The sequence below is a fragment of the Corapipo altera genome, unplaced genomic scaffold (genome assembly GCF_003945725.1).
Source record: "Corapipo altera isolate COAL_440 unplaced genomic scaffold, ASM394572v1 22, whole genome shotgun sequence".
Lineage (NCBI taxonomy): Eukaryota > Metazoa > Chordata > Aves > Passeriformes > Pipridae > Corapipo > Corapipo altera.
In genome coordinates this window covers 3230453-3302541 of record NW_020884886.1, presented here as the reverse complement: position 1 = coordinate 3302541, position 72089 = coordinate 3230453, and the positions used below count along the sequence as shown (strand labels likewise).

At 39.5% G+C, this 72089-nt stretch overlaps 2 protein-coding genes across 7 annotated transcripts in view; one reads left to right on the top strand and one right to left on the bottom strand.

The window, feature by feature from the left end:
• JAKMIP1 (janus kinase and microtubule interacting protein 1) overlaps positions 1-5926 on the bottom strand; it is a 155853-nt gene extending 149927 nt beyond the window's left edge. Inside the window, exons 1-2 of one of the 4 annotated variants that reach the window (XM_027642642.1) lie at positions 5824-5920; positions 4980-5124 (exon numbers count right to left, since the gene is read on the bottom strand). The gene's annotated coding sequence lies outside the window, so the exon portion shown is untranslated. Of the gene's footprint in view, positions 1-4979; positions 5125-5652; positions 5673-5823 lie in introns of those variants that run through there. The other 3 variants (XM_027642641.1, XM_027642649.1, XM_027642643.1) reach the window with 3 other exon arrangements.
• Positions 5927-35705: 29779 nt separating this feature from the next.
• Positions 35706-69232, top strand: WFS1 (wolframin ER transmembrane glycoprotein). Of its 3 annotated transcripts, none has more exons than XM_027642879.1 (8): positions 35706-35877; positions 38035-38211; positions 55183-55265; positions 59151-59295; positions 60147-60317; positions 60952-61032; positions 64780-64925; positions 66560-69232. In XM_027642879.1, the coding sequence occupies exons 2-8, from the start codon at positions 38040-38042 to the stop codon at positions 68366-68368; spliced, it is 2607 nt and encodes an 868-aa protein (XP_027498680.1). In that variant the 5' UTR covers positions 35706-35877; positions 38035-38039; the 3' UTR covers positions 68369-69232. The 3 variants fall into 3 exon arrangements, with proteins under 3 accessions (XP_027498680.1, XP_027498679.1, XP_027498681.1); XM_027642878.1 differs by lacking the exon at positions 35706-35877 and adding an exon at positions 35941-36074; XM_027642880.1 differs by lacking the exon at positions 35706-35877 and adding an exon at positions 36621-36637.
• Positions 69233-72089: the final 2857 nt, after the last annotated feature.

Below are 72089 nucleotides of genomic sequence, written 5' to 3'. Positions count from 1 at the left end.
TCTTTTACCATAGTGCAGATAGAGCATCACCTTGCTCTTTCTTAAAACAAGTGAATCTCAAAGAATGTCAGTATAAGAAGGTGGCATAAAATGTACTTGCAGATCTTTCTTTTTGGCTTAAAAAACAGGGAGTCCAGAAAATTATATAAGAGGGAAAATTACCACATTCTTTTTTAAGAAACGAAGGTCTGCTACACTAAATTAGCAGAGTATAATTATAATACAGTCTATACCTAACAAGCTTAGCAATGAATGATTGAGACACGATCTGTTCTACAGGAAATGCCAAGATGTGACTCAAGTAGATCAACATAAGGTCAAAACATTGTGAAAACATTGTGAAAGTGGTGCTTTACACCTCGATGGGGAAAAAAGGTTCTTAGGGTTTCATCTTTGCTTTCTAAGCAATTTAGATAAGGAACACAACACACTGTCTCCATCCTGGTAGGAACAACAGAGTGTTTACAGCCAGATAGTCCAGAAAGAACTATATGAAGGAATTACTTCAAAATTATAGAAGTATTTACGGCTTAGGGACTCAGATAGAATGAGAACCACTGTCTCACAAAGTAAAACCCCCACCATAGAAACGTACCCTGATTAGACTCAGGAAACACATGCATCCCATTGCCACAAGTATAAATGTTGATAACAAGCTTGTTCAGAGACTCAGTAGTTCACAAGAGCATAAGGCTTATACCTTTGGGTGGCAGTTCAATTGCAAGATAGTGAGAAGAAATGCAAAATATTGGACACTTTTTTGCATAAACAGAAACATTACAGTGCAGTAAATAAACAGCTACCAGATGCTGGATACTGATGTAGATAGAAAACAGAAAAAGAAGATAAAATCTCAGGCTCATAATCAACAACGTTTTGAAAAGTCTTATTAAAATGGTCTATTTTAGATAGATAAGATACTCCTTGTTCTGATTGTTGAAGAAGAGAATTATGGCAATTTTGAAAGAACCCATGGAAGATTGCTCTGCAGTGGCTCACTCTTTTTCTCACCATATAAATAGTAATAACCACAATAATAGCACCTCAGTTTCAATTACACCAACATACCACTTGGTCCACTTCACCTTAAAATAAATGGATAATGTTAGGATTAAACTTGAGACCATTATACTCACAGGGGGAAAATTAAAAAATCACTTCCTCACCTGCACAGCAAGGTCAAAGCAATGAGATATGCAGACAGTGCCCATAATAAAGGCTGGCAACTACGTTGACTTCAGCCAAAGGGTTCATTGAGGTTCCACCCAGGAAGCCATGCATTTCATCTGCAGCACATGCTGAGCGTCAGTGCCAAATCAAAAGTGAAACTGTGAAATACAGCCGGGTGGCTCTACCGACACTTCCGTACTGAATGGAAAGGTACCAGTCTCATAAGAGCAACTAAAAGCATTCAATACTAATGTCTTGCCAAGGACAACTGAAATGGAGGGCAATTGTCAGTTATCCAAGAAGACGAAAGTTAAGTTGAAATGGCAGTAAGAAATATGAAAAACATGCTTTCTGATTTTCCTTCCTGTCAAGGTAGGGTGCTAGAAAGTGGGCAACATGTTGTAAAGATGTACTAAAAGTGAGAAGAAAAAAGAGCAGAAACCTCAAAGAGTTATGAGACACATCTTGATCCTCTACAGTTGTGGTTACATTCAGCATTTAGTAGGGAACAAGTAAGCAACACATGAACAAATACACATTGGGCTGTTAAGGTAAATAGTGCCTCTCTTAATTTTACACTGATTGCAGAATGCCATCAGACTAAATATATAGATTTTTAAAAACATCTGCAGGAAACAAATTAGCTAATGTTTACATCAAAATTCTCTTATCAGAACAAAACAAAGGGCCTTTCAGGCATCTTTCACTAAAAACAAAATAAAGCCAAAGCAAAGCAAAACAATGTTGACTGTGCTTTTTTGAGGATGATATAACCAGTATAAAAAAGTCCATTCACTGTTTCTAAACATTTCACCATTTAAGTGATTTTTGCTTCACTTTCAGACTTTCACCTCCAGAAACTGGTTTCAGTTTATGAAGTTATTCACCATGTTAATAAGACAGTATGTTTTTATATAACGTGTATTAGGCACCTCTCTCTTAAAACCAAGAAAATGCAGAGAGACAAATTAGAAATTACTACTCTATATCTTTGTCTTCACTGACATATACTTTCCCATTGTGAAAACAATACACAGTGACTACAAGTTTCTGTGCCTAACAAAACACCAAAAATAAAACAACAAAATTCACATTGTATTTCACACTATATCAAGCACCATATCCACCCCTGTCTAACTTAACAGCTGCAGGTGCGAGCTTCCCAAATACATTTGGCTCTTCCTTTGCATTTATGCATGTGTTTCAGAGTCTATATGGTAACGAAGGAATGCATCAAATCCAAAGGTAGCTGTGGAATTAAATGACACATCTATGAGGCTGGTGTTTTGCTGAAAGAAAAAGAGGAAGACGTCACACAGCACATAGCAGAAGTTTCTCTTCAGCTCCCATTCTTATTAGATGAACAAAGAGATGAAATACGGCAAGTAAGGAAGTAACCAACCAAGTTTTAGCAATCTCTAAGAAACACCTACAAAAGCATTCCCTGTGCTAAAAAAAAAGTTCTATGATTTATAATAGTGTACAAAGGATGGAAGTATCACTGAAAAAGACTGAATAAAAAATTAAACTACTACTGTGTTTCCATTTGGCCCCATTGACAATAAATCTATACCATTTTTATTGAACTACTGTAGACATTTTCCCTATTACTGAAGTCAGGGTTGATAACATTTTATATTTTAAAAAATCTTAGCAAAACTTAAACAGAAGTAAGTTACAAAATTTGTATGCAGGCGGAAGACTTTTCAAGATGGAAAACTCCCACTTTTTTAGATCATGAACTCATGACATTTTATTGTGACCTGTGAATAAACTATGAAACAATGGTCATAAAAGCATTTTCCTTTCTAATGCTGAGTAACATTGCAATAAGTACTGTAAGTCAGCAACTGTTTTAAGTAGGGAATTTTTTTAATGAAAAACAAAAGAGATGGAATGCGTTTGTGCATATTAGTACACAAAGCTGCAATTAAGGTTGAATACTGTCCCTTCAAAATGAAGTAGAACAGAGTTAATGAAAGTTGAAGCAAAAAAAGAATAAGAATTGCAGACAAGGACATGAGGAAGGGTTTGACGTTTTCTTTGCTTGATGGCAAAGAAACTTTGGTTCAAAATTAATAAATTACTAGATAAATAGAGATGCAGTAATCAGTGGTAACTGTCCACATCTCCTCTTAGATGGAGGCAGCATACAACAAACTTTGCTTCTATGCAAAGGGGCAATCCAACCTCACATTCTTTAATATTTTCTGTTCCCTGACATGTATTTATGCCAGTGCCATCTGGCCTTACACTGTACAGAAATATGGCCCAGGCCCAATTCTTTCCTTCATATACTTGCTACTCCCGCATCTATTTTCTATCATAATTTAACTGAAATGTTCCACAAGAAAAAAAAATATACATGAAGATAACTATAAACATTTACATACTAACAAATAATATTTAAAAGCAGCAATTGACAGGGATAAACTGTAACAAAGATGGTGCTGGGGACACAAATGTACTAACTGTGGAAAACAAAAAGTGAGCTTGAATGAGATGGATGTGTAAGAGAAAAATCCTGAGGAACCTCTATTCCATCACTGTGTACTGAGATTAACATTTTACCAGAGTGCATCTCTTCCCAAGTCAAGCCTCATTTATTTCCAATTCTTGCATTCCCATAACAACGATCTAAGACACTAAAGGAACATACATTTAAGAGGAGAGCAAGCATTCCCCAGAGCATTTCCAAAAAGCAAATGGAAATAAAAAGCTTTTATATGAATGCAGGAGAGCTTAAATATGTTAGGGAAATCTCTACACCAATGGCCTCTTACAGTACTTTTATCTCAGCCTGTAGCAGACTTAGGCCCCAGTGTCTCATTGAAGGAGTTCTAGGGCTGGCCTCCTTGAACTTGCAGAGCACCTCTCCAAACAGTGGCCTCTCCACCCATAAGAACAATCACTTCTTCTAGAAGATCCAGGATTCTTGGCCCTTCCGCTTAAACCTTCAAAGTATCTATTCACTTTGTATTAACAACCTAACCACCTGCACCCATCCAGAAACAAAATCCCAAACCTCAAAAGACCCCACACTACCGCAGAACAAAAACAGCATCTCAAAAGAAAATAAGCAGAACTTAAAAGTCTTTATAAAAATCTTCCTGCCTAAATGCATCACGAATTAGTGTGTCTTATAATCACAAAATATTTATTTTCATCAGGCTTTGGAAAACCAACACAAAGCATATTCCCCCCCTTGCCATAGAAAACCTGAAACAGAAGCTGGCATCTCACAGAGATGAAACACAGCAGACCCTAATAAGCATTACAGAATCCAATTTCTGCATAAATACATATGCACATCAAGCTTACTGTCAGTGAGACCAACCATGTAAGAAGAGACATTACTGCGTACACATGATGGGTCCTAAGCAGAGGGCAAGCATCTCATGGAGCAAAACAAATCTTGGAATGAAGTGGGACTCATTTTCTTCCACTCTACAAAATTTTCTAGATTTCCTTCTAATAATCGTACCCATTTTAAAATAAATAAATACTATCCGTTAAAATTTGCATAATTTCTTGGGATTGTTTGATTAGGCAGTGTGGTGCTTGGAAGTCATCAGTCAGACCAGTAAATAAGGACTGATAATCTGTAAATACCTAACAAAAATAATTCTTGCTTGTTAGTTAAACCTATGTCCACTTCATCCTCTCTCTAATTTAGTGCTCCTGCAAATCTTCAGTGATTTGCAGGCCTAGCAACTGCTTTAAGGGCTGAGGGAAAGAACTTTTCTCAAAATCTCACCCATTAACTAGAACAAACCAGTCTTGATGGGGAACCAAGTGAGAAAAATCACAGTGTCTGCAGATACTCCTCTCACCCAGCCTCCCCAGAGTGATCTGTTCCCTAGTGTTGCCATAGAAAACGGAAAGGAAGCCTCCAATTAGGGACGAGGTCACATTTAAGCAGAGATATTATATAAATATCAGCCAGCCAGCACCCTGCAAAAAAAAAAATAAATAAAGGCCTCATCCTGCCAGTTCTCCGGGGCAGGCCTCGGGTTTGCTCCTGGAAGACCCCTGCCCGCAGGGCTCGGCTTGCAGGAGCATGTGTAACGCTCCGGAGCCTGCCCTGGGGGACCCCCCGGCACCGCCGGTACAGCCCGGGACGGGGGCGGGCGGCAGAGCCGCGGCGGGGCCGGGATGCTCCGCACCGCCATCCTGACCTGCCGCAGGTCCCGGCGGCTGCGGGACCGTCCGCGGGGTCCGGCGGGGATGGGGGAGCACAGGCAGATCCTCCGCGGCCGCGCCCCGGCCCGCTGATGGCTGCGGGGGAGCTGCGGGAGGGCGGGGGCCGGCGGGGCAGAAGCCGCCTCGCCTCGCCTGGGCACAGGCAGCGCCCAGCCCCGCCAAGGACCGGCCGTCATTCCCGGGGCTTCCTCGCCCGTCGAGTCACCTGCACGGACGGGCGAGCGGAGCGGGACACGGCCTCGCCCCGCCCCAGGATGCACTTTTTTTCCCCTCAGGCACCTCGCACGACCAAAGTCTCCGAGCGCGACAGCATCCTCCATCCATCTATCTATCCATCCATCTATCCATCCGTCCATCCGTCCGTCCGTCCGTCCTTCCTTCATCCCCCCCCAGCCCTTCCCCGCGTCGCCTCCGCATCCCCCACTCGTGCCTCCCGCCGCCGCCACTCACCCACTCCGCGGCCGACGAGGGCGACAGGGCCCGGCCAAGCCCTCGCCCGCTCCTTCCCCGGGAGGGACCCGCTGTGGCGATGCGGACGGAGCAGCGGAGCGGCGGCGAAGCACCGCCCGGCAGCCGCACCTCGCTGCCGGCGCCGGGTCCCTCCCCAGCTGTCACCGGCGGCCCGCCCTCGGGGCGGTGGCGGCCGGGCCCTCCCGCAGCCCCGCCCCGCTGCCGCCGCCGCCGCGCCGGGGAGCGCCGGCCGCCCGGGATGCTCGGGATGCTCGGGAGCGCGGCACCGGCGGCTTCCCCGGGGGCTCCTGCTCCGGGAACCTTGCCCCGCAAACCAGGCGGTGTGCGCGGGGCTACCTCAGGTGTCCCCTCACTCGCCTCCCCAGTTCCGCAGGTGCGGGGCACGGCCGGCATGGAGCGATGAGGAGGATGTACCCGTTTAATTTTTTGTGTTGCACCCGACCGTCGCACAGAAGAATTAGACGCGGAATTGCCAGATTAACTCGTTCGCACTCACTATCCGTGCCAGACGCCTGTAAACCCTAATGCCATCTAAAACCTCGTTGTTTTGTAAGGATGGAACAGAATAGCAGCCTGAGGCTCCTGGGCCCAGACTTTGCTGTGGGCTTCAAACTAGACTGACTCCTCTGCACCAACATACGTTGACTGTGAACGCACCTTTACTAAAACGCTGTTCATGACCATATTTCAGTTGATCCAGATTCAGTGACTGGCCCAGTGAATGCAGCAGAAGTGTATTTCTGTTAGCCAAATAGCAAGACCTCAGGGAGTGGGAACAGTCTTGATAATTGTCTCAGTGTTATGTTGATAGCTTATGCAGTATTTGAGTAAATAGGCCCAGAATCAAGGAGAAAATAACCAGGTTTACCATTTTATTTGGTTTTTAGTTTTGTTGTTATTGTTGCTGGGGAGTTAGGTTTGTACTTAGCTTAGTAAGACAAGATGGCTACAGAAAAATAAATTTGAAAGAGGAACCACAAACACAAGAACCAAGGATCAGCCTCAAAACATGCCAGAAGAAATGGGTTTATGGGGTTCATCAGAGAGACAGCTCTGGGCAGCCTTACAGGGATAGAAATTTTAAAAGGGAACACTTGAGTCATGCAGATAAAACTAACACTATTGATGGCCACACTGAATGCTTTAAATCCAAATCTGAGTGGAACAGACATTTTAACAGTAAAGGGAATTAAACAGTTAGAAACACCTTTTGAGACTAAAAGGGAACATGCATTGCTGGACCGTGTGGAGCAACGTTTAAACAAATGTCTTTCCAAAGGGAGGCATTTCAAACAGAAACTAAAGAAACTAAAGGAATTCTTGTAGCCAGAAAAACCCTAAAAGCTCGTCCTGTGTAGAGAAAATGCTGCTTTTGATTTTAAAATCAATAAGAATTGAATATTCCAGTTGGTATTAATTACTTCATATAGTTAATTTGTTCCATTTTCCAACACAATTTCAGGTATAAATGTTTGAAATTTATGCTCTTTAAAAATGCCAACACATTTACTGGTGGCTATGTTCCAAGTCTGGATTAATGAAACCATAATGAGCAGCTTGTTATGCTTTAGCTGCTATCTAACAGTTCTTAATAGGACTGGGAATAGGAATTTGGGGTCTAAGTTCTGGCCTGGTCAGGGAGAAAGGAAATTGGAGCTCTTAAATAATACATGCATGGATTTGTATTAGTGTTATGTCTTGTGCAAGGATGCAGTGTTGTGTTCTGAAGAAAGGCAGGATGTTCTGTATAGAATTCACTTATAAGGAGCTGGTTCATAGGGTTGCTACACGAAAATTATTTTCTTATTAAATAATTTTTACTTAAAAGTACTGGAAAATAAATAAGAAGGTGAATTTCATAACTTAGCTACTACTTTGTTTCTCAGTATTTTTCATTAATAGAAGTGTTTGAGCTTTTTTTTTTAGTTAACATAAATTTGGCACCATTTAAAAGTCAGGTTAGGTGATCCTCTTATCTGCACAGTCAAAAATTATTAGCTTCCTGTCAGACATGGCTCTATAGCCGCTGTTCCCTTCAGCTGGAGAGCAACCATCACATCATGAACCCTAGAGCATCCTTTTGAGAGTGTGGGATTTGATATCCACTAATGTCTAAAAACTGAGGGACCCATTGCACTGTCTGCACTGCATAGATGCAGTGGATAGAACTAAATGCCCTAAGGGGACATGGAATATTCAAGAGACTCAAGTATTAAGTGAAAGCAAAGATTTATAATCCAGCCTGGTTTTGGTTTTCTTGTTTATTTCCAGCAGTGTTTTACGTTACTGGAAGAAAATTACTGGGTCCTGCCCAAGTTCACACAGGAATTCTGTGGGTCAGCCAGAAATTAATCCTGATATATCCTGGTAACTGTGGTGTCCCTGCTGATGTAGGAAGCTTCTGAACAACATACATGGAGCGCGCAGTTGTGAAATACAGAAGGTGTCAGTAAAGGAGGAGAAGTATTTTGCCCAGCTGTTGGCTGATTTATTATTACTGGTTGTTTGGCTGGTGTGTTACCAGCTTCCTAACTCTGCTTTTAGGGATCAGCAAAGAAGATTGAAATATTGAATCTGAAAAGTGCTATGTGAGATATCAACAAGAAAATATTCAGCTCTGTTCTGAATTCCCTAAAATCAATGCAAATTCTTAATTTACTTTAGGAGGAATAAAACTGAGTCTTTGAAGTAACACTTTAAAAATGCATTTAAAACCTTTTGGTAACTTCATGCCTATGCAATTTAGAATTAGAGGCACTTTGACTTTACTGTACTCATACTGCAGTAACTATATTAAGTAGAAAGCAAAATAAAATTTCAAGGACAGGCCATAATTGAAAAGTTAATTCATTTTTAATATTGATATGCTCATTGTACAGAGATTTAAGCCTGCAGAATAGCAGAAGAATATTTAAATCCTTGCTTTACATTTGCCTTTTAATCATAATAAAAATCTCTTGCAAAGAGAGGCGGTCTTGCTCAGTTAAAACTCAAAGTGTGAGAAGTTTTTAAAGCTTCAGCTCTGAATAATTAAAATGCTTTAAGCTTTTACATTATATTATGAAAAAAAATCCTAGAGCACTTTTGAAACTGATTTACACACAGGGCACCAGACTATCTGCTGCTGTAAATATAAAAGCAGTGCATTGATTATTCTTTATTATTTGTGTTGTTGTTATTATTAATATTATTGTTTAGAAATCAGAAATACACATGGAAGAACAGATTTATTTTCTTTTGCACACTATGGTTTCTTCTCATTGAAATGCAGCCATCTGCAGGCAACTATATAACAGTGCATAGCAACAGTACAATTATGTACAATATATGGCAATATTTAAAACTTCTTACTGCTCAGCACTGGTTCTTATTAATGTTAACACTGGTCATGACAGGCAAGGAAAAATTACTTTTAGGAGCAACTTTAAGTAGACTGGCTGTAATTATGCACTTTAAAGGATTTGGGTGTGATCTTTTATGGGAATAATTTTTCTGGAAAAGTTGGATTCAAGACATCTGTTTCAGAAAGCCTGGGAGATTCAGTCATTGAAATGGAATGAGGCTTATTCTTCTAAGTTATTGCAGCATTGTGAAACTTGCAGTAGAATTTCATTTAGAACAGTAATGTTTTCATAGTCATATAAATTTTGAAAGAAACACTATTTATTCAGATTAAAGATTGTTGGAAAGAGCTGAAACAAATTTCTGTAGTTGAGATGTGTTTTATTCAGAGAGTCGGCTGCTAAGTGCCTGTATACGGAATGCCTGAGCTCCCCCTCTGTGCCATGGTTGAATCTCTGGCAAGGCTACCTTGGCCCTGGAGCAGAGGTGCCTCTTACATACCATAGGACAATCTGTCTTGCTGTGCAGTCAGATACAAAATTGACAGTGGCATCAATGCACACAAAAAAAAATCACCTACCACACTTCTGAATTTCAAAACTCACAATGTGTATCTGCTGAACCAAAAGGGGAACTGGTGCTGGTGTCCACAGCTCATAAGGTGGGACCGTAACTGGTGGGGAATACTGTTCAGTTTGGGCAAGGGCGAAACCTGCCTACACCTGCTGACAGCCCTGTGTGCATCCTACAGATTCTTTCTACAACACATATGTTGTCACAATCAAAACTTATCCAAATGGTAGAATTAACAATAAGACAAGTTGTAGTGTATGTCCTCGGAGATGTTCTCCCCCTCTCTCTCACCCTATTGATGAGTTCTGCCTTAGGTGCATGTTGGTGGAATATCCAGAAATAGCATGTGTTACAAACATATGCTTCTAATAGGGAATAATTACCATGCAGGGATATCAATAGCAGCAAAGGAATCAGACTGCAATTAAGAGTTGAAATATGTAGTTTTAAAAATCCTAAATTACATTTCTGTATTGCATTGGGTAGACTGTACAATATTCCTTTCTTTTGTGTTGAGCATGTGACTGAGCAGATATGTATGCACTTTTCATGTTTCCTTGCACCTGTTTTAGAGAAGTCACTTATTCCTTAATAGAGGGTGAAGAGTCTTCTGGGAATATACACCCTGAAATTAGGATTTATTATAGGCTTTATGTACAGCTGACTTGGTTAAAAGCTGCCTTGCTGTGCAGTCACATATCAAATTAAAAATGACAATATAAATAGATGAATTTAATGACTATGCTGTGGAATAAGGGAATAAACAATTTGACTCATGCTGAAACGAAGGGGAAAACTGAAGATTCACGATATATTAACCCATGTTTGGTCAAAGATGCTGCTATAGAAATAAGCACCAGGGCTTTGGATGGCAATTGATTTCTCATGCTACCTGCATAGCCCTCTTTAATGCACATGTTGAGATGATTAGCTGTAGTAAGGAGAGGCTAGGGATTAAAAGGGTAAAAATAACAGCCATTATACTTCTTAGAAGGAATTCTCTGAGGATGTGTGCCTGTGGCTCACTCACACTTGCTTTAGTATATGCTGCACTGAGCTATTCAGAGCTTTGTTGGAACAAAGCTGCTAAACAAGGTTGTTAAAACCATGAAATTTTGGTGAAAATTTTCTTGTCTTCATGATTCTTTCTCTTTAAGGATGAGTTGTTTAATTATCACCTTAACTTTCCAAAGACAACCTCTGACAATATTGTATATTTTGATAATATTATGTAATTATGTCAACTCTGAGTTGTATCATTCCTGTTACAGAAACTTTATGTGCAAAGGAAAAAAGAAATAAAAATATACTTTACTGAGCTTTCAATTAATATCAGAATTTAATCAGACTGAAGATTACATACAGTTACATTACATTAGACATTCTCTATGCTCCCCAGGGATCTGGTGCCACCTCAGTGGCCACCTGGGCTCTGCTACACACTTGCAGGATTGCTACATACAAAGGCATGGATTACTGGTTTGGAGCTCATGTGTGGCTAAAGGTTGGGGTAGAATTCCTGAAAGAACAACCATGTTGGCCTCTTTTCTGGACACTTCTCTCAGTATCTGCCAAAGGCCATTGTTGGAAAGGGAAACAATGAATTCAGAATGAATAGTTACATACAGTTTATGTGTGCCTGCCGGAACACAGAGACTGAAGGGACAGGGGGCACGGCAACACAGCTGACACATCTCCTCTGGGACTCTCCCACCTCCCCAGGGGCCCTGACAGAATGGGGGGCGGGGGAGTTCTGCAAGAGGAACCCAACCAGAATGAGGACAGTGGGTCACCTCGCATGGAGGTGTCGCTCAGCGGAAGTCGGCCACAATCTGTGTCAAAATTGCTCAGAAAGGAAAAACCACAGGGGTCATTGTCACAGGAGGCCTCTTCTGAAGCAAAGTAGTTCTTTATTGCTGCACACGGGGGCCCATTCCCTGCCGCTGGGGCTGCACTTGGCGGCTGTCGGGGCTCTGGTTGCCTACTGGGAGTGGCTGAGCCGGGGTGGGCATGGAAGAGATACAAAGAGGTGAAGGAAATCTGGGCATATGTGAAGGAAATGAAGAAGAAGGTGACAAGGGCGATGCAAACAAGGAAGAGGAATAAGAGCATGGTCTTGAGAGGAGGGCCTGTCAGGGTGGACCAAGAGGGACTTCCTGCAGCGGCTGCTGGAACCCTTGGAGCACACGAGCTGCTGCCTGGAGAAGAAACACCCTAACACCCTGAAAACCTTCACCAAGGCCCTGACAACCTTCACCGAGGCCCTGACAACCTTCACCTAGGGCCTGACAACCTTCACTGAGGCCCTGACATAGCTTCAACCTGTGGCCTGACAGACAGTCCCTATATTAACAGTAGTTCATTTAGATGTAGCTAAGATGTAGCTAGCACGCTTGCCCCAACAAGTATAGAAGTAGTAATTAGGCAGTTCCCCAACAATTATGTTAGTAGTTAATATGTAGTTCCCCAAGAATTCTATTAGTAGTTACACGTAGTTAGTGCACAGATCCCACCAAAATAGATAAGTACGTAATATGTAGTTATTTATGTGTTTAGAAATAGATGTACTTTTCTTGTATTTCTATTCCATCTATTCAGTCCATCTCACAACAATCGGTGAGGTATGAATTGGATATTGCCCCCACTTTAGGAGAAACCCTTAAGGCCATACAGCAGGTGAAAATTGGCAAGGCAGCTGGAGTTGATGGAATTCCACCCAAAGTCTGGAAACATGAGGGCCATGCACTCCATGCTAAATTTCACAAGTTTCTGGTGCCCTGTTGGGAACTAGGCGAACTACCATCAGACCTTCATGATGCAGTCATCATCACTTTGAATAAGAAGAAAGGAATTAAATCAGATTGCTTAAATTACCATGGTATTACTCTGCTCTCCATTGCTGGCAAAATCCTGGCAAGAATACCCTTGAACAGACTAATACCCACTATAGCAGAAGGAATTCTACCTGAAAGTCAGTGTGGTTTCAGAGCCAACAGGAGCACTACAGACATGGTATTTGTTCTCAGACAACTGCAGGAGAAGTGCAGGGAACAGAATAAAGGTCTCTGTGTAACCTTTGTTGACCTCACCAAGGCTTTCGATACTGTGAGCAGGTCTATGGCAGATTTTGGAACATTTAGGTTGTCCCCTCAAGTTCCTTAAAATGATCATCTCACTCCATGAGAATCGGCACAGCCAAGTCAGATATGGTGACGCACTTTCTGAGCCCTTTCTAATATCCAATGGTGTGAAACAAGGCTGGGTTCTTGCACCAACTCTATTCACAGTCTTTTTCAGCATGATGCTCCAAAGGGCCATGGCAGACCTCGATGATCAGGACGGTATCTACATTCGATACCGTACTGATGGAAGCCTATTCAACCTAAGGCGACTGAAGGCCCACACCAAGACCTTAAACCATCTTGTCCGGGAGCTGCTTTATGCTGATGATGCCGCCCTTGTCGCTCACACAGAAGTAGCTCTGCAGCATTTAACATCCTGCTTTGCAGACGCTGTTGAGCTCTTTGGGCTGGAAGTCAGCTTGAAGAAGACAGAAGTTTTCTATCAACCTGCACCTCAGGAAGTCTTCCATCATCCCCATATCAGCATTGGTGAATCAGAGCTCAAATCAGTCCAGCAGTTTAATTACCTAGGTAGCCTGATCTCCGTCATTGACTCTTTCTGCTGTGCCTTTTGCAACCGGACGTGTCTGTCTCAAATTGGCCTCTTTCACCACCAGCGCACTTGTAACAAATGTGGGTAGAGCCCTTCCCAAATCTTCGTTTGCAAAGCCTGGCCATGATGATGATGATGATGACTTTTCTTGTATCTGTGTGTTCAAAACTGCAGCTTCAGGACATAATACAAGGTTATGCATCGTTTCAAAGGATAGCAGTTAGTTGGAAATGCTCTTTAAGAAATGCCACAATTTCTGTTATGCACAGTGATGTAAATCTTCAACCAGTATACAAAATCAAGAAATATTTTACTGCTGTTATGCAGATAACTGCAAGGTTTTTGTTTGGGGAGAATACTGAGGAATTCCCCTGGGTGTGTCTTTCTTGTAGAGTGAAAAAAGGTTGCTCTCTCGTGAAGTTCATCTTTGTGAAGAAAGAAAGGGTGATAGGGAATGAACAGATAATCTGATAAATTCCTTCCCGTTTTCCCTATTAAAAGAGAAGAGGATCCAAGTATTTGTTTATCTTTGGAAACTAGAGTGTGACTGAGCATAGGAGATCAGTAAGGTCTGCTATTTCTCACTTGGAAGCAGCTCTCTTCAAAGACAACGTAGGACTTCAAATCCTGAATGTGGTCTTTTCTTGAGAGGTAGAAACTGATTAGGACCAGTTGCTAACTAAAGGAGAAGATATTGGAATCAGTAAGTATACATTGTAGAAGGTGAAATGGGCCCTTTCATTATTCATCCCTGCGCTGCGCTAGCTTAGTCAGCAAATATACTGAAATTCCTCCTATATTCCTGTATATTCTTTTAAATACTCAGAAGCAAAATAACTGAAGTTTTACCTAGCTGTCTGTAGACTTCTGGTGGTGCAGAATTTAGATGCTTTCGTACTTAATAAAAGTATATTTAATCTCTGTTAAGTGACAGGTAAATATACAATATAGGAAAATAAAAACATTTCTCAAGTTTAAAAATTAATTGTATCAGGTGTAATTAATCTAATGGTAAGAACAAAAAAAACTTATTAATTGTCCATATAGTTTTGGTCTCCTCATACCACTTTAAAGGCAATTTAAACTACACTCAATAAAAAGGCTACAAGAAGCAGAAAGTTTAGTCAGGGTTAATGGCATTAGCTCTGTCTTTACAATGTTTGTCCTTAGGAAAGGTATAAAAGCCATTATTGTCTTAAAGTACACTGCTCAGAGTTCAGTAACAACTTGAGTAATTAAGGTTGTGTAAACATAGACTTCTGTCCCAATAACATGGAGTACTTTTGTATTTTCTTAAGGCCTCAGACAAGTTTTAGTGAGCTTTGTAAGTCGTTCCCCCTCATCTTTTCTTTAGATGACTTCAGAAAATTATCTTTGAGAATAGAACAGTTGGAAGGGACCTACACCAATCCTCTCATCCAACTGCAATATATGCTGGTGGAGATTGCCACTGTCATTACTATAGATTGCAAATAAAGACTAAGAAAAGAAAACATGGATGCATGTCAAACAAAATTTAATTAAACTGTGTAATTACAAGTCCAGATAAAGAGCAACACTATGAAAATTTTGTTGTCAGTACTCTCATAAGATGTTATTATACATACAAAAATTTGAAAAAGGCTCAGTCTGTTGTTATTTAGCCATAGTAATGAAGAAATAGAGTCAAACAGATCAAGTGGAAGGTATCAGTAAATTAGACTATGAGATAATACAAAGAACATGGGGGAAAGAGTAGTCAGCAATGTTGGTGACCAAACTGCTGAGGTTCCTAAACTCTCACTGTGTATGAGCTGGTTAGTTCACAGCCCAGTGGGCTAATGGCTGTGCTGCTTCAGGAGAATCAGTCTCCCTGCAGGCTCTCGAGGGCTGGCTCTAACCACAGTATTTTGTAACATGGACTTCTTGCTCTTTAGTTCTTCCTTTGGTCACATTTCATGCTTTACTTCAAAAACAGGGGGCTGCTGAAATTTATGCTGCAGATACTGTGTGCAAATTATTGTCTCTCTGTGCAGTCTTCCCAATTTCCCAAAGCTCATCTAAGGAGGTTGCAGAGAACAAAGAAGCAAATAGAACACTGTTTGTTGATACCCCACAGCTCAAAGTATGAAATTCATTTAACCTGGTAAAGCACCCTGAAGGTGCTCAGAATTTCTGTATTATTTTCCTAGCTTATTTTTTTATTTATTTAAGGTGTCAGTACAATCAGTACAACTGTATTTGCAATTTAGCCTGCCTACCCCCTACAGAAGACCCACTCAAATGGAATGTGTCAGGTACAATGTGTGTAAAACGCTTTATGGTGCCAGACTTGAGGCAGTGTAATGCAAAGTATTTCTCTGCTTCAGAAGAGAAATGTTCTCTTGCCTAAAGTGAAATTGAAACTAAACCTCCAAAGGAATTTTCTGGTCCTCGTGTACCTATCAAAGGGTATAACAGTATTGAATTATTTAGGTAACTTTCCCTATTAGACTGTGTTCTTTTATGAATCATTTCAAGTGGCTTGGGCCCTAACCACAAAAAATCTTATATTCTAAAGACTTTGAGAATGGCCCAAAGGAAAGATTAGGTGAGTTAAAAATTTATGGCCTAAAAAATTTTGTGAATCTCAAATTGCATTTTAATGAAATGATCTTCTTTGGCTTGACAGATGTGCTGGTTTTGGCTGGGGTAGAGTTAATTTCCTTCACAGTGGCTGGTATGGGCCTATGTTTTGGATTTGTGCTGAACACAGTGTTGATAATACAGAGGTGTTTCTGTTATTGCTGAGCAGAGCTTACAGAGAGCCAAGACCTTTTCTGTTTTCCATACTGCCACGCTGGCAAGGAAGTTGAGGGTGCCTGGGAAGTTGGGAGGAGACACAGCCAGGACAGCTGACCCCAACAGACCAAAGGGATATTCCAGACCGTATGACATCATGCTCAGTAGATGAAGGAGGGCCATTGGGAGTGATGGTGTTTGTCTTCCCAAGTCACTGTTATGTGTGATGGGGCCCTGCTGTCCTGGGGATGGCTGAACACCTGCCTGCCCATGGGAAGCAGTGAATTAATTCCTTGTTTTACTTTGCTTGTGTGTGTGGCTTTTGATTTTTCTATTAAACTGTCTTTATCTCAACCCACAAGTTTTCCAGCTTTCACCATTCTGATTCTCTTCCCAGTCCTGCTGGTGGGGCAGTGAGTGAGCAGGAGTGGGGCTTGGTTGCCAGCTGGACTTAAACCACAACACAAAACGTGAAAAAAGGAAAAAAAAAAGCTACACCCTTCCCTGTCCCCTCTCACTCCACTAATGAAGTTCAGGATGAGATAACTAAAGGGAGTCTAACTTAAGAATTAAATTGGTTCTTTTTTTTTTAACCCGTGCCCCAAGATTTTCTTGAAGATTTGTTTCTTCTTCCAACTCTGCTATTGAAAGTTTTATCTTAAAACCAGATGACACCTTGATCACGTGTAAAGAGCAGATCTCTCTTGCATGAAGCTTAGTTAATACAATGATTCACATATGCATGTCAACAAAAGCACAAAAAAGAAAAGACAAATGTATTACTGGCTTCTAATTTGCTAACTGTGAATATCGTCAATCACAGTGTTAGTTAAGAAATGTTTTAAACAAGCAAAGCATTATGCTGATTGGATAGCTAAATTTGGCTCTTACTAAAATAAGATTGCCTTATCAGGGGGTTCAGCTCTGTCCAGCAGAAAAACCTTTTTACATCAACTTAGTGAGATTAACAGAGGTAGGAAGTAATAAGGGAATGTTCTTAAATATCATATATTTAAATCATATCATATATTTAAAAATAAATATCATATATTTAAAAAGTGATGTATTGCAACATTGAAATGGAATTGAACACATATAAATGTTCTGAGGCTTCTAAAACCTTATTTAGAAGAAGAGTGGTTCACAAAGTGTGGTAAGCTGAGAAACTAGTTACATCTGAAGAACAAATGAATGTTGATAAAAATCTCAAAGCTGTATGAAATGTTGATAGATTCTCTGAACTGTCTTGTTCTCTGGAGCACTTTTCCTAATAGCTGGACATTCCTTATAGAAGTTTGTATTGCCTCCTCTTAAAAATAATCCTCTGATGAGGGTTGCACAGATGGCCTGCTACAGTGGTTTTGTAAAATTTTAGTATCCACTTTAAATCTCTCATGCTGCAAGTTATTACTACCTGTTGTATCCCCCTTGAGCACTAAAAGCATTCTCTTTGCACAAGATTTTGCGTATTTTGAAGTATCTTCTTTGCCAAGGCTGAAAGACTACTTTTCCCACCTTTTTCCTAAATTCCAGCTAGGTTTTTGAGTTCTCACTGGTCTCTACCAGACTTTATCCATGCGATTTTCCTCTTTCCAAAGTATGGACCTGGGTTTTGAAGTGTGGCAGCTGTGGCCTTACAATCCTGAGTAGTGAAAGGGATTACCTCCTGTATGCTTTACATGGCATGATGGCACTTGCCTTCATCTGAAATAGAATGACATTCTTGATTTATCATTTTTTAATCTACAGTAATCCTCACTGTACTGCTACATGGCCAGTTATTCTTCATCCTTCTTTGGCTTCTTGATCCGTCCTGTTTTTGACCTATCCTAGATCACAGATTGGCTGCATAAAATGTAACATACTGTATTACATTCTGTCTTGGGTTGCTTGGGGTTTTATTGTTCGGGATTTTTTTTGCAATCCAGTCGAATGAATCATTGTAAGGGTAAAATAAGTGAAGAACTGTAGCAGATTGTCTTTGAATGTGAGGAGTCATTTTATTTAATCTTTCCTGGATCAATTCCAGCAAAGAAATGGATCCTGCATTAGTATAGGAAGAGAAGCATTAGAGAAATGAGTTTGAATCTCTTCCAGTCCTGTGTTTTTGTAATCATATACTGATTCTTTTCAGTAGTTTCCTTTGCAGTTTACAAAGTGAGCAGGAGACTGACTGAAGGCAATCCTCAGTACTGAGCTGTGTGAAATGTTATATTTTCTTCAAGATGTGTTGATAAATTCTATTTCCATTCAGAAAACTAGGTAATCTCCTTCAATAAAAAGTACATCTGAATTCCGAATTCAATACAGAATATAATGGTATCTTCTGATTAATATATTGGGGAAACCAGGGAAATGCAAACAGGGAACAGCAGAGTCTGTCACATGCTGAAAATGTGTGAGTGTTCCTTCCTATGGAAACCAGAATTATATGGTTTATTTGTTCTTCAGGAGCAGTATTTCTAGGAAGTGTATGTCAGAGGTGTATCTCTTGCTGTACTTGTGACTGATGCAAGTGCATTGTAACTGCATTTATCAGTGGAGAGGAACAGATGGCTCATGCTAAAAGCCAGATAGCTGATAGTACCTTGATGAGGTTCTGTGAGCATTTGTTTAAATGTGCATAGACCTAAGACAGAAGAAATTAGGAATATAAAGGTAAGAGGACTGATATTAGGAGAGACCACAATCATGCTTTTAAACCTCCTCCTGGCCTTTTAGGTTATATATGCTGTAGTTTTGCTTCTACTTGCGTCCTAATTTCTTTTGTCTTTGGAGTTTTTGTCTTATTAATTTTTTGTGAAGGAATCACTGTTCTATATAGCTGTTTGATTTGGGGGGTTTTGGTGGCTTTTTTTTTTGGAGGGGGGTAAGAGGTACAAAAAGTCATTACTTTAGCCTTGTTATAGGTTAGAAATTCAGGAGAATTTTTCTTTCCCCTGCCCCCCCTCACTGTAGGAAAGTTTGAATGGAAAGGGGGAAGGGAGTTAATTAGGCTTACAAAAGAACTAGCTAGCCAGGCCGCATTCCTCGCTGATGGCCCATCAGGGGCTGGGGGGAGAGGGGAGGAGTTTTGGGAGGGGGTGGCTGGCTCTGGTGGGGGGAGGGAGGGAGAGAGAGAGGCAGACTTTTTTGGGGACAGAGACAGCGTGTGTGTTCGGTGCATTTGGAGAGAAGGCCTGGAAGCCTGTCTTTCTGGCTTCCCGTCCTGGGCAGCCCTGACTGTTGGCCTCAACTTGCCTGCGAGCTGTCTTTTGTCTCCAACCCGGACCTGCTGCATTTCCATCAGAGAGTCTCTGTGCTCGCTGGGAGAAGAGGAGGAGCTTTTAGGGCGCCATCAACTGAGAACAACAGTGAGTCCTGTTGGGATTGAACTGCTTTCCTTTCTCCTTCCTTCCATTGAGGGAAGGGTCCCCCATCTTCTTTTCGGCTTCTCCTGCGACCCGAGACCGACCCCCAGACCCCCCTCCCCGTGTGGTGACCTCCAGTGATCCAACAGTGCCCCCTGCCAACCATGATTAGAACTGCGCTAGAGGACAGAGAAGTGTTCAGACTTCTTCTTTTGTCTGAAGGGAACTTCTGGGTACAGGACTATTGTTTAGCTGTTTTGATGTTCTGTTACTGTTCTTGCCAACATACATATATCTTTTAATAAAGGGTTGTTATTTCTTCTTTTCTTCCACACTGCCTCGATTAAAGCCCCTTAATTTTTGAATTTACAATTGCTGAGAGAGAGGAGTTTGGTCTGTCTCATAACTCATCCTCTTTAACAAACATTCCAGTCTCTTCAAACTGAGACAGACTTTAATGTTAAATTCTATATTCTGAGTATGAACAATTTAAATGGGGACAGATGTAAGTACAGGTAAGTGCTTCACGAAGAACATTAGATGAATTTTTAAGATGGATTTTTGCTAGTGTTTAATGTCTCACAAATTTTGTAATGTTTCATAATACCTGAAGTGTTTGTGTGACCACAAGCTTGGATGGCCTTTTCTCCAAATATATCACTTTGCCTAAATAAGTGATAGTAACTTTCTCTAAATCTTTGCCTTATTTAACAATTCTTAAGATCCTTCAGAAGGGTAGTTAAGTAGCTCTTGCAGATAGAGAAACAGTTATAGAAAATGGTAAATACAAAGCCTGAGTCAAGGCAGCAATTCAGTTCTGATACCACTCTCTCTCACAAAACCCTGAGCCTTTTAAAGGATGAGATGCAGTTGTGGCTTACTGAACTCAGTCCTCTGTCCCTCCTTAAGGGAATATGGATTTCCTGGTTGCTCTCCTTTATTGCGGTAAATTCATTTTTCGCTCACATTTTTCTCTGTTCCTGTGTCTCAGCTCTAAACCTGCACCACACATTCAGGTAACTGTCAGGGTTTCCTGCGTCCATGAGGAAGAATTTCAGTCAAGGTCTTTGTCTTCTGATGACCCATTTCCTATTCTTAGCTGATTCCAACCTTAGAGCATGTTTGTGTTCAGTTTAGAGGTGTTACATCCAAATCTTGGTAGATAAGAAGACAACCCTGGGCCTCTCATTATGAAGAAAGAGACATTACTACACATTCTTATCTGTGGAATCAGGATTGGCCTAAAGATTTAAAAGTAGTTTCTCTGTAACCCTTGGTGGCAATTTTCCCCTCTCAGTAAATAATGGGTCTGAATTACTTGTTATTTAGTGGATATTAGCTCCCAGATTTACTAAATACTTCCAGCCTTCACCATTCTCTATTGTCTTCATCTAAGCAGGGGAATGAAACAATGACCTATTTGCCAGACACATAAATGGTCATGCAGGTTTTGAGTTTGTGTTTGTTTTTTTTTAAGATCTCTTCATAACAAAAGAGCACTTGTAAGAAAGCAGCACTTTACTGAACTTCTCTGATAACATTTAAGTGATTTTTTTCTACCTTATGTAGGTTAAGAAATCTAACTTGGCAGTATATTTCATGCAATCATATACATGATATCTATCCTGTATATCACATCTACCCATGTACATCAAGTTGCTAAAATTTAGACCCCATTCCTTTCAGAAGAATCAATTTAGCACTCGCTAAATTCAGTAACTTAAAATAGTTGAGAGACTTCCAGGACAAGCCTCTCGTGTTTCAGTTTGTGCCCATTGCCTCTTGAACACTACTGTGAAGAGTCTGGGTTCTTTACATCTTTTCATTAGATATTTATAAGCACTGGTAAGATCCCCTTCTCTTCTCCAGACTAAAAAGCTCTAGCTCTCTCAGGCTCTCCTCATTTGAGAGATGCTCTGGTCCCATCTGTGTGGCCATTTACAGTCTTGTTGCCCACCACAGTCCCCAGGCCTTATGCTGCAAAGCTGCTTTTCATCCAGATGACCCCCAGCCTGTACTGGTTAGTGTGGTTATTCCTCCCCAAGTGCAAGATTTTACTCTTTTGTAACACTCCTGTTTTTAAGCTTTGCTTATTATTACCTGCTGGAAGGCAGGAGGGCTCTGCAGAGGGACCTGGATAGGCTGGAGAGTTGGGCTGGTTCCAACGGGATGAGGTTCAACAAGGCCAAGTGCCGGGTCCTGCATTTTGGTCACAACAACCCCCTGCAGCGCTGCAGGCTGGGCACAGAGTGGCTGGAGAACAGCCAGGCAGAAAGGGACCAGGGAGTGCTGATTGACAGGAGGCTGAACATGAGCCAGCAGTGTGCCCAGGTGGCCAAGAAGGCCAATGGCATCCTGGTCTGTATCAGGAACATTGTGGCTAGCAGGACCAGGGAATTGATTCTGCCCCTGTACTCAGCGCTGGTGAGGCCTCACCTGGAGTACTGAGTCCAGTTCTGGGCCCCTCAGTTTAGGAAAGATGTTGAGGTGCTGGAGCAGGTGCAGAGAAGGGCTGGTGAAGGGACTGCAGCACAAGTCCTATGAGGAGAGGCTGAGGGAGCTGGAGTTGTTTAGCCTTGAGAAGAGAAGGCTCAGGGGAGACCTCATCACTCTCTACAACTACCTGAGAGGAGGTTGGAGCCAGGTGGGGGTTGGTCTCTTCTCCAAGGCAACCAGCAGTAGGACAAGAGGGCATGGCCTTAAGCTGCGCCAGGGGAGGTTTAGGTTAGACATTAGAAAGAAATTCTTTACAGAGAGGGTAATCAGCCAGTGGAATGGGCTGCCCAGGGAAGTGGTGGATTCTCTGTCCTTGGAGGTTTTTAAGATGACGTGGCATCTGGACGTGGCACTTAGTGCCATGGTCTAGCAACTGTGGTGGTAGTGGATCAAGGGTTGGACTTGATGATCTCAGAGGTCCTTTCCAACCCATCTGATTCTATGATTCTATGATAATTTGTTTTAATGCTGGTGTTTTTACAAATATGTCTAGGTAAACTGACACGATTCCTTTAAAACATACAGATGTATTTCTTTTCAGTGTTAAAAGAACCCCTGGCATTACAATATCAACTCTTCTCCATCACTGCTGGACACATATCACATCTTCAGTGCTGGTCTTTATCTCTTCAAAGCCAGAAAATTGTAAGTGTGTGAGTAGAAATTTAAGAAAGAAATGATTAAAGGAAGGATTTTGAAAACTGTCATCCTTAAAAAAAAGAGAATTAAAATGGTATGCATGTCATTTCTAGATTCCAGGCTTCCTAAGTGGAGATAAGTGTTTTTGCAGGTGTTTTTTACAGCTTTGGAATGTGGGCTATCAAACCTGCTGCATAACTTCCTATTCCAATGCTGAATCTATCTGGAAAGTATGATTAGAATGCTTTTGGACGTACATATAAAAACTATGTAAAAGGCAAATTAATGCTTACAAAACAGAATGTATAATTATGCATCTTTTTCACTATAGAGAGGAATTTCTAAGTGTGAAGATGTATTTGGTGCTTTATCTCAGTATGTTGGAAATAGGTTGACTGAACATAGTACTTCATTCTGAACAGAAAAAAAAAAGGAAAGGATTAGAAGATGGATAATAACATTAAGGGGTATGGATTAAAGAGCATCAGTAGTACAAACCCAGTGAAGCACACTAATTCAAAAGGCAATAGTTCCTTCTGTATCTTCAGTGGCAATTTGAAACTCTGAAATCCTGTGCCAAAACAGAAACATTCATGCATGAATTCTGGCCTTGAGAATATAAAACCACAAAAAAAAAAAAAGTTGTGTTTAGCCTTTGAGGCAATTTTAGAAAGAGCTTTCAGAGGACTGAGGGACATCCTCCAGTAAATATTATTCCAGGGAAGACATTTTTCAAGAACAATTAAATACATTAATTTCCTAGGAATTACAGTAAAGTAATTCCTCTGTCCCACAGCAGCAGGTATAGAGAACACCCCGTGGATGCAGAATTATTCTGCTGATGCTGTGCTTCACATGAAAATGCAAGGAATGTTTCTTCCTCAGTCCTCATAGATGAATGCTGCACAAACAGGGCTGCATGGATGTCTTACCAATGGCTAGCTGGCAAACCATGGGTGTGCAATGCTGTTTTCATTTCATGTTGCAGAACATCCTCCAGTTATGTCAACCTCAGCTTTGGCATAGGCAGTCATAGCTAAATTTAATGGCAAAAGTAAGGCTGTATTGATTTATTTAACTGACAGATCAGTTTCTGCTGTTCTGATCCTCAGATTTTTGCTATTGCTAGTCTTACAGCTTCTGTTTTCATGTTGATTTTGATGATTCTCTGTTTATACATTTAAGTCATTAATTGATGATCGCTGATGCTCTGAAGGTGTTACCTTTTACTGATATAACACTTTTAATAGAAACAAAGAACTAATACTGTGGTTTTTTGCATTTACTGACTATTTAAATTTGTACTACTGTAAAGGAATTTTAATTAGGAGTCAACAATAAAAATATTAATAATTTTCCTGTACTGTCATCTAGCTTCTCAAGCTAAGAACTCTGCACTTTTATTCAGTTTTAGAAATCAACATTTTGAGTTGGAAACAAAAGTTGTGGCTCTTGAGTTCCTTAGAAATTCTTTTAGAGAGTCTGAAAATTCAGACATTATTCTTGTGATCTTTCCGTTTTATTTGTACTGAATGAAACTAAGTAATTTTTCTGTGATAAATCTTCTCTTTTATTAGTAATACTCATGTTTAAGATTATAAAAGCTTTTAATAACTTTTAAGTCTTCTGAGAGCCTTCCTGTGAGTTCAAGCTGGGCTGTTCAGAACAAGGAGAAAATAATCTTGGGATCATTTAAAAGACTTCATATGTCAAACATGTTTGTATAAAGTATCAGAAATTTTTTCTCAGGCTGATTGCTGTTTTAAAGTCCTGTTCTTCAGAACTATGAGCTCAAATAGCATATGTCCATCAAGGTGACTTCTTTTTCGTGCTTTCATAACTGGATCCAAGGTGCAGTCTATAATGAATCAGATATGATTTGCCTCACCAACTCAACGGCTTGCTTTCTTCTGGGGTAATTAAATTGGCAAGCAGTTAGCAAATATTATCCTAATCATAAAGGAAATTTTTAACTAAAAAATGGCTAGAAACTGTGTTCTGAAACAATGAAGCACAGATACCTTTCTTACCTGTTGTCTTTCCATCTTCCATTTTAGAAAAGTGTTATATGTTAGAAATTCAGGAGAATTTTTCTTTCCCCTACCCCCCCTCACTGTAGGAAAGTTTGAATGGAAAGGGGGAAGGGAGTTAATTAGCCTTACAAAAGAACTAGCTAGCCAGGCCGCATTCCTCACTGATGGCCCATCAGGGGCTGGGGGGAGAGGGGAGGACCTTTGGGAGGGGGTGGCTGGCTCTGCTCAGAGGGGAGAGGGGTGGCTGGCTCTGCTCAGAGGGGAGAGAGGCAGACGGGCTGGGTTCTTTTTCGGGGACAGAGACAGGGTCTGTGTTTGGTGCATTTAGAGAGAAGGCCTGGAAGCCTGTCTTTCTGGCTTCCCGTCCTGGGCAGCCCTGACTGTTGGCCTCAGCTTGCCTGCGAGCTGTCTTTTGTCTCCAGCCCGGTTTTTGCTAGTGTTTAATGTCTCACAAATTTTGTAATGTTTCATAATACCTGGAGTGTTTGTGTGTCCACAAGCTTGGATGGCCTTTTCTCCGAATATATCACTTTGCCTAATAAGCGATAGTAACTTTCTCTAAATCACACAAGATGACCTCTGTTCTGAAAAATGACAGTGTGTTGAACTGTATGAACAGAAACAGGCATTTGTCCTAAATGATTTCCTCTGTGTGAGAAAGTTTGTAGTGTTTGTCTCCACCTCTTTCCTCTAGGATTGTCTGCTTGACTTATTAGATGATGTCCTCTTCTTTGCTTTTGAAGACCATTTTGGGCACTTACAACTTCTCACAGTTAGGGAACTCAAGTAAACAACTGAGAACATTGCCTCTTTGTGCCTGACCAGATACTGAAAAGTCAATTACCGTGCAACTAGTTTTGAGATTCCACAATTGTTACATCTTTTGGTTTCCTCAGACCAGTAACTCTATGTTGGCTTCAAAAAATTGGGAAATCCTGAGTATGTGGAACTTGTACTGCTGGCCTAAGCAGATGCGCAGCTCTGCAGATGGGCCACGTTTATACTGGTTGTACAAAGATTGCTGACCATGTGCAGAACATTCGAAAAATGAGGGACAGCAAGTCCACTGCTTCTGGCAAATAGGAGTCATACAGTGCACTTGTGTAGGTTTCTTCTCTTTCAGAAATACAGGATAGGAATAGAAATACAGGATAGGAATATAACAGTTGCACAACACTTACAGAAATACATTTGGACTAAATCTAGAAAGAGCGTTTATTTTGTAGCTGAAGGTGTGAAATTTATCGGTCTAAATTTGAGCTAAAATTGTGAGACTTCTGTGAGGTTTAAGCTCCCACTAGTAAATTAGCATTTCACACTCTCTGCTCTCTGCAATTCCATCAAAAGGCAAATTTAAATGATTTCAGTTTCTCAGGAACCAATTGGAATGTGTTACCTGTATTTATATTGAAAGAGCTGTTAAGAACCGGACAGTGGCTCTTGCCCTGCTGCTGTCTGTTCCTAGTTACAAATGACTTTTGGAAAATGTTTGTACCTTGAGAGTTCAGGAAAATAATTTTCTATCACCGTATTATAAAACCCAATTTCTTCCTTCTACTTAGTGCATAACATACATTTATACTATCTAAAATAATAGCAAATGCTTTAAAGAATGAAGACTGTTATTGCCACCTGGTGGGAGCCTTGTGTGTACCATGCACTAATTACAGAGCAGATTGTGGAGATGTTGAAATAGTTCAAGCTGACCAGCACCATCCTGTGAGAATACAGTCTAACTACATCTGGCATCATGAGAACAAATAGATGATTGCATTTGCTAAGACGAAACAGCATTATAAAAGAGCTGCAACTTGTCCTTGAACTCGTTTTAATGTTGGGTAGAGGCACTGTTAAAGTTAGTAAGTTCCAGTGCTTTTCATGTTAATCAACAGGATTGGAGTACTGACATGCATACATAAAATCTGAACAAGCATGCATATATATATAGATAGATAGATAGATGTATATACGAAACATATAGTAGAAAAATTGTATGTAAAAGGTCTTGCGAAGATAAGAGTCTAACGAACAGAGGTTTAAATTTGCATTTTAAATTGACTGAACCCTTTCTCTTTATTATTTTATGTAATTGACAATGAATAATGTGAAATTTGCAGATAATAATTCTGAAATTCTCCATTTAATAATCCTTTAACATTTTCCTTTCTTTTCACATTTCTATCAATGTGCTTGCATGAAAAGCTTTGAAATAAATGGTCAGAAGAAACTCACAGCCAATATCATCCCATTTATATTTAAGTATATTTATATATAAGTCCTTTCTCAGGACAGACTCAGCTGGATTTTGGGGGAAAATGTCATGTTTTCAGTGTTCTGAAGATTTAATGGGCAATTTGCCATTTCATCACAGTTTTGATTTTATCCCATCAAATGTAATGTATTTGAGTTCCAGTGATGTTTCACTTTGGCAATAACTGATAGGTGATATAAAGACCTTTTTTGTGTGTAAATGTGTCTTGTTATATATAGTTCAACCCTTTTCTATATTTAATTGTGTCCCCTGTGCTAGACTCTGCTGGTTCCCTCTTCTTTTAACAGGTGGAAATAAAACTATCAGTGTGATCAATCAGAAGCACTTGTTCTTTTAATCATGCTGTAGTCATTGATTTGGGGAGAAAAAAAATTTTGGAAAAAAGGCCTGAGCCTTTACTTCTTGTGTCCAGTGTGTGTTGGACGGCAAAAAGGAGAAAGACACTGCCTGGAGTGGGAGTGACGTGGGAAGGAGAGGGTGCAGTCCTGCTCTGGGCTGCAGCAGTGGGGTGATGCAGAGGTGGGCTCATGAGTGAGGGGAGCCCAGGAGCCAGTGCCAGAGGGGCACTGGAAAGGACAGGAGGATGTTGCACCATGTACCTGCTGTTAAGCTGTAGACAAAGCTCCCATTGCCTGTTGTGTGCAGAGGTGTTCAGGTGTGAAGCAGTGTGCCCATCCCTCTAAACTGTCGAGATCCTTCTGAAGGGCTGCACAGCACTCTGGGGTATCAGCCACTCCTCTCAGATTTGTGTCCTCAGCAAACTTCCTGAGGCATCTGCCCCTTAATCCAAGTCACTGATGAATAACTTAAAAAATACTAGACCCCGTATGGACCCTTGGGGGACACCACTAGTGACAGGTCTCCAACTAGACTATGTCCCACTGATCACAACATTCTGATACCTGCTGTTCAGGAATTTACCTGTCTATAAGCAATTTATAGAGCATGTCCACTGTCGCTGGGTATCTGTCGAAGGGGTCCCGGTCCAAGGGGGGAAGAAGACACACAACACACACGAGGATGGTGAGACAAAGGGATGTCTGCCTGCTCAGAGCAGCAGGCAGCTTTTTATTAGGTGCCAAGTTCCACTTTCCCATACACACACACTATAAACATTTTCCTGCAAAACACCCAGGAATGCAACACCTGCAGTTTGTCATACAGCTTGACCTTGCACTGTCCAGCTCTCAGGGCTGTTTCCATGGGAATGTGCAGTTATCTCCACCTTTCTCAGGGGAACGGTCTCACTCCCTTCAGCGCCTCTAGCTCTTCTACTTCTAGGGGGCCCGGGGGTTCCATGGGCCTGCCATCTCCCCCCACAGTCCACTAGAAACATTTGCATATGTAAATGCACTACATCAGAGGTCTACTTGAAATCTTATCAATTTGATTGATGTCAGAACAAGTGTTTTAGGATGGAGCTGAACAGCTGTGGAGAGAGCAATGAGGTCACCCCTCAGCCTTCTTTGCTTTAAATGACACAGACCCAGTGCCCTCATCTGCCCCTCACAGCACGTGCCTTCCAGCCCTTTCACCGACTTTGCTGCCTTCCTCTGGCTGCATTCGGGGACCTTCCCTTCCTTCTTCGCTTGTGGACCTGAACAGCTCCCTTGTGAGCAAATGCAGCTTTCTGAATTATGTTGGTGTTAATTAGGCTCATTAAATGCATATGTTTTCTACAGATCCTTGCTTACAGCAGACTTCCTGCATCTTCCTGTTGCATTGTTCTTTCACCCTACTCCCTGTGCCGTAGCTCTGGCTGTCTGGGAAGCAGTTTTACTTTCTGAAAAGAAAAAGGCACCCTGTTTTGCCATATTTCAAAATGAATCGGATCAGTGCTCTTGAATATCAATGACCTAGAGAGTGGGATCGAATTAACCTTCAGCAAGTTTGCAGATGACACCAACCTGAGTGGGGTGTTGACACAACGGTTGCCATCCAGAGGGACCTGGACAACCTCAAAAAGTGGGACCATGGGAACCTCATGAGTTTCAACAATCCAAGTGCAAGGAGCTAAGCCAGGGTCAGGGCAATCCCAGACATGAGTCCAGACTGGGAGAAGAATTCATTGAGGAAAGCCCTTCAGACAAGGACTTGGAGATTCTGGTGGACCAAAATCTGGACATGCCCCAGCAGTATGTGCTTGCATCCCAGAAGGCCAACTGCATCCTGGTCTGCATGAAAAGAGGCACAGCCAGCAAGTCAGGGAATTCTTCCCTCTTCTACTCTGCCCTCGTGATACTCTACCTGGAGCACTGCATCCAGCTCTGAGGTCCCAGCACAAGAAAAATGTGGACCTGTTAGAGTAAGACCAGTGAAGGTCACAAAGAGGGCTGGAGCACCTCCCTCATGCAGACAGGCTGAGAATTGGGGTTGCTCAGTCTGAAGAAGGCTCTGTGTACACCTTACAGCAACCTTCCAGTATCAAGAGAAAGATTATGAAAAACATGGAGAGAAAGTTTCTATGTGAGCCAGTAGTGATAGGACAAGAGGGAATGGGTTTAAACTACAGAGAGGACATTTAGGTTACATGCGAGGAAGAAGTTCTTTACTCAGAGGTTGGCGAGGCATTGAACAGGTTGCCCAGAGAAGTTGTGGATGTCCCATCTCTGGAAGTGTTCCAAGGCCAAGCTGGATGGGTCCCTGTGCAACCAATGGCAGGGGTGTTGAAACTTTAAGGTCCCTTCCAAGCCAGGGTATTCTATGATTCTAAGACTTTATGAGTTTGCAAAGAGAATTCACCTTACCTGGACATGGAATGCTATGAAACAGTTACCGTGACAAGTCCTGCTTCCTGACTAAAACCCTGAAAGCCACAATATGACAGAATTTGATCTGACATGACTAATAGCATATATTTCTTGTCAGAAATTAAATTTTCAATGTGACAGTTTTGTAGATTTTTAAAACCTTAATTAAATTCTGCACAATCTCTATTACAGAATTTTTTTACATTAAACATGCCTGAAACTGAGATGTAGCAAGGCAGTTTTTCAGGCAGGAATTTATATGTAATGTTTTGTGATTGGAGAACAACATGTCCATGTTTGCTGCTGTGTAGCAGATGGAATCTTGGAAAGGACAGAAGGTAGTTTATAGGAAAAAAATTGTCGTGTCTTTTGCAAATTATTGACACCTTGTATTTCAAGCCATGTGAACTTGTCTGAAAAAGGAATGCTCATTTCTATTTTTCCAAAGTGATCCTGAGATTATTTCCTGCTGAAATGTGAGAAGGTGCTTATAGCTTTAATTCTTAGTAGTCAGGGATTGAATTAGCTAATTCTCTTTAACTACCGAATTGCAATTTAACACTGCCAACCATCAGGAATATTTCTTGCTAACTTACTTTCTATAATGATCTGCTTCACTTTCTTCTTCTGCAATTTTGAAGAAACCAAAAGAGAAATCTTTGCTTTAGAGCCTTCCCCCCCCCCCCCCCCCCCGTTCATTCAAATTGCTCTGCAGAAGAGAGAAGGGAAACAGTCACTCCAATATACTTGGTTGAAGAAAATGTACGTAATATAATGAGGTTAATTCATAACTATACTGAGGGCAGGGTTTGGAGAATCTGTACATTTTACAGCAGTTCTTGTAGAAATTCTTGCATCACTGCCTTCTGATTTGTATCTCTCACACAGAGTCGAGTGCAAGGCTTCAGAAAGTAAAAACAATCTCTTGCACTGGGAGCCTGAAAATTACCTGAACTATGCATGGAGGTTTTGGTAAAGAAAAATCTGATCAAAATTACACAGAAATGAAAGATCTCTAAATTCTTTATTTGCTATGGCTGAGGGAATGTTTTTAGCTTCATGGTTTCCTGTTCACTTTTTGCATGCTTTAAGCAGTGTGTCATGCAGTCAAACAGATGGCACACATATGTGTCCCCTTATCCAGGTATTAGTATGAACACACACCAAGTTCTTCGTGCACTGCCTTGAATTGCACTGAATTGTCTCATCCATTCACACTAGAGGTCACTGTGAGCAAAAGATGAAGCTCCACTTGCAAAGGCAAGAACACACATGGATCAATTTACAGATGGAATTTGTGGCATACTTTTTAATTTGAAAGGTTGATGCAAATCCATTTGTGTTAAATATGTTGCTTGAGGGAGACCACGGTACTTCTTAATGCACCTTCATTTACTGACAAACTATTTACAAACTGTAGAGTAAAAAGTTATTCCTATCAAGAAATCCTAAGTGCTTAAACATCTCCGGTTTAATTTTACATCAAATTTAATCTCTGGCAACAAACTGATTCAAGAGAAGAGTTCCAGATTTGTTGATACTTTTTGCTGGGTTTTTGTGTATAAACATTAAGGTACTATTCCTTCCCTCTAGGGAAACTGCCCTATTTTCTCTTGACTGTAGCAGAACGGTACAAGTACAATTTGATTCAGGTGCTGCTTCCAGAGTTAAGAGAGCCAAGTCCCGCTGTATTGTGGATTAGCAATGAAATCACTAGCTGTCTCAGAGTGAAGTTGTGAACAGAACAAGTCTAGAGCATCTAAGGAAGTGGAAGAGGAGTTTCTTGTTCCAGGGAATGCATCCAGCCCAGGGCTTACCTCCCAATAGCTGCTGTGTCAGACCTCCACAGCCTTACTTATCACCTGTGTGAATATGGCTGCATCTGTGACCGTTTTTAGAAAACTTCTCCTCTTTCACAGTGCGTGTCCATGATTAGAAAAGATGGCTGAGCAATAAGGGCAAAACTGAAGATCTGATGCTATGTAAGTCACCTGTAGCTTCCTATAGCGTAGGTATTCATGAAAAGGAAAATGTTGACCCTGTTCTCACAGCTGAGAAAGCTGATGGGAGAATGATAATGATGCTTTTTATATAAAACAGTGATGATGAACAATACTTGTGTGCTGCCACCCAAAAAGTGTTTGGCACAGGGACAGTGGAATAAAGAGAGGTTAAAAGAGCAGGACAGGGAATGATGGTCCCATTACCCTACACACCTTAGCACATGGAAACATGTACTTATGCAAAGGCTGCTCCAACCCTAAGGTGACAGAGGTGTATTTAATATGTATTTAATATTTAGACTCTGGGAAGAAGAGTCTTCATCACCATCTTCACAAAATGCAATTCCTATTTTTACCTGCCTTTTGTGCCCACTTTCTTGTGGTTTTCCTTTCATTTCCTCCCATGTTCATATTTTATTAGTTCTTTCTACCGCATGTCCATCCCAAATGACACTAATATCTTAGTTGCTCACATCATACTGTTGATCCTCCAGATTCTACATCCCTTGTTTCAGCATGCTTATGTATTGTACTCTTTCTGACAGAAAATGCCTCCCACTTTTGATGACACATTGCCTTAAAAAATACAAAATAAAATAAAAAAAATTCTGTTTTCAAGTTGGCCCTTAGTCTAATGAAACAATAGTACCCAGCTGCTCATGAAGGATGTTGAAGCTTTTATTGCACTATTATTATGGTGATGGAATGCTTCCATCAATTAAATTATACTGTTAAAAATGGGTGTAACAGAGTAAACAACAAAACTTATTATTTTGAAATAACAGCTCTTGTCCTAATTAGTAAGGTGTGGCAAAAAAAAAAAAAAGAAAAAAAAAGACATGATCTTTGAGACAGCTTTTAGTACAGGTTACTTAGCATCACTCAGATATTTTCATTTTCATAATGTACTTCCTTTCATAACTCCTGAGTATGCACATGGCATTTCTCTGTGAATTTTTCAGGTCTTCTTTCTCTTACAAGAGTACTGCTGACAAGATTTCTGCTGGGATTAATGTATTCCAAAAATGTCCAGAGTAACTAAACCTGTTTCTGAATGTACTAAAGAAATGGACTCCTATTCAGAGGTGTTGTGACAAACATAAGGAGCTTAAGGCTATTCATTGGAATGAATCATGCTTCATGCAGGTCTGTTTTCTTGGATGATCACTTCTCTCTTCATTTAGGAATAGTTTGATTAAATAGTTTTTCCTCTGGACTGACGAGAAACTACTTGTATGCCAGCAACGCTATAAGTGTGATTGAATTTCGGTAATATGATAGGTAAATCAGTTTGAATTGATTGATTTGATAACAAAATCTTGTATTTAAATAAATATTGCTTAGCATGATCCTTTGCTGTTACAAATTAAAAGACACTTTTCTTAAACATTTCAATACTAAACACATGCCTAGATGCTGAAATACAAACTTCACAACAGAATGTGAAAATGTCAGTTTATATTACATGCCATTTAACAGAGGCAACATATGAGTTGATCAGATCATTAGATATCCCAAGGATATTTCTAGAACTAATTGATGATTATACGGAAAAGCAGTTAATTTCAGCCTATATCTCAGTACTGCATCTCAGATGTTCACACAGTTATTTCTACTGCATTTCATCATCTCTTGAGTAAACAATGTTTACAGAAATCAGCTAAAATCAAACATCACTCTGAAAACTTTCAAAATATTTGTGAAAGTTTTATTGATTTTGTAATACAAAAAGAAACTGGCTAACTGCAATCTTTTTTATTTTGTTCTTGTTGCATTAGTCTTTTCTTTAATCTGGGCTGACAAGAACCTCATGCAGTTAAGCAAGTGCCCAGTTCTGGACTCCCCAGTATAAAAGACATGGAGATACTGAGTCAGTCCAACAGAGGACCTCTAAGATGACGAAGGAGCTGGAGCATCTCTCCTACAGCTGGAGTATCTCTCCTATGAGGAAAGGCTGAAAGAGCTGGGACTGTTCAGCCTGGAGAGGAGAAGGCACAGGGCCATCTATCAATGTACTTACATACCCAAAGGGAGAATGCAAAGGGGATGGAACCAGGATCTTTCTAGTGGTGCCCAGTGACAGGACCAGAGGCAATGGGCACAAACTGGAACACAGAGGGTTCCCTCTCAACATTAGGAAATGCACATTTTTCTGGGAGGGTGACTGAGCACTGGCCCCAGGTGATGGAGTCTCCATTCTTAGAGGTACTCTAAGAGCCATGTGAACACAGTCCTGGGCAACCAGGTGGTCCTGCATGAGCAGGGGGGAACAGCAGCTGACCTCAGGAAGCCCCTTCCAACCTCAACCATTCTACTAATTCTATGAGTCATATCTGAAATTTAAACAGGTGCTGTGCCAAGTTATTACAGTACTTCTATGTTTCTTCTCTGTAGTTGCAACAATTTGCAACTGTGATAATACCAAATGGGAACTCATTACTTGTGATAAAGTAAAGCCAAAGTGAAACCAGTGGAGTTGATAATGGAAGCTGTCATCATGTCTGAGTTCTATTTACTCTCAGTAACATTATCTGTATTTATATAACATGTAAATGAGTATATAAGGTGTATGTGACAGTTCATTTACTGCAAAGGTTTAAACTGGCCTTAAGTAAGGATCTGATCAAATTCAGCAATGGTACTAATTTCCGTCTTCAGTGAAGGATCACACAGAATGTATTTTACACCAAGCCTCACCATTAAGCAGGTTAGTAGTCAGTGTGGCAGTTTCATCGTTGAACTGAGCTCCTCTGGAATGACTTACGCCATGTGTGACTGTGCCTTCAGTTGGAACGTTGCAGGCACAAGCAGTAGAGGAGGCTTTATTTTACACTCCCTTGTTACTTACTTTTCCAGCTACCACCCTCATTTCCACCTGTTCCCAAAGCATGTTACATCTGTTAAGCATACCCACTAAATATCAAATCAATTGTATAAAATAATATCTTGACGGAAATGTGAATAGAAGGGGGAGCAGATTGCAGCAGCAGTTTGTCATATCACAGTTGTCATACTGTGAGCCCAAAGTAACAACAGATAACACAAGGCAGGCATTGCATGTTCCTAATGAAACCATATTACACTCAGACTGGAAATGATCTTCTTAAAAGTAAATGCGGGGGGGGGGGTTCGCAAATTTTAGTTTAATTTGAAGTAAACATGAGCTTCATGTTTGTTTAAACTTACTTTAGGTAAAAATAAGAATTTTCTTATGACTTCCAAGACAAGGAAATAATGAGGACACTGGGGGCCACATTTTGATTTGGGGATTAAAAACAACTCCAACATGCAGTGACACCAAGAAGTAGGATCTGACATTTAAAAAAATGAAACACATCAGAGCTCTCCATGATCTGCTGTAAACTTGGAACTTGTGAAACAACCAACCGAGTAACTCCTATTTTAAATTTATAGGTTGATTGTGGTTTGTTGTTTTTTTTTTTTAATTAGGAGGTATTCAAAGTACCATGTAGAGACCTTGAGTTATTTAAGTAGCTGGAAAATAAAAAGTAATGTATTATTTCCAAAAAGTAGTAAGATTACTATCAATACAACAGCAACACTTACAGGTAAGCTCAGAGCTTGCTTCCAGCCAAGGAGCTTTCCATGTATGTGGCAGAAGTGCTGGTGTATGTAGTAGTAACTTAGAGGAATTAGTTACTCGGTTACCGCCCTTTCCCTCCTTCCCTTCGCTCCTGTTGCTCTCCACGGAGGAACACTGCCTTAGGGGGAAGCTCCGGTTCATCCCACCCGGCCGCAGGGCAGCAGCCCCCGCCACTCCCTGTTCGCCCACACCGGCCCCTTCGGCAGCGCCGGCCCTTCCCGAGCCGGGCTGTGCCCGCACCCCGGACCGCTCCAGCTGCCGCCGCCTCCCCGCGCGCTCGGCACCGGCCCCGCTTCCAGCGCTGCCATTTTGCAGCCGCCCCAGCCCGTCCCGGCCGCCTCCGTGACACCTCCTCATTCCCCAGGGCCGGGCGGAGAGGGGGTCCCTTTGCCGGTGCCGCTGCGCGGGGACAGCCCGCGCAGGTCGCACCGCCCTCACCACTCCACTGCCCACCCCTGCGCCGCGGCCTCCGCCTCTTCCTCCTCCCACCGGCCCCGGAGGGCCCTCCCCGGAGCCCTCCCCGAGCGCGGCGGGCGGTGAGTGACAACCGCGCCGCCCCCTCACACGGCGCGGCGGGGAGTGGAGGAGAGGGGGCCGCGGCCGATGGGCGGGCCGGGGCCGCCCCTGAGGGCCGCGGGCTCCCGGCGGCGCCCCAGTCAGCGCCCGGCCGCCTCCGGAGGCGCAGGGGAGCATCGGGGGAGTCCACGCCGCTGACTTTGCCCTGCCGGGCTCGGTGAGCGTCTGGGGCGGGACCCCGCGCAGGACGGCCCGAGCTGCCGGGCCCCTTCCCGGCCTTCCGGGGCGGCAGCGCCGCCCGGGCACTCCCGGACCTGGCGGGGAGCAAGGCCGAGCGAACTCCGGCCCGTCCCCGGGGGTGCGGAGTCACTGCCGGCAGCGCAGTGCGGGCGGTCCCGGGCGGCCTCCGGCTCCCCCTGCAGCGCCCGCGGGCTTGTGAACAATCCCGGGCGCCCCAAAGCCTTGCCCTGTCTCCCATTCCCAGACTTTCAGAGGAAATCCTCAAATCAGATCTTAAGGGCTGGTTTCTGCTGGCGCGGGAGGGAAAGTTGGTGGTGCCCTTCGTACGATAGGCGCGGCGTGGCTGTTGGGACGGGAGTGTTTCTGCGGGCTGGCTGATGCCGAGGGGAGCTCCTGCTCCCCGCCCTGTGCCGGAGAAGTGCCGGTGCCGCCCGGTGCCGGTTCGGGAAGGGGCTGGTCCCGGACCCGCCCGTGCCGCGCATCTCCCGCGCTGCGGCCGCGGCCTGGCTGCCCTGGCTGCCCCTCTGACAAAGCGCTAAGGTCAAGTTTAAAACTGGAGGCAAAGTAACTTTTGTGATTGTATAATGGTTAAAAATACCCGTGCTGGTTTACTGGGAAGGTATTTTAATCTCTGTGTTTTCCGAGGACTGTTTGAAGGTTGAACTGAACTGTCTTGGTTTATTTATAACTTGATGTAGAAACATAATACAGAAATGCATTTACTTGTATCAGTGAAATATATTCTGGTTTAAGGAAGCTTAATTTTGGCAACCGAGTTGTCAAATTACAAAGAATATGTTCTGGAATTGTAATATTGCTGGTACTTTTAGCATCCCGTCGTGATTTTAGTGTTCTTTAAGTGGAAAAAGTTGTTGGCTGAGTTATGTAGAATCTTTGGTTTTGGCTATACTACTTTCATCTTTACAGGGACATCTTCAGGTCAGCACTGTGAATTAATTCTGTATTTATCCCGAATTAAAAACTATAGTTTGTGGACACATGCCTTCTACAATGCTCCTTGAAAGTTGGTTGACTTCAGGGAAGTTGCTCTTAAGCAGCAAGTGTTACTATATGTTACACTGTGGTAGTATGTGCATATCTTGCCACTTCTGTCTTGTAAAAGCTAATCTTTCAGTGAGTACTTTTATTAAAGTTTACTTATTTAAGGAACTTTTTACTAATGAACTGAGATCCCCTCATTCCTTAGGAGAGGGTTTACAGTTAAATGGCCTTCTCTTGTATGGAGCCATAAAGGCTTTCCCTCCCTGCCTGAGTGTGGCATGTAAATACAATTGTTTTTTTTAAATGGATATAGTAGTAAATAAAGTAAGCTTATTTTGGTCCATTGTATTTCAATTAGAAATGTTTGTAAAGAGCAGCCTTGGTGGTGTTCACCTTCTCATTTTCCATGCAGAGTTCTGCATCTCATCCTCCTTTGCTTTCTAATATTTGTTGTCTTTCTCTGTCACCTGATTAGGTGATGGCAGTTAACCAGGCCTTTGATCTAAAGTGAATTTTTCTGTTATTATAGATATGTCCATAAAAAGTTAGGGGCTAGTCTTTATTTCTTGCATGTGTAAGTAGAACATTAGATTCAAAGAAGTTATTTATATACAGCATTTACAGGATTGATTAATTAATTTTAGTGTTTATTTACATTTGAAAATCAGTTCTTATTTAGTTAGGAAAAAAGGCAGTCCCTGTTCTGGCACAATGCTGTATATATGGTCAGTCTTATTCAACAATAGCTGCCAAAGCTTGGAATTACTCAGGAATTTATAAATAAATCTTGAAGTTGCTATCTGCCTTCTTGTCCTTTTTTAGATTTCTTGTTCAACTAATTATACAAATACATTCCGATTTTAAGTTTTTACTTTGGTTTTACATTGTGACCCTACTATCTGATAATTAGTCATTATTCTCTTCTTTGGCAGCAGCTAAAATGAATTCAACTCCTGATACTGCTTCAAGTCCCTCTCAGCCCCAGCAGCATCTTGGAAGGTCCCAGCTAAACGCTGCTCCTGTGGACCACAGGGAGAACACGTCTTCAGAAGATTCTGCAACTTCTTCAGTTCCTGGCTATTCCCATAACAGAGAGAAAACTGAAAAAAATGGTAAGTATGAAAGCAATTTTTATGCTAAATTGGCTTATGTTTAACACTGGGAGATTATTTGGTGTATGTATATTCTAAACTCTGTTTAAAGAGACACTGTAAAGTAGGAACATAAATTTTTCCAATTTCTTTTAACCTGTTCTTGTGGAAGAAACTTTTCTTCTGCAGTTTACTTTGTGTGTTTCAAATTTTCCTATCCAATTTTTCATATGTGTACAGAGCAATAGGAAAAAAGTTTGTTTGAAAAATTGACAGGAAGAATTAAATTAAATTTATCATAATACTATCATAATTTCAATTGAATTCTTTATTTGGCTAGATTACATACTAACTATAGCTTTAATATGAATTCTAATGTGGATACATAGATACTACTGTAATGTGGACTGAGGGAATAACAAGCTGATATATGAAACCAGAATTGAAGTTAATATTAGCTGTCAGATAAGAACTTGGGCTTACAATCATCATACAGCGTGAAAGGCAGAATGATGATTTTTTTTTTCCCCTTCACTGTGAAACCATCGAGTTTAAAAGATTGTGGAAACTGATGGGATGAGTGAAATGTCTCGTACAAAACATAAAACAAATAATATCTGGCTCCTGTATTCAGCTGCTGAGTTCCAGTTTTAAATTCAGTGTGTAATCTAAAACTTGAGCAAGACAGTCTTGTGTTCAAGGTCTAGAAAAATTACTGCTCTTTAACTTTCTTTAAAATTTGACTTTTGATTGTGAAACCGCTTATGTGCCTGTCCTTAGACTGACAAATACGAGTCACTCTGTTGAAGCTAATAAGGCTATCCAAGAGTTTAAAATTATTCAATGTGTGAGTATCTATGTGGCATGAATCAGATGGAGCTGAGATCTGCGCATAGTTCAGGCCAGTATTGTGGCTGTGTTAGCACATCTATTGTGTGCATCTATTTCAGAATTGACTGTTGGAACCTTCTGGGTTCTTTGCTACTAAAAGGCACATTCCAGATAGAGGGAATTATTTTTTTGGATACCTGAATTTCTAAGATTCCTCAGTGTTCATTACCAATTTTTTCATCTAGCCCACCTGTAAAAGAATTGAGAAATTAGAGAGACTTGACACTTCTAACATTAATTAAGTTATTATTAATTTAGAATCAGTGCTAACAGGTAGATTTTCTTTCATTCTTCATTCTCCGGTTTCTTAATATGCTTCAACAGGGAAAGAATAGCAACTGTAATGTGAATGTGGTATAATGTTATCTTGGGCTTAGTTATAATGTGATTTGAAAGAGCAGTACATAGGTTTCTGTTATTGGTGCCCACATTCATGCAAGATTCTGAAAATTAATACAAGCATTAAAAGTGGTGTTTTGCACATAGCTTCTGTCACGTGTTTTTTTCTGGCTAATTTGGAGATTTCCTTATTCTGCACAAATACTGGACTTCTAACATAATACTGATTTTTATCCTAATTCTCTTCACAGGCCTGTGTGTCTACTAATGATCTCTACCTATGCAGTTTTGTTTTAGAGATGTTCTTATTTATTCCCCTATAAAAGAGGACTTTTGAGCATTGATGTATTTCTCCATTTCAGTTGTAAATCATTCCTGATTGCTTTAAATCTCTTCCCATTAAAATATTATTGGTGCCTGTTGCCACTGTCATTGCACTTTCCATCCATGTATTAATGTATGCAAGTATTTAATGCAGCAGAATGAGCTACCATTGCCATTGTGTCATGCTGGAGTCTCTAACAACCAAGATTTTAGTGGATTTAGATGAACATGTCTTCAGTAACATGTAATACAGTATTTTCTTCTACGGTTATTTTAGAGTTATGCCATTTGGCATAATGCTAACAGTTTCTGGAATTGAAAACTTTTTTAACAGAAAGGAATTAGAATTTTTTTTCCACTTGGAGCAGCACTGGTCATCAGGACTTAAAAATGGGGATTTTAGTAGGACGTCAGAAAGAAGTGCAAATAGAAATACAAATTCACAGAGATGTATGTGCACATAAAAACCAATATGACAGAAAGTGATATCTCAAACAGAAAATTGGCACTTCAGCAATTTTCAGAATATGACTGACAGAGAAAGTATTCCTTGGAATCACTAGAACCTTTACCAATAAACAACATTCAGATTGCTGATAGGTCTAGGGAGAGCAAAGGATTTGGTTTCTTAGCCATGGCATGTTGTGGTTTAATTGTATCAAAGGAAATATGCACTAGACCAGATGTTCTGAGAAGGGCTCTGCTGATTTCTTTCTTGGGAGACTAAGAAATCAGTTATTTTGAATAGTCACTATGATCATGACTAACTCTGAGTGATGTAAAGGAGGACTGAAAAGACCAGCACATTGATATACAAAAAGCCATCTCAATAAATATTATCAAATATGTAGAATACTCCTCTTTACTGATGACTTTAGTATCTTGCACAAAATTTTATAAATTTAAATTTGTAATAGAAGTAATTTAATTTTTCATAAATCAGCTATGATTTCTGTTAGAGATTGGGAGATGTACAGTGTACATCTCAATTATCTTGAAAGGCAGTTTTCTCTCAGGCCTTTCTACCACATTCCCATGTGTCCTTCCCCTGAAGAGGGTTACTGGTATCCTGGGCTGCAGTAGTCAAAGCATTGCCCCACAGGTGGAGGGAGATCCTTCCCCTCCACTCAGCACTGGTGAGGCCACACCTGGAGTGCTGTGTCCACCTCTGGGCTTCCCAGTACAAGAGAGACATGGAGTGAGTCCAGCAAAGGGCCACAAAGATGATGAAGGGGCTGGAGCGTCTCTGCTGTGAGAGAAAGCTGACAGAGCTGGGGCTGTTGAGCTTGGAGAAGGAGAAGGCTCAAGGGGGTTCTATCAATGTACATAAATACTTGAAGGGGGGGTGCAAAGAAGATGAAGCCAGGATCTTTCCAGTGGTGCCCAGGGACAGGATCAGAGGCACTGGGCACAAACTGAAACACTGGAGGTTCTCTCTGAACATCAGAGGGAACTTTTTTGTTTTTTGAGGGTGACCACGCACTGGCACCCTCAAAAGGTTGGCTGCGAAGGTCACAGAGTGTCCATCCGTAGAGATACTCAAAGGCCATGTGGTCCTGGGCAACCAGCTGTAATTGGCCCTGCATGAGCAGAGGTGACCTCCAGAGGTTCCTTCCAACCTCAACCATTCTACTAATTCTTGTAATATTCTTACCAAAGTATCTGCATTTCTGATCTGTGCATTTCCTTCCAGCCTTTATTTATACCCACTGTGTTTTAAGGCCATAGACTCAAAGTGAGTGTTAAGTAATTTGTTTCCCGGAAACACCCATCATCTATTCCTGTAGCATTATCCATATCTTGCAGCATAATCCAGCAAATTAATGAGTGCCCTGGCTCTGATTCAGTAAAGCACTTAAGCACTCACATATCCTCAGCTGCCCAGGTACTTTCTTGGGGTCGAACTCCTACACTACAGGTTTTTCCTTAGCAATCCTTCAGTAGCAGTGGTTTGAGAATTTATTGAGCTAATCAAATCTGAATTTAATGAAAAAATATTCAGTTGTTAGGATAATTTATAGATAACTGGTTTTGCAGAGTTAAAAAAGAAAAGGAGCGTATTCATATTTCTACCCAAAACTGTTGCATTCTGCCTACATATGTTATTGAGTTTTGTGTATTTGTAGGGAATGGAATGAATACGGATACGTCAGCTCTCATGTTTACAAACAAATGAGGAAAAAAAAGTTGTTACTCTTTCAAGGATATTCATGGACAGGAAGTTTATTAGTGAGCAAAGCATATACACTACTAATTAGAGCTCCTGAAATTTTAAAACCATTGAGTCATCGGTATCCATGTAAGCAAATTACAGGAGAGTTTATGTATAGCAATGAAGATCAGTGTCTGCTTACTTGTGAAGTCTGTCAAAACAGACTAAGACTCAAATCTCCAGAGACATTTTTATGTCTCTCCAGTGCAATACCCCTTTCTGGCATCTCTGTTTCATCCACTCTGCATCTTCTTCCTTCAGATACAGCCCTAAGGCTGAAGTGCGAAAAGACAGAGCTCAGATGAGAGCTCTCGAGGTCCCAACACCAAATTCTGCAAGTAGGCTTAGAAACATCATTTTTGCTAGTGGAACCATTTCCTCTACTTGTACACAGAACAGAGAGGGGGGAAAAAGCACCTTCAACATGGTGGCTTAGTTAGCATGTGGGTATCTGTAGTGCTGGTGCTATTAATGTAATGGTTTTTGAAAGAGATGCCTGAATCCACACTCCAGGTAAGTGGTCTGTATTGCTGAGTTAGAAAGTAGATTTATGTGGCCCAGGGGATGTTTTATTTTTGATTCAGATGAAAGGAAAACAGAGTTGAGAGAAACTTCTCACAATACCATGGTGATCGAATACTTGCCTGGGATGTCAGGATTCAAGTAACTGCTTCAGGTCAGTCACAATGGTAGCTTGAACTGGACTAACTCTCACCCCAGGGGAACATTTATTGTGCTGCCGGTTATCTGGAGGAGCTGCCATTTCTTGTAATGCTTAAGGACCTTCCAGCATGTAAAGTGTCTTTCTTAAAAATTGACTGTCTGCCAGTCAACAGGTAAAAGAGGTCATACTAGGACAGAGAAACTGGGGGCACTGTGAGGGTGATAGCTTTCCTTTCTATGTGGATAAAACAGATTTTATGTGGGTTTTTACATCATTCATGCACATTTGCTGACCAATAAGGTTGGAGAGGAGGAATTGCAAAGCTAAGTTGCAGTGCTTGAAGAAACATCATTTTTGGTTTTGTTTTGTTTGTGCAGAGTTCTGCATGTACTTAGGTTATGAGGTTTTAAATATCTCTTGCAAGAGAACTACTTTATTATTTGAGTGACTTAGAATTTATAAATAGTTAAAAAAAAGGTCTTCTAAACAGTTTATGGTGCATTATAACAATTTACAACAGTGCATTTCCAACACATTGCTAAATGATAGCTAACAAATAGGGAACCTCTCTAATTTACAAATATTTTCTGAGTATTAGCCTCTTCCACTTCAGGTTACAGAAAACCTTTGCTTCAGAGCTCTGTTGTAGCACTTCTGTCTCTTCACTTTCTGGCAGTTTGCTATTGTAGACTAACTCTTGAGGCAAAGTGAAATGTTTGTGCAAAGCTTGAAGAAATCTCAGAAAAACCTTTGATTGTTTGAAGGGGCATATTATATCTTGAAGTATTAATTACTTAACAATTTGACTGTCAGTTTATTAATGCCCCTTCAAACTGTAATTGCTAAGGCTCCTGGAAAGCTCATTTGCCAGGCATTGCTGTGGGGGAGAAAGGATTCTATCCAAAAGAAAGTTAATGACTGTATTTTTGATAAAATTTTGAGACATCATCATAGTTGCTGCAGAACAATGGAAATTGGCTTTTTCAGTCTGCTGCTATTGTTGTCAATAGCATGCTGGTGGTTGTAGCATATGTAGGAGTAGGATTGGGCACCCATTTATTTGAAGAAAGATTCTCCATCTTTGCCTCTTTCACTGTTTACAGAAATGGCTTTTTTCCTGCTGATAACAAAGATACTGTTACTGCTAACAATTTTTCACATTCACACAATGAACCAGATTAAGAAAAGCACCCTAGCTCAATCTTTACCCATTATTTTTCAGGTGGATAGTTTTCCTAATCTGTTTGATAATAAAATGGTTTTTTTCTGGGATAGTCGTAGGGCGTTGGAAGGATAGAAATGAGCAGTTGAAGGGTAAAAGGGGAAGAGCTATGCTCAAATTTTTAAAGTATGTAACGAAATGGGAGTGGCTCTATAAATTGTTTGGTGGTAAGGATTCGAGATTTCTATTGTACACATTTATAAATTTAATCTAGTGGTTGGAATACAACCTTTCAATTAAGTTTCCTTCGAAAGGAATCCAATATTCGTGTTTCGCTGTGCGAACAAAATGCATTAAATGGGAACTGTTGAAAAGTTAAAAAGACATTCCTTATCTGAACCAATTCTCTAATACAACATATCTGCACTCAGCAGCAGCCAGCACTGCTAACTTCTGGACATGTTTTGCAATGGCTTTGGTGGAAAACATTGGAAGTATCTAATACCCGTACGTTCATCTTCAAATAAAACTGCAGCAAATCCCTGTGACACTACAGGAATCAAGGAGAGACTTGGAGTCTGTGTGCTGCTGGAGGGCCCCTTGCAGCAGCAGGAGGCCCACTTCATTGCAAAAGTTAGGAGACTGGAAACTGGGAGATAAAAGGAATCCTTTGCAAAGTTAGTTAATTATTACAAGTGCTTACTTAAAACACTGTGGATTTGCTAAAGAGTTGCAATGGGCCTTTTTGAAGGGCCACTCTGTTTTGATGGTAAGCTAGTGAACTGCTGGAGTGGCTCTGTGGTGAACTGCTCAAACTGCAGAATTGCTGAAATTTCATGTGCATTGTGCAGGTTGTTATGATAACTTTAGGTCTGCACCTACAAAAATATGTGGGCTTGGTGAGGTTTATGGTCTCAACTCTTTCTTGCATTGCTTTTCTGTAGGTTGAATTTTTTATTTTTTTTTTTTTTTTTTTGGCTGGAGAGGGTTAATAATGATGATTATCAACTGAGAAATGACCAAACAGCTAATTTATTTGTAACTCTTCATTTTTGGGACATGTTAGATTTATCCCAGCTCATCCATAAAGGATTTAGTCAGAGATGCATGCGTAGAAAAGACAGCAGGACTGTCTCATTAGTTGTGTGTAAAATTATTTTAATGACTTCAAAAGATCATTGTACAATAATAGATATGCTAGAAAAAATAACTTTTTTCTCCACTTGTAAAATTTATAGTCTATAATATCATCACTCTTAGTCTTCCACCTACACGCCTTTTTTTTTTTATTGCTCTCCTGACAATTTACCTTCATTTTGTGGGGGTGCAGAAGTTGTTCCCATTTCAATTTAATGCTATTTGATGCCTTGCAATTGTGGTGTGACTAAGAGCATTACCATATCTACAAATGTGTTGCTCCTCCCAGAGAAAGCAGAGTTGAGTCCCAGACTTCAACACCTTTGTAAACAAATATTATTTGCTTCTCTCCCATCCCTGTTATCACCTTTAAGAATAGAATGCCTGCCAAAGTATGCTAATATAAATACTTCTAATTGTTCTTGGGACAACTAGGACCATCTTAAGATCTAACTATGAAGGTTAAAGGGCATACAAGAAAAACATGCAATGCACTCTTAAATTGTACCAAGCCCTTACTTTGCAGTCAAGATAAGAACACAGGAGGCTTCTGAATGGATGAAAGAATTCAACACTCATGGAGGAGCAGCTAAGCATCTAAAGTTAATAAAACCGTTTTTCAAATCAATGATGTTTGTTGTATTTCTTCTTCTCCAGTCAGTTCCTCTGTGTCATTATATTCTATATGTACAAATCATGTTTATGACATGTGACACTTGATGCCTGCTTTTAAGTGGAATGTCAGTCTTTCCAGAAATTTTACTCCTACATACTTACTGCACACAATACCACTGAACTTCTGCAGCTTGTGAAAAGGGAGTAGGAGGATTTCTCTAGAGCCTCAGACTGGCTCTGCTGAACACTGAAAGCTGCAGTACAATCGAGTGACACACAAAAGCTATTAGAACCTTCATTTATTGTTACAAAATGTACAGATCAACTTTTTACAAAAGTACGTTGATAGTGTACTGCTACCACATTCTACCCATGGATGAATCTGTTTTTCCTGAGTGAAAGAAATCAGACATCTTTCACTTTGGAGATAAGCTTACATAGCATCTCCTAACAAATGGAATTATTTTTATTTTGTCACTAACATGTATATGCCCTTAGTCCTAAGGGTGTCTGAGATTCTAGAAAGCTTGTGTCATAGTGAAAACAAAATCTGTAATAAAAAGCTGGTGCTGTTCTCTGAAATTGTTGGATTTGTTGAATTTTATTAACTTAGCAGATTTGTACTTACAGAAAAAACTTTTCCTGCATAAAATCCTGAGTAGCACTGCATGAAAATTGTGACCATACACTTCCAAAAGGGACTGGAGTTATTGTGTAAGATGTGACTCCCAAAGAAGTAGGGAGATTTTGCACAAAATGTATTTTCTGACTGTTTTGGTTGATATCCATGGGCATGCACCCCTATAAGATTCATTTTTCTACCTTTTCTTGATTATTTATTGCTTGAAAAGCAATTATTTACTTTGTATGTGCATGTATTCTTGTTGCCCACTTCCTACCTCATATTATAAAATTTTCTCCATACTAGCAAATGAACTATTACTGAAAATTCACCATAACATTATTTTCTATAGCTAGTATATTTAATTTGTGAAATTCTTAAAGGAAATTCACTTTTCTAACATAAATTAACTCCACATTTGCAACAGGCTGCTATTTCTGATGTTTCAGTCATATTTTGTTTGTTGGGTTTTTTTGTACCACAAAAAGACCAGGTGATTACAATACAATCCTATCATAGTTTTGGACAGTATAGTAAAGCCTCTGCTGACTTTGTAAGAAGCTATAACAGTTTTTGACTGTACTCTAGCAATAATGGAGGTAGTGAGAAAGGTAAATAATGGAGGAGTAGAGAACAAGTCTGATGAAAGCTGAGGTATAGGAGACACAATTCACTTACAACAGTGGTTTGAGAATCCCATTCAGTCGTCCAAAGCTGAAAGATGACAGTGCTTCAAAATAGTCTGCATATACAGAGTTTTTGCAGGTGGGTTCAGTTTAGCAGCTGAATGCTTAGTTTTTAGGAAGCCAAATGATGCTTTTTCTCTTTTGGTTAATTTTAGCTTGTTTCTACTGTAGGCATTGAAAGCCAGGGAATAGAACACATTTCAGGGCCCTTAAAGGCAAATTGAGGATGATGGAGGATGAAAAATTAGTATTAAAAAGTGACTGGCTTTCAGCAAGTTGATTAATTGTAAATATTTATGGTAATATTTAAGGTGACGAGGGTCCTTTCTGTGCTCCACCCTAAATTCCTTTGGTTCAGGATTTATAACATGGTTTTGATCTGTTACTGTCTTTCTTTTTCAGGCTAATCCAGTGCTGTGTTAGATAGCTATATTTTAATTTTTTTCCATGGCACAGAGTGCATTTATAGTTCTAAATTTAATGACTGTAGAACAGTTAGACCCTATCTTCAGTGCTTTTATTAATATTAAGAATGAGATAAGCTTTGCATGTTGCACTTCAGAGGCATGTTTTTATGGAAATTTCTAGACATAAAAAAAGATGAAATAAAAATCCAGCTTCAAGTTCATCAGAATGAAAGTCATGAAAGAGGCTTTTTTAAATTATTCTATATCTGTCTTTTCTGTGTCATGTCTGCCTCTACCTACACATTCATTTTTTCATCTTACCTTGTGGAGCATGGTGGGAGGAGTGGAGTTTAGCAGCGAACATAGGTTATGCATACTAGTATCCTCTCACAGTAAAAGCAAGTAATTTTCCTTGTGGTTCAGACAGAACTCCCTTTCAGATTCAACTACAGTAAAGCCTTGCTAAGGCAGTAAAATGATGTATGCCTGAAGCTTCAAGTAAGTACAGTGCTGTGCAATGTGACAAAGTTCAGTTCAGACATCAGTACTCTTCAAGGTATATGGAGAATTTGTTCATGTGTGGGAGAAGATCTAATGTCAAAGAAGACGTTCTTCCCTCCCTGCTCCCACCCCAGTAATTTAGCTGGTTCAGATATCTGTGGATGAAAGCTCTTTCCCTACTGCTCTATCAAACATCTGAATTATTCTTGTCAGTTAATAACATGAAGCTGAGAGAGACACCTGACATCTGTGATTTCTTATGAGTAGAAAACCCACATATGTTATGTACTGAGCTTCTAAAATAAAGCTCGTGAAAACACAAAATACAGTTTTTCTTCTTCTGGATGCCATCCACCTTTTTCTTCTCTCCTACCTGAACTAACATAGGAGTGTTACAGTTTGTGAAGGCTCACAGAAGTTGCTCGGTGTTAATACTGGAGAATGTGATAGGCTTTTTCAAGTTCAATATTCTTGTTACCTTTTTCATGAGAATCCTTTACACTATTAGTTACAGCATGCCTGCTAGAGCCAGGGAGCTTTTTCTAAATGCAGTGCTAATGCTGTCCTTACCTGATTTTATTCATGTTTTACTGAGCTGTTAAATGTGTTCAATATCAGCTGTTTCCTTTTCAGAATGTTCTTTAGCACCTTCAGCCTAGAAATTTTCTTGTTCAATGGTGAGGTCTTAGTATTGTGCTTTTTGTGCTTTTTCTTTTACCCTTGATTTGTCCAGTTGCTTTTTAAACTCATGGAATTATTTGGCATTTATCCATATATGCCTTTTAGGTTTTGGATTTGGAAAGGCATGGAATAGTCTCTCTATTTACCTGGTCCATTTTGCAAATTCTTCACATATATTGTATCATGCTCCTTAGTTTCTTCCCCCAGGTTATAAAGCCCTGATAATAATGTCTTACTAGCACTGAGCTGTGTTTTTCATAAAACACCGTGTAACAACTCCAAGGCATTATTGTGAGTGGTAATAGTTCAGAGCTTACCCCTGTGTGTACAGTGGTAATGTTACTTCTTGGTCTGCTGCATTTGACGTGGCCTTTTATCACTTAATCAGTTGTTAAATCCTTCTGCAGGTTTTTGGGGGGAGGTTTGGTGGGTTTTTTGCCTGAATAACAGTGAATCATCAACAGATTTTAGCACCTCTATGCTAGCACCCTTCCTTTTTTCATTCACTTATAAATGCATTGAATGATGTAAGCCTTATTGTATATACCTGTGTGTCTAAAGTGATCAGCTTTCCCCTGGGAGAATGAAAGCTGTGTATTTCTATTCTTCATATTTTATTTCTTAATCTCTCACTTATCTGTGTAACAGGCTACATTCAAATTTGTTTAGAGGACTTCTATGAGAGGCCTTACTCAAACTACCTTTGGAGATGGAAATATGAACTGGATCCACCTGTCTAACCTTTTGACTCCTTCAGGGATGTCTTATGTCAAGGCTTTTTACCCAGTATCTTTTTTTTTTCTCAATTAGGAAAAAAAGGGGTTTTCTGTCTTTTGGTTTATCTGACTATTTAACTCATAAAGTTATTTGTTAAAAGTCTTCAAAATCACATATCATTCCTAAATATGTAACTTTCTGGGATGGAGTTGATGCCATTGTTGCTGCTTTCTGGCCTTTTTGTTACCCTGATTTTTGTCAGTGTGCCTTAGTCATCTTATTCAAACAAAAGATCAAGGAAACTGCATTTTAAAACCCTGTACTTAAAAAACCTAAAATTTGCAAGATCATTTGTGAGACTACTAGCCATTGCTTGGCTCACTGTGCTGGGCCACCTTGGTAACAGTTTTCACCTATGGCAACTATCAGATCTTCTCATGGAATAGTGGAAATGTTTATGTATTTTTCTAGATGTGTATTCAATGAGCTTGGAGGTGTATTCCCACTGGGTTGGAAGGAATGTATCACTTGTGTTGGGCATATGCTTAATTGTTCTTGACTGTTTTCAGTCACTTCAGGAACACTTGCCATACTAATAAAATGGGAAGGCCAATCCAGAAAGCTTATTTCATATCTTGTCATCTTGGATCCTTTATTCTCCCCAAAACATGGGTTTTTGGCTCCTCCTCCTGCACACCCTGTCACTTCTTTTTCAGAGCCCAAATGAATGCTTATAGTCATGATCATATAAAGTGTGTATGCCATACAGGTTTCCTTCATACTCTTAGTGTGGGTGTTGCTTAATGCATTCATCTTTTGTTCAGTAGAGTTTCCATGAGCTTTAATATTCACTCATAAAACCTGTAATTTCTTTTAAACTTACATATTTCATGTGAATACTTCATTATTGATTCCTGTACTTTCCGTTTTCCTTTTATTTTGTTCTCATTAGCCTTGCACAGTTCAAAGCACTTAGAAGTCCCCAGCTTGTGTTTGTTTAAAAAAAAAGATTTGTTATGCATGATAACATAACTGTCTCAGGGCTGTCCTCCGATAACTGTGGAAACAAATAAGATCTTTAAGCTCAAAAAGCATAAGAAATTGTGATCCTTTAAAATATCATTTTTTCTCTTTGTTACTCCTTGTTTGTGGTCTTTCTTGTCTTGTTTAATCTGGAATTCAGATCAGCTGTAGCTGTGACCTAACAAGAAAGCTGTGTGCACCTGGCCAGGGGGTGATAATAGCTGACAAGGTGCTAAAAACTCCCTTGTGCTGGGTAAATCCACTCTGCTGAGAGCTTTAATGTGCTTGTGTAGGAAAGTAAATCAACAAACACTTTTATTATTCAGCACACGCTCTGTTGATTCTTTCTGCATGAAATAACTGTAGTAGATTTTTTTGAAGGAAGAGGTTAGAAGAGCACTTAGAAAATGTAGGGTATTTTATGTGATGGGGGTGTGTGTATGATCCACTCTATGTATATATACACAACTAAAATATTTTTCTGTATGAAAGGATTATTATTTATGTGCCTTTAAAGATTTTGGAATTCAAGAATGGAAGTGTCATACATACACAGTGTCACTTAAAATACTGGCTTTTTGGAAGCAATGTTTGTCTAAAATGTGTGTAAAACATTTTTGCTAAATACATTATCAGACACTTCACAACAAGTCAGCCAACTACAGTGATGCACGCATGACATGTTTCAGTTGTATGTGTTAAGTGTACTAGAAAGGCTGGAAATCTATTGCATCTGGTATTGATTTGTGCTTGCATACTAGCACAGACAATTACAACCCCCAGGTACTCTTGTTTGTCTGTAAAATCTTTGGCATTGAAAAGATTTCTTACCTAGATTGTGTAAGTCCATTCATCAAAACCTTGTACGTATGTCAAAGAGTTTGTTGGGTTTTAGTCTTTGGTACAGTCCAAAGATGAGGCTTATATGTGTTAATCTATGATGGTATCTTTCTTTTGTGACTTAAAAATTCTGAGCATTGGTATCTTGTAATCTCACTTGGACTAATCCCCTACTGTGGATTAACTACCTGTTTATCAATTTAATGGCTCAATTTCAGAGGTAGGGGACAATAATTGCATTCTGACATAGCATTCGTTAAAAAACTGAAACGTTTCCTTCAGCAGCATTTCCTATTTCTGGTCAAAAGCTAACAAACAGTAAAAAGGCTACCTATGCTAAAATGAATGCTAAATTTTCATTTTTGAGACTACAGCAGCAAAGCTGGAATTCTACTTTATGTAGCCGATGTGCCAAGTAATGTGTAAAGTTCCAGAAAGTAAATAGTTGTCTTCAGTTTTCATCAGTCTGTTTACAATCTGCTTACATAAACAGCTGTGTTTAGACTTCCATATTCTGAGTACTTTTCCTGGAGCTGTAAAACATAGTTTTTACTAGTAAACAGAAATTACTCTAGTAATGTGTTTCTAATACCTTTGAAATCTGTCAGTTAATAACAGTAGGTTTTAGTTTACTCTTATTCTGAATGCTGTGTTTGACTGTGAAATGCATACAGGTCTTTATCAGTTTCATTGTACTGAGTCTTTTTTAATAAATGCTTTTATAAAATGGGGTTTAAGTGGCAGCTTCAACTTGTTAAATGAAAAGCCTGAATATCAGAAGTGGATATTTCTGTAGGCCCTTAGAGGTTTAAATGCTTTCTGTAGTATGATGACATAAACGCAGCAAACTCAGATACATCTGCTTCATTCTTTGCAGATCACAAATAAAATTTTTTCCTTTTTTTTTTTTTGAGTGGGACTGAGAAAATTAAAGTATATTTTAAGCTTAAGACTTAATAACACAGAATAAAAAAGAAAAAATATTAATGATGCTATTGTTCCAATATCCACTGACTAATTTGTGTTGTATGACCTGTCTCTGGGAAGGTAGAATTAACTATATTGGGAACTGAACTATAGAGCAGTCTGATGATGAAATAAGATTTACATAAGGTCTTGGTGGCAGAGTAGGAACTACAGCCAATATTTAGTACTAACCACCCTTCCACACCCCTGTTCTGTCTTAATTTGCTTCTCACATAAATGCTACGTGCCACCTAAAACTTGAGTGCTTTCACTTGCCTGCTTTCATTTGAATTACTGCAGTGCTTGCGAACACTGAATAACTGATAGACTTCATTGGCTTATATAAATGCACCTGACACAAAACAGCTAGTGAAATCAATTTTAATTGTCATAAAAGATACATGAAGTATTGCAAGATGAATGTTCCTGTCTTCTGGAAATTTTTATATTCAATACAGAGTAGAATTTGACATGAAAAAGACATGAGTTTTTAGCAAAACTGGAAAATAAAAGCTTCTACTGACAGCATTTCCATTACAGTACTCTTATGTGGGAGGAATACACATCAAGGCATTTTCTGACTAAACACATTCTTAAGAACAAAGGTGATAAGTTATAGATCACCACTTTTTATGGTATTTTTATGGTGGGTGCATATACTCTTATATAGTGTTTGTTCTAGAGTTGGGCTGAATTGAAAGAAAGTGTGTATTGTCTATCCTTTTTTCAGAACACACTTTGACTGTGTTTTGGACCTTTAACTTTCAAAGACTGACCTATATACTTCTGTGAGAAAGTAAAAGGATATGGCAGCCATGAAACTAGTCTTTCATGCTTTACCTGTTTACTTATCATCTTTCTTTTAAGCAAAGTAAAAACATTGCCAGTTACTAGAAATGGTACTAAGATATTCTGAATTTGATCTCCACAACACTCCACAACCTGTTCTTCTGCCCTTGCCCTACAATTACAGAACCAGCCCACAGACATATTTTTAATTAACTAGCTGTTATTTATATTCATAGATCACATGTGAAAGTACATAGAATTGATAACTGGATGGGAGGAATTGGGCAGTAGGTTGAAAATAACAGCAAAAAGTGTTTCTTTCCCCTGACAGTCAGCTCTGGTAAAAAAACCATTTCAATGAGTTTGCTGCAGTAACACCACTTTTTTTTTCCTCATTGAAGGTGGTGGTTCATAAGGCTGCATGTTTTTAATTTTTCTTTTTTTCCCCATCTTCTCAAAGACCATTATTTACATGTTAATCTGCAATGTAATTGCAATAAAGTAACTATATCCTGGTGATGTAAAACATTCCTGATTTGTTTCTTCAGCTTTCTGTTGTAAAAGTGTTCTTATCTAATGCATTTATCTGAGCAAGAAGAGCTGGAAGGGATCCATTGTGCCATGCTCTTGTGTGTGGCAAGTGGAGCAGGAGAGAAAGGAAGACACTTTGCCATGTAAGCTGCCAGACTACTGCCTTTCTTATAAGCATTTTTATCAGTTTAGCAAACTACTTTTTATAATTTGTTTTTTTTCTTGTGTGTGTAAATTCCACCTAATTGGCTAACACTGACTTAGCTAACACTGGTGCCTCCTATTATCCAGAGTATCACTGAAATATTTGGGGTATTCTCAACATGCAGAAAACCCTGAACACAAAAAACTGCATTTCTAAAACAGTAGTGTTGAAGGGGTTAATGAATATGAAAGCACAGGAAGGAACAGAAAAGTACTGCCTTGCCCAGGTTGTATCATTTGGGTGGGGTAGGCAGATGAATATTATGCTTCTTTCAAACAGTATGCTCTTCCCTGTAACTTCTTGTTTATTGTTAGCAGAGAGCCCCTGTATGATGTCTGCTGGTGTGAGTGGTGCCATCTGGAAAACAGGCTTCTGACTTGTTTAGAGTTCAGTCCTATTGGTTTTATATCAGGACAAGGAGATTAAGTAGTTAATTTTGCTTTGGGATGCTGTTTGCCTATTTTACAATAATATTTTTGCAGCTTTCTGAAAAGACCAAGAACTAAATGAAAATTGCTTTTCATTATGTGCCTTGTTTAGCCAGACAACATGTTATAATCTGGCATTAGTACTTTTCCAAGTGGAGCTTGGCAGACAAAACTGTGGCATGGTGAAGAAGAAGTCTTACTTCATGGTTTGCTCTTGTTAAAATACATCCATTTAATGAAAGCGTTGGCTTGTAGCCTGTTCTTGTTTGAAAATAGTCCCAGTACCAGGGGTGTTAAAGAATGTAAGTAGCCCTGTTCTTCAGGAGACTATTTGGAATGGGGTTTACTTCTTCCTTCCTCCCAGCTGCTGAAAAAGAACTGTGACTGAATGGCACCTCAGCTGGCAGGGCTGCTTTCCAGCTTCTGGCATTGCTGCTGCCCAAATTAGGCCATCTCATAAAAAGTCATCTTGTAAAAAAAAAAGTAGTAGTTGTGACCTTTGTCAGCTTTTCCACTAAATCTATTCTTCATTCATCAAGTAGCATGCAGCATGGAGTTCTTTACAAACACTGGATGTCAGATAAAACTTTCAAGACTTTTTCTTTATGATTGACTGGTGAAGCAATATGATGTTTTTGAAGAAAAGAATTGTTTAAGTGTATATGGGTACAGTAGATGGGAAGGGAGAAAAAAAAAATCAGGTGGAGTGTGGAGCCAGACAAAAAAATGGTGAGGTTTAGAGGATATAATCACTGTTAGTCTCTCTATGCTCTAGAGACTGAGGAGCTGAGCTTTCAGATATACTGGACATGTTTTAAAGGTCTATTAATTTTTCAAAACTCTAGGAAAGGTTCCAGTACTAAATAAAGAGACTGACAGGTGAAACACTGAAGTGCTATCAAGAATAGTTAAGTACAAAAACTGATCTGTACTACATGTTCTGTGTGTGCTCATTTATTTTAATGAATATTCCATTGAGAAAGGAATTTTGTGGAAGTAAATGAGAAACTGTAAACTGTATGTGTCATCCTGTGGCAGGTACCAAATAAAAAGTAATGGTAAATATGCTGAAGTACAGTACTGAGATGGAGTGTAAATACTGTAGTAAGTTAATTTCCACTGTTCTTGCAAAACACTTGTGTTGGATTTTTTAGATATGATCCTTTAATTCTTCAACCACATATAGCAATGATTTTTAAAATGCCTTAAGCTATTGGTACTAAACAATTTTCTTTATCAAATTAATTTATAGAGGGCATGAAGGAAGAACCTGAAGTGCTCTTTGAAGAGCTGCTTGAGAGGGCAAAAGCTGGAGAACCAAAAGCACAAACAGAGGTAATTTTATATGTTCTTTGTCCAGTCTTGTTTGCTCTTAATTCCAAAAATAGCACTGCCTGCTATAGAACTATTATCTCTTCTTCAGTTGAACCATGTCTGTTTTGTTCTTAAACTATTCAAACAAGGTGATGCCAGATGATTTCTCTGCCTTGAGAAATGCTGCTTGCTCGGGACTGTGACTGGCTTCAGGTCCATCTCCTGAGCAAACCTTTAGAACACATGAAAAATGGGGAGGGTGGGCAGAGAGCGTGGAGAAGGTGCAGAACTGCTTTTGCTTTTCGGGGTTTTTTTTGTATTGTTGTTTTTTATTTTGGCTTTTTGGGGTTTTTTTGAAAGAAACATGTTGGTTACTTGTGGAATAGGGGCTGTTAACTGGTGGTGGTTCAGCACTGCACTATGTACAAAGATACCAGGGCTCTTAGGCTGGATTCTGTGGAAGGAACATGAAGGAAGCACCTGCCATCGAGTTGCTTTAGCAGGGACAGAGGTTGGTTGGTGTTTTGCTCAGATACCATTTCTCTCTTGAATTAAGATATTTTAGAGAAGAAGCCCCTCCTTGTTTATTGAAATTAGCTGTGTTTAGTTGTTTAATGGCAGATAAAATTGAATTAATAGTAGCAATTCTGTCCCTGTGTTTGTTAGCACTTCAGGTATCTCTTAGGTTTTAGAAAAATTGTACCAGTTTTCCACTGCATTCCATCATCTGGTGTATTGGTCTAGTATAAATAGCTTAAAATTGTTTAGAAGGGTTTTAATTTGTGTTGAGCTTGGTTAGTATTTTACTTGAGCATTCTTTTCCAGCTTCAGCTTTGATGCTGAAAGGTTACAGTCTCCTACATGCTCATTGGTGGTTTGGATTTTTCCCCAAGGATCTCAACTCTTTTTGCAAATGAAAATCAAAGGCTGGGATGGGAAAAAAATGAGGAAAAAAATATTTTAAACATGGTATAAAAGATACGTCAATGCCAAGCTTGCTTCGCATTCCATCTCAACTTGTTTGAGGGGCAGACTGACCTTGGAGTTGTAACCTGAGACAGTAACAAATTCCTCACTCTGAAACAGCTGGTGGCTTTGTGGAGGGGGAAACATTATCATTTAGGGAATCACTGCTGTAAAATCCATGTTTTGGCTCTATTTCTCCACACAAAAGAAAGCAAACTCCATAAATATTCTTTCTAGATATAACTTCCAGTTGAGTAAGAACTCTCAGAAATACTTATGTACTCTAAGCCTATGATGCATATGTATGTATATAAATAACAATTTTTTTCTTCTTCTCAATTCATTTCACTTTCACTCCCTTCCTTTAGCTCCATAACTGTACATTTTCTGTTCCCACACAATAATAGGATTCTTATCATAAAGGGATACAGCATGCAATTTTGCTTCAGTATGGACTCAGAATGAATTGACTGCCTGAAATGGAACCCAAAATACAGTCATTTCATTTCTATGCAGTCACATTTTATGTGACTTTTGGAGAGGGAATTAACTTTTAGTTTTTAAAACACTAAAAAGATACATATTTCTTCTCTATTGCTGAATATGTTCCTTTATAATCAGAAAAAAATCTATTTTTGTTTCTTACCATTGTAGGAGTATGAATGAGAGGTTGAGATGCCACTGTTGTGCTGTTTGGTAATAATCACAAAGTCAAACATGGGAAATCAGTCAGTTTATTGACTTGTAGTTATTACTGTGCGTTTATTCAAAAATAATTCTTCCATGACTATGGGAATACATGCACTCTGAGTGGCTGTCAACATGTATTACTGTAACATTTTGTAGGTTTTTTCATTCAGAAATAACTATACAGTAGTTATGTAAATGAAACACCCACAGCTGGAATTCTGTAATGGAGAAAAGGCAGCTCTGTGTCTTTAATCAGAGGATGTCTGCATTGGGACTGCTTGAGATAACCACCTCAGCAAAGCCAGAGATGGGAGCAACCTTTGGGAAGTACAGTATGAGGATGTGTGTTAAGCCATTACCAGCTATGACTTCATTTCACAGTTTTGGTTCATGGGAAAGAGAATCCCAGATTGCTTAAATGATAAATCTGAGGTTAACACCTTTTTCCATCAGGTCTTTCTCCTTTGACTGCTGCAGGCCAGAGCTTTGCAGCTATTTTCGTGTGGTTTGATGTAGGAGCTTTGCTATTAAAAGCATAGACAATGCAAAAAAACCACTTCTGTCATAAAACAGGTGATATGCTGTCATTTTGCCAGTGCAGTAGCCTTGTGGGGTATGACTAGTCTCAGGGTCTGCTAGCTGATGTTGGAATACGAGTTTCTATGTCCAGGAGGCCCTTAGAAACTTAAGAGCTGCATCATTAAATGCTGCTACTCTTGAAGCTTTGCTCAAAATCTTAATGGCTATAAATATAAACACGCTCAAGAAACAACTGATCTTCTCAGATGGATGTTATTTACCATGTAACTTGTTTAAGCAATTCCTTTGTGAAGTAAATAGCTGAAGGTATATCTGCAGTTGGGTGAGAAATTACCAGGCAATTGCTGATTTTTTTAATTTTTTTTTAAAAATCTTGCACACTCTTTCCTTGTTGTGCCACTGTATTGGTGCACCTCCTGTTGAACTCTGGCGTGACTTTGCAGTCAGTCTTTAGTTCTGACTTTTGGATTACTTAGTCCATTTTTCTTATTATTTCTGTGTGATTTGGAGCAGCTTCATTGTATGTGCTGTGGGTTTAATCACTGATGTCTACCCAGTAACTGTCTGTGTAGAAGTTGTTGGAGCACTAACTTAAGTGTGTGAAACAATTTAAAAGGCTAGAGACATAAACTTCACTGGAAGAAAAAAGACCTTTTTGATTATCTCAGTGCATTTAGTCTATATAAGAATAATGTGAATTATTAATCTTTTGACAGTATTTCTTTAGTCACCTTTAACGGCAGTACCAAAGTTTCAGAGAAACTGTCAAACAGGTTTTTTTTCAGCAAATAATACAGTGGACTTAGGGAGCTAGACTGTTAAGGTATTACATTAATTGCTCCTAAAATGTAGCTCAAGTGACATTAGGGAGAGAGGAAGTGCAGTGAGCTAAGCAAAAACATTTCCCAGTTTCTCCAGGTATGCCAATAAAATGTCCAGCAGTTTTGGTCATTTTCTGCCATGTAATGTTTTGTTGCCTTGTGTTGTGATAGGCAGAAGTGTTTCATACTATTGCATAAATATATTTGCTAGTCTATTATCATCTATTTCAATTTTTAGAAGGAAGAAAAAAGGTGGTGGTTTTTTCATATCTGTAAAACAGTAATATAGGCAGCTGCTTGGTAATTTCTGTAATCCTGAACAGGAAGATTTTGATATGATATTTCACTGAATTTATTTGATGCTTAAGCAGTATTAGTTTTATTCCATTCACTAAGTAATCATGAATTTGCTTTGGCAAACTACTCTGAGTCAGGGACAGCACTGCTTGAAGCCTGCTTTTGTGTCAAGGCCTTGTCAGTAACTTCCTCTGAATTTCAGAATGTGCCATATTACACTTATTTTTTCTGTTTCTCCAATGAGGCCAGCAGTGTTGTCTGGTCATTCGTCATAGGAGGAAAAGAATTCAAGAAAACTTTTAACATGAGGAGGTTTACCTGATCCCGCTAGATACCTGAAGACCAACTGCAACTAATTCGTTGACCTGGCCAAATGTGTTGCAATTCCTTCTTGCTTTCAGTTCTTTCAGATCTTTCCATGCAGAAGATCAACTTACAGCTATGTTCTTTAGTGCTAGGAGCAAATGTGACCTTTTGTTCAGAGAGAATTTATTTTAGCTGAGTGCTGGGGGTTGGGAGGGGAGAGAGAGATGCAGAGAGAGAAAGAGTGTATTGCAGTAATTGAAGGAATTTTGTTTTCTGTTTATTCTAGGTGGGGAAACACTACTTGAGATTAGCAGAAGAGGAGGATGAAGAACTTAACAATTGTAGTGCAGTTGACTGGTTCATCCTTGCTGCTAAGCAAGGTCGAAGAGAAGCTGTCAAACTGTTGCGTAGGTGCCTGGCAGACAGAAGAGGTATGGGTTCTCTGAGGCTTTCTGCTTGCACTTCCCACTTTATCTGAAATCATACTACATTCATTTTAACTCTGAAAAGAGGGGTTAAAATGTGATGGAAATTATCAGGGCAAAATTATGTGAGTAATTGCTAGCAGCCTGTTCCAATTGGGAATTTAAAAAGCATTAATTACTGATACTGCTTATTAAAGCATTTTTATTAATTTTTTTGCTTAAATTCCTTTATGAAATCCACGCTTGTTCTTCCCCTCCTCATCTTTCATTGAAGCTTCTTTTCTTTTACTGTGAAGGTCATATATAACCACACACCACCTACATATCTGCTGTTATTTCATTCTTTTGCCCCTCTCCAACCAACTCCTAATTGGTCTTTTTCACTGGCTTCTCCCACTAAGATTCTCATCTTTCTTCATGCTACTTCCTATGTTTGGAATCATCTCCTCTCATCTGCCAGCTCTTTGAACTCTTACATAAAGGGGAAAAAAAAAAAAAACAAACCAACAAAAAACCTCACTGACTTTCACTCAGTTCTTGCTGACCTTTACATGTCACCCATGTGCATCTACACTACCTTTTGCCTGATCTGCTGTACTTCAGAAGTAAAGCAAGACATAATTATAATGCATGTCTTGCACAGTCTTTGAAGTACAGTTTAAACTTAAGCAATGTGTTTAGATTTTGATAAGCAATGGGCAGAGAAGGGCATTTGAGTAATTTACTTAGGTGGTCAAAATGTGACTGAAACTTGAGAAGTTTCAGACTCAACTGAGAAAAATAAATTGTGAGCAAATCTGTCATTTCTGCATGGATGTGGGATAATAGTGTGTAATGTATTTTTTTCTTTTCTTGAGGCATCACCACTGAGAATGAGGAAGAAGTAAAAAAGTTATCATCTGAGACTGACTTGGAGAGAGCTGTGCGAAAAGCTGCCTTAGTCATGTATTGGAAATTAAACCCAAAAAAGAAGAAGCAATTAGCAGTTTCTGAATTACTGGAAAATGTTGGGCAAGTTGACGATGGAGGTTTGTTTATGAACTGATTTATGGTATTCATAAAATACAGACTTATGGGCAGAATACAACTAGAACCTTAAAGGGCTTTATAAACAATTAGGCATGAGATAATAGTAAATGTATTATCTACTTAAGAAAATATAACCATCTTAATGACTCTAAGTCTCTTTTAATAACAATGCCCTCTGGACCAATGAAGTTAGTTCGTAAGGGCCTGCCAACTCTTGCTGTAGGTTGTGATTCAGTTAAGCACTCACTCAAGTGACCAAATATTTAAAATATCTTCATTTAACACTCACTGTCCTTGGCAAAAGGTATTTTATGGCTTTGCTGTATTTGATTTTCTTTTCTTCCTATCATCATCCTGATGATACCATATTAGATGTTTCAGTTTTACCAAACCAGTCTTCAAGACACCTGGCTCACTCTGCCATCACAGCGCTCCATGTTAGCTATGTCAGTCCTGTTTCCTTTTCAAATACAGTAACAGTAACATAGAAAACTATATAGCCACTTCTTACCTGTTTGTATGCAAGTCTGTCTTTTCCCGACTCTTGAGGATGTACCATTCCCCAGATATTGCAGCTACTGTTTGATCACTTTGACTGCACTGACTTTCCCTAAACTTCTGTTATTGAACCAGATGGTGAGAAGCAACCTGGCCCAGTCCCAAAGTCCGTGCAGAAGCAGAGAAGAATGTTGGAGCGATTGGTGAACAGTGAATGTGAGTCCATGCTGCTGCTTTCAATCTTTGCCAGTGGTTTTGGTTTCTGTTTGGTTTTGCTAAACAATTTTGTACTGCCAGAGTAAGAATATATATTCTATACATATATATGTATATATTCTATATACATATGTGTAGAACGTTTGGATTGCCATAAACTGGCAGTGTCCATTTCTTGTATGTGCAAGGTAAATAACTGATCTGCATGTGAACTCACAGGAGACATCACCATTATAGTCAACTGCTAAGAGGAGTTTGCATGTCATTTGTTACTTTTATATTCTTGCCCTTTCAGCACTTAAAGGTCCATTCAGCAAAAAAGATTTTGCACTTTCAATATTTTTTTTAGTTCTAAACTGCAGTAAGCTTTATGATTACAATGATGGAATTAATTATGCAACCACTTAATGCAGACAGATTCCTCATTCTATTTGTCTTGCTTCTGTTTGCCCTTTCCTTATAATTAATATTTGTCTTTTCATATTTGTTCAATAAATGATATAGGAAAGATGCACCAAGAGATTTCTTTCATAATTTAGGAGCAGCTTAGTTCATGTACTAGAAAGAATTAAACCACTCAACACAGACAGGGTCAGATTTGTAGACCCAAATCTGTGAGTTTTGTAAGGTATGGTGGGGTGGGGGATTAGAATTGAAATAAAGTCCTCCTTAAGCTTGTATAACTAAGAAATACTAATGTGTTCTTGGGCTTTCAGGAGGAAAGTTAAATTGTTATATTAAGAAACTGAATTATCAACAATACAGCACATGTAGTTTTTCAAGAACAGTTATCTAACATAAGGTTCACTTAATCACTGTTGGGAAAACCTCAGTTTCTTGAAATGCAGTAGGTCATATGAAATAGTTCATGTGCAATCTACATCAGTTCTTGAAGAGCACTTTTAAATGTCACAAAGCGTGTTATTTACTAATACATCTGTAGCTGAGAATACGTGTGACTGAAGTGGTACATGGATTAGTGAGCCAAATCTGGGGGTTTGCAGGTTTAAACTCCGTGAAAGATTAGATTTACATTTCTTAGGTCAGTTTGTCCTTTACCTTTAAGGATTGTGTTCATTACACAGGTGATTTCTGAAAATAACGTTCCTAAGAAGAGTGGAATATTTCAGTCTTATGTTAACTTTCACAGAAGTAAAAGAGGAGGACCATGTGTTGTGTATGAATAAGGGAGGAGGTGACAGGAGAAATAATAATCTGGAGATCAAACCTCTGGTCGTATCAAACCTTCTGTGAGAGTATTGTCAGATGTTCTTGTGACTTGTCTGCTGTTTCTGGAAAGCTAGAAATAGTCCTTCAAGGATAAGACTGTTGAGTTTCATCGTCCAGTCGTTGTGTCATAATGCAGATGTATTGCTGTGTTGCACTGGTCGTTCTTTCCAGTCCTTAGCTGAACTGGCCTATGGTGCTAGTGTGCAAATCATTTTGTTCTGGATTCTTCAGCAATTCAGAGAGTATCAGAAAAGGAACTGGCAGATATGTTTTTTTAAAGACTTAAATGGTAGATAAAATAACGGGACAGTAAATGAACCTACATGTAAGCGTAGGCAGAAATTGATGTGAATATTTTTCTTTTTCTATGGTGGATGGAGGAGGCAGGGGAATTTGTCATAAGCACATTGAAGGAAAATCTATGAATAATAAAGTAGAATCTACAACACGTGCTTTTTATATCAATTCAAGAGACACTTGGGTGACAAAATACTAATAACATTTAAAAATGAAAATTTTTCATCAAACACTTAAAGTAAGAGTTAAGATGTTGCCTCTTCTCTAGAGAGCTTTTATCTTTTCATGGAGGAACAAAACAGCTGCTACTCTCCAGCATTTACTTCTCTAGTTCACTGAGTTTCTCCATTTATCTTGCCAGCAGGAGATTCTTCCTTCAGTTTTAAGACATTGACAATAATTGGAAGATAATCTTTAAGCCAGATACGTGTTTGCAGAGATATCTGATCTAGGTTATCCTTTATGGAGGTATAACCAGAAAATTAGAGGTAACATTGTCAATGGGCAGTTGTTGCATGCCTGAGAGGGTACATGTCATTGCATTGGATAGGCCATCTATACATAGTAAGTTAATAGCTCCTTCCTTCTCAGGATGTCCCGTGGTCCTTTAAAAGTGCCACTAAGGTATTTTTGTGAGGTTCTAACCATGTCTTCTTGCTGATTCTATACCAATAGGACTATTTTAGCAATGTATAGTATGTCCTAATAAATTCAGATGACACATTTCGTATTAGGCTTGAAACCCCACCAAGACAGCTAAAGAGTCTCACAGCCTTCTTGGTGCAAGCAATGTTACCTTACAGTCTGTGAATGGTAAGAATAGTTAGTGAAAATAAATCCTTTCTGGTTTCTTGGGAGGCATCCCAGATGGTATTTTGTGGGACATAAGGGTTCATGCAAGGAGGAGGGAGAGGTAGAAGTCCAAGCAAAAGGCAGCATCCGTGTTGTGAGATTAAAGCAAAAAATAGTTTGTAAGTTGCTGGTTTTCTGTTGAACTCTTTAACACTCCTTTTCCTGTAATATGTATCTTGAGACAAATACTTTATTTTGTTCTGTATCTACAGTGTTTTCAATATTAAATACTGGGATATTTCTATGTAGTTTCTATGAAGGTAGTGGTTTTTAAATTAAAAAATTGATAGGCTCAAATCCACTGATTTTAAATTTAATGAAGCAGTTAAATTTTCTGTCTCTAAAATCTCAAGCTAGTATTGAGCAGGTCAGCTTTAATTTCTTAGTATCAGCTGACTAACTAAACTTACTGTGTAGGAGGGGTGTTACAGATTTTTTTCATTCAATTCTTTCACGTATACAGCAATGTCATTTGCTTTAGTGTATGGAAGAAAAGTTGCTGTTAATTATCCTCCTTTACAAACTGCATCAAGCTTGTCTGCCACAGAAACTAGCTAATCCATGCTAATGTGAGGAACTGGCTGTGCAAATAGTCTGAGCCAGTGTGTAAATCATCTTCAGTCTTGCAGCTTCCCTACAGTTTTCAGAAGTAACCTCATGCCTCCCTTCTACTCAGAGGAGTGGATAAGGATCTTCTGGGGAAGTGATAAATTTTGTCTCTGTGTCAGCTGAGCAAAGTCTATTTTGTTGCTGGCTCTCTGTTTTAGATCACTGTTGGTACAGTTTGGGGAAGGCCCTTTGTATAGCCACATAGCATATTCAATTAATACACTGTAAGTAATCCACATTTAGTCTTGTAGATGTGAATAATTGTGTAGTTCCCATAATTATATGTCTGTAACTTCTGAAATTGGAAAAATGACTGTTAAATGACAAATTAGAAGTCAATTTTTGAGTTGATAATGTACAGATAATTCATTACTGTTCCTGTACAATTCTTTCTTTTCAGTGTGGCTGTTAAAGATTTCTCTCAAGCAGATATAATAGTTTATGATTTAAAACTGTGTGACCTAGTCCAGTAGTCTTTTTTCGTGTGGAATATTTGCACATAAGCTACATTCACTCACTCTGTTCTCCTCCTTAACTTTATAATAAACTTACCTGCTGGTCTGACAAGATGTAGTCATATATTGCTGGCACAAGCAGCTTGTTGTTTTCAGCAGAGACCTCAGAACAAGTTGCAAGATAAACCTGTGTTATCAGTAGTTCAGTTTTTGAAGACTAGAGTCTGGCAGGAAAGAAAATTAATATTCCAATTCATAATTAATACAATGTTGTGATGATACTATTTTCATTTTTTCTTTTTAGCTAAAAAATTTATTGCTTTGGATGACTTTGTTGAAATTACCAAGAAGTATGCAAAGGGAATAATCCCATCTAACCTGATTATGCAGGAGGAGGACGATGATGAACTGGCAGGGAAGAGTCCTGAAGAGTTACCCCTGAGACTGAAGGTAAAAAGGCAATACTGAACACATTATGTTGAGGAGCTCTTAACTTATACATCCCAGACAAGACAGAGGTGACTTGCACTTCTCTCTCAATACTGATGTTTGGTCTATATCAATCAGGACAAGAATTATTGCTGTAATTTATTTTTGGACTTGACTTCATATATATATATTTAGAGTTTCATATATATGAGTCATATATTTAAAAGAAAGAGATAATGGTTTTCCCTGTAAGAGGACAATCTACTTCATTACATCTCAGTGAGGATTTACATGTACTTGTCATTGCTACCTTATTTTTATTGTAGATGTTATTATATGCTTCATATCTTTCTTATTTAAACAGGAGCAAGCAGGTGAGAAAAATTACCCATAGCCTTGAGGCGTGAAAAGGTTCTGTTATGAAGGAATTCAAGAACGGTGGAACTTGCTGTTAGTTCCTACACCGATACTTCTCTAGGTAGTGAAAGGAGAAGGGAAAATAAAGGTGCATGCCTTCAATACTGGTATAAATTTTAAGCAAGGTAGGGGGTTTCTGGCTGATGACCTGAGAGTTTTCATTGTAGTGTTGTTGTCCGTTATCATATGGTAGGGAAAAAAGAGGGAGTGAGGTGTTTATCTTTCCAAGCTTTGGAATAGCTCATGTTCTGAAAGATATGCATTTATGAAGAACAGGGATACCTTCACAAATAAATAAGCTTCCTCTCAAGTCATTGTGTGTGTTGTCCCAGTTCATCACAGTGCACAGATATTTGCTGGGGGATTCTTGGCCTTTCCCTTGAACTGATTAGTATTGAAGTGTAGGATCTGGGAAAACACAAAAACTGTCAGGGGGGAAGGAGGTTTGATAGCATCATCTAATATGAAGTATCTGAATGTGTGTTTGAAAAATCACGTGCCTGTATAAAGTGTGTTGTTGGTCATAGGGAATGGATTCAATCCAGCAGTTCCTCTGTTGTCTGGCGACTGTGTTGGAAAATGCCACATAAAATAGGTAGAATTTTAAGATCCTCTACAGTTACAAGTTACAGTTTGGAGTTATAAGAATCACTAAATGTGCAGTAATTAGTTAAACATACTGCTGCTGCTTCCAAATGAGATTTTGACAGCTTCATCCCTAGACGCTTGGGAAGAATTGTTTAAAGACAAACCACAGCTGTAAAGACTTGCTGTAGTTGCCTATGAATCATAGGCACTACTTCCTGTATGCATAGAATGTATAGCATAATCCTTGCAAAATGTGGCAGAGTTACATCCTTTAAAGCTACAGCACTCACAGCTCAAATAATGACTTAAGATTGTGCAGGACTGCAGCCATGTAGTTTATCTTCAGTATGAAGCTAGTGGAGCAGAATATTTGACTAGGAAGCCATTTAATTATATGTGTCAAAGGTAATGAAATACATCTTTCTTGAAATCAAAATCGCCTCTGAGCTTCATCTGACTGAATTAATCAAAATAAAGCTAATAATCTCAGACAGAGTAATCTTATTTTATTGGCAACATTAGTCTGAAATATAAATCTTTTCATGTCAGCTGAGGTTAAACAACTGGTTGCTACTGCTTCAGCTAAGAATATCTGGGATGTAAAGATACAAAACTGCTCATTAATAAAATGCTTCTTTCTCTCTTTCCAGGTTGTAAAATATCCACTTCATGCCATTATGGAAATTAAAGAATATCTTATAGATATTGCCTCAAAGGCAGGAATGCATTGGCTGTCTACCATTGTTCCAACACACCATATCAATGCTCTTATCTTCTTCTTCATCATCAGTAATCTGACAATTGATTTTTTTGCCTTCATTATTCCATTAGTCATATTCTATTTGTCCTTCATTTCTATGGTGATTTGCACACTGAAAGTTTTTCAGGACAGTAAGGCTTGGGAAAACTTCCGTGCTTTGACTGACTTACTGCTTCGCTTTGAACCAAACCTAGATGTAGAGCAAGCTGAGGTGAACTTTGGATGGAATCACTTAGAGCCATACATCTATTTTTTACTCTCAGTATTCTTTGTCATTTTTTCCTTCCCTATAGCAAGCAAAGACTGTATACCATGCTCAGAGTTAGCTACTATCTCAGTGTTCTTCACAGTGACAAGTTACATGAGTTTAAGCACGAGTGCAGAACCTTACACACGGAGGGCATTAATGACTGAGACAGCTGCAGGTTGCTTATCCCTATTGCAGGTGTTACCTGGGAATTTTGGCTACTTGAAATTCTTAGGTAAAACCTTCTTTACTGTTCCTGTAGGCCATTTCTTTGTGATAAATGTAAGCATCCCATGCCTTCTGTTTTTGTACTTGTTCTATCTTTTCTTTAGAATGGCACAACTACGGAATTTTAAAGGCACCTACTGCTACCTGGTCCCATATCTGGTCTGCTTTATGTGGTGTGAACTCTCCGTGGTCATTCTGCGGGAGTCCTCTGGCATTGGGCTCGTTCGTGCATCAATTGGTTATTTTCTGTTTCTCTTTGCACTTCCGGTGCTGGGTGTTGGCATTGCATTAATGTGTCTTATCCACTTCATTAAGTGGTTTTTGTCTCTGGAGCTCATGAAAATTGTAGTGACCCTGGTTCTGTGTACTGTTCCTTTGCTCTTTCGGTGGTGGACAAAGGTTAACTTCTCTGTAGTTGAAGTGGTTAAATCGCTCACTCGAAGCTCGATTGTGAAGCTCATTCTGGTGTGGATCACAGCTGTGGTGTTGTTCTGTTGGTTCTATGTGTATCGATCGGAGGGGATGAAAGTTTACAACTCCACCCTGACGTGGAATCAGTATGCTTTCCTCTGCGGACCCCGGGCGTGGAAGGAGACTAACATGGCACGTACCCAGATTTTATGCAGTCACCTGGAAGGACACAGAGTGACGTGGACTGGGCGGTTCAAATACGTGCGTGTGACAGAGATCGACAACAGTGCAGAATCTGCAATAAATATGCTTCCATTTTTTATTGGCGATTGGATGAGATGCTTGTATGGTGAAACTTACCCTCTTTGTGATCCCAAAAATGTTACACTGGAGGAGGAGGAATTGTGTCGCCTGAAATATTTGACAAAGCATAAATGCCACATGAAAATGTTTGATCGGTACAAATTTGAAATAAGTGTGGGCATGCCTTTCAGTAGCAAAAACGGAACCAAGCCTATAGAGGAGGATGATATAACCAAAGATATTGTCCTGAAGGCAAGCAATGAGTTTAAAAAAGTGTTGTTGAACTTGAGGCAGGGGAGTATAATTGAATTCAGCACAATTCTAGAGGGTCGTCTTGGCAGTAAATGGCCTGTCTTTGAACTGAAAGCAATCACTTGCTTGAATTGCATGTCTAAACTCTTACCTGCAGGGAGGCATGTGAAAATAGAGCATGACTGGAGGAGCACAGTGCATAAAGCCATTAAATTCGCTTTTGATTTTTTCTTCTTCCCATTCCTGTCAGCTGCATAATGAGCTCTCATATTGGTTCAGTGGTATCTTTAGTGTACATTTACTGCATTTACACTACCAAAGGTTTGGCGTCTTAAAAGGAAAAAAAAACCAACAAAAATCCACCCTGCTGTAGCAATGCTCAAAATGTATGCTGATGCAGAGCATTGCTTGAGTTCTGTAAGTGTACACACTGTATCCTGACTTTAAACCCTGTATGACTGAAGTAATATATACTAGTTTAATATCGTAAATGAATGCAGGGGATTGCTGCTGACTAATTGCATGGAGACTGTTTTGTCCAAAATGGATATATATTTGCCTGTGGTACGACACTAGATGCATTCACTTTCTCAATGTTAAAAGCACTTTACTCTTTAAGTATTCACAATGTGCCCATTTGTATTTTCACAGGTATGATTTAGAATAAGTTGCTGACAACAGCTTATGTTGCATTTATTGCTTGTATTTATTTGGTGTTTTCTAGGAAAAAGTGATCTTAGAGTCAGTACCTGGTGGTGATATCTGCATACAGAAATCACTGTTTCTCTATTTGTCCAGAAGATAGTGACTTGTTTTTCGAAAGGGCACAACATTTCACACCCCAGCAAGGTTTTAAAAAGTCCTCAAGCTTCTATTTTGCATTAAATGTGGTGTACAAAAGTTTCTGTTTGTTCTGACTGGTTATGATAGTTACACTAAGGTATAATCCATGCTGGTGTGTGAAAGGCAAACACCAGAGAGTAAGGCTGGTGTTGGGATGGTACCAGTAATGGACAAGCCAAAGCAACTGAAACTGTACCTAAAAGTCTACCGTGGAAACTGAAATAGAATGTTTGTTTAATGATTTTTATTGTGCAAATAAACATAAAATACCAACTTGAATTAAATGGCTTCAACATTTGTTCATTATGCTTTGGGTTCTGAGCAGTTGTTTGTTTTGCTGATAGCAGCTTTCACTGAAAACTACAATTTAGAATGTTTAAAATGTTCTGGTGTGAGATACTTGAAGTTGTAATTGACATTTTTAAAGCCATCAGTAAAATCTGGTATGGCAGGTGAAGTTTTTGTAGCTGTGAAGTCTACACACACTGCTTCCCCCTGCTTTTGTTGTGGCTTGTGACCTTTACTGAGCACTGTATAGCTGTAGGTCAGAGATACATCACACCATTGATCTGTGACTACTCCACTGATCCTGCTTTAGATTCTTTTCTGCCTTTCCATATCAGTCATCACTGGGACCAGGGAAAAGGTTTATCAGTGAAAACACAATAGAGAAGGGGAAACTTTTGGGGACAGGGAGGCATTTGGCAGCACTCCAGCTATGAGCATCCTCTTGAACATCGCCCAGGGCTGCAGTTGGGAAGAAGCCAAAGGCACCAACAGACCTGCTGCCCAGTTCCCATGGCAGAAACCTTCACCATCCAAAGCCCTGTAGTCACGCTTCAGCCCATCAGAAATTACTGTGAAGTAGAATCATGTCCTCAGGGTGTTTCACTGTAGTTTTGAAATCTTGTCAACTTTTTCTGTTTCCATCTGGGGAAAAGGAGTAAGGCAGCAAGTAAATGTAAATTTTGATGTATTTTCACTTACCTAGTCCCATTTTGGCTGGAAATAGGCCAAACTTAGCCCTTTTGAACCTCCTTTTCTTAGAATATCCATGGGCTTTTTTTTAAATGCCCACCATTCTTCCTAGCTCTGAAATTAAAAGACAAAACATTATTTTTTAATTTTTTTTTTTCCTTTCATAGACACAATTGTAAAACTTCATATGTTTGTCAGGAGAAAAAGAGGCAACAGTCTTGGTATTCAGAACTAATGATAATATTTCTCCTTTTAGCTTTTATTCCATGCAAGGATGTCAATTTACTGACTTACTGTGGTGCATTTTGAAGGAGTTGTTACATATTCTGAAAAGACCAAAGTGACTGAAGTCAAATGTGGGAAGTTGTGCAAGAAGAAGGAGAGTTCTTTATTGACTTTTTTTGGAAAGAGTTGCTTTTTAAGTGGAGACAAAAGGTACCTCAGTTCCCATCTGTACCATAATAACAACTCTGAGACTTGTATTTCAGCCTTTTCTGAGGAAATAGGTAGAGGATATTTGCATATAACTGTTCCTTGGAAGGGGGAAGCTCCCTCAAGGATACTCATATCAATATCGGTCAGATTGAAAGTTATACAATTCCCCTTTATGCACTTATGTGGAAAAAAAACCCCAAACAAACACAAAGCCAAACCCTGATTTAGCTAGATGCAGGGAAAAATAATTCATGTGCCCCTAGTGAGGGGTTGATGGGGACACTTGAATTTGTCAGGCGCTTCTTTCCAACTGAGGTGGAAAGTTTTGAATGCTGGCACATCGGAGTCATTTTCCATACATTTTCAGCTCTTCAGTGTAGCCAAAAGGGACAGAACAGGTAAATTTGACTTAAAGACCTTTAAATAATGCCCTTTAATGCTAGTTCTTGATGCACAAAATTGAACTTGCAGTTCCAGGCAAGGTGTTTTTGGAAAGGGTACCTCCATCCAGTTCACATCTTGCAAGCAAACAGAGCACAAAATAACTTCGTTCCACTCCTGCTACAGCTCTGTATTCCAAACCAGTCCGTTTTCTAGGTTTGGGAGACACAGAATGTAGCAGCTGCAGTTAATTGTTTGATTAATCCTATATTTATTATTTTATTACTCAGTTTTGAAGAGAAACGGAATTATAAACACTTCCAAAGACGGGTACCCTTTCTCTAGGCTGATAATTCAGTCTTTTGAATTAGTATTAATTAACTAAAGAGGAGGAGGAGGATATTACATGGCTATTGACACATCCAAATTAGGTTCAGCTGTTCTTCTGTAAGCTCAGCTTTAGCATTTAGAATATACAGAATTTAGAATAAGTATTCATTATTTGAATTTCATCTTCAAAGTAGCATGAAAAAGTACTGGTTGTTCTCCAAACTAGTACATTCTTCCATAAGCACAGAAAAACAACAAAACACATATAGAAATTCTGAATAATTTAGGAACCCACTCTGTAATGACTAACAGCATCTTGCTGTAGGCAAAAATGCAAAGAGTTTTGCCCTGTTTTTCCCGAGAAAGAAATTGGTATACCTGTAGTAATTAAATATGGGTTTATTTCTTGGAGCTAACTGGTCTTCTGTTAAGTACAATAAAATAGTCATTATAAATTGAAAATTTTTTTGCAATTTTTTTGTAATACAGGGTAATAAGAATGTTGCCCAGAGATGCTGTGGCTGCCCCACCCTTGGAAGTGTTCAAGGCCAGGCTGCATGGGTCTTCGAGTGACCTGGTCTCGTGGACGGTGTCCCTGCCCATGGCAGGGGTGTTGGAATGAGATGATCTTTATGGTCGCTTCCAACCCACTTGATCTTTATGGTCGCTTCAAACCACTCTGGTTCTATGTTACCACTGGGGTAGCACAGTGCTTTCTTACATTCTACACCGAGCCATTCATCTGCCTTTTGGCCTCTCTATTTCCACTGCAAAAGGCAAAAGAAGTTTCCAGATTGTGAATACCTTCTTAATACTTCTGAAACCCACTGCAGCCTTTCAACGTAAGGGTCACATCCAGTTGCAGATAAAGGAAGTTGAAAGAGGCTGTGCTCTGACCTCAGCTTCACAACTGCAATTGTTTGAACAGCAGATTAATGTGAAGGAAAACCAGCTACTCTATCATAGAGTTAGAAAAATATTAATCCATGCAGCAAAAATTAGCTGTAACTTG

Excerpts from the sequence above, each read along its gene's own strand:
- WFS1 (XM_027642879.1), top strand. The coding sequence starts at position 38,040 with ATGAATTCAACTCCTGATACTGCTTCAAGTCCCTCTCAGCCCCAGCAG. Across the intron at positions 59,296-60,146 it reads GTGCCTGGCAGACAGAAGAG|GCATCACCACTGAGAATGAG; the intron begins GTATGGGTTCTC and ends TCTTTTCTTGAG. Across the intron at positions 64,926-66,559 it reads AGTTACCCCTGAGACTGAAG|GTTGTAAAATATCCACTTCA; the intron begins GTAAAAAGGCAA and ends CTCTCTTTCCAG.